Source organism: Pristiophorus japonicus, chromosome 4 (genome assembly GCF_044704955.1).
Source record: "Pristiophorus japonicus isolate sPriJap1 chromosome 4, sPriJap1.hap1, whole genome shotgun sequence".
Lineage (NCBI taxonomy): Eukaryota > Metazoa > Chordata > Chondrichthyes > Pristiophoridae > Pristiophorus > Pristiophorus japonicus.
Genome location: NC_091980.1, coordinates 113,819,578 through 113,891,666, shown reverse-complemented (window position 1 = coordinate 113,891,666; position 72,089 = coordinate 113,819,578). Strand labels below are relative to the sequence as shown.

The window sequence follows — 72,089 nt, the reverse complement described above, 5'->3', positions numbered from 1 at the left end:
TGGAAACACTCAGCAGGTCAGGCAGCATCTGTGGAGTGAGAAATAGAGTTAACGGACTGGATTTACCAACCTCACTGGGTCTGGGGCAGGCGACGCCGAGTGCCGAGTCCCCCCTCGCTGTGTTGATCTGGGCCCCTGACATTATTTTACCAAGGTGGAGCTTATTAAGCCCATCCTGCGAGGTTCCCGGCCAATGAAAAGGAAGCGGGTCTGATGACATCATCTGATGATGCATCATCAGCCGGTTTCCTTAAAGGGACCATTGCCACATACATTTTTGCAGTTGTGCTGTCAGTGTTCTACCGCATTGAGGTGCTGCAAACACTGACAATCACTGCACAAAGGTGCACGGTTGCAGGCTCTTGCACCCAGGGTCTCACATGACTCCCTCCAGATGCTTATGGAGGAAGTCACAGAATGCAGACAGGTTCTCTTCCCCTCCAACGGGTGGAAGAGACCTCCCCAGGAGATCAACGCAGCACATTGCAAAGTAGGGCACAAGCAGGGATGTCGTCAGGAGGACCAGGCTGCAGTGGTGCAAACCTTTCAATAATCTCAGTAGATCATGAAGGGTTACTTCAAAACCACTCAACCTCATCCTGCTGTGCCACTCATCATATTCCCATCCCTCTGCCTTCCCTACCCTACTCCTGCACATCCTTATTCACACCATCTTACCTTGCACCTCCACCCATCCCTCTCTCTCTATCTATGTTATCACATCCCCATCTCAGTAGCACCCCTCACAACTCACCCTCATCCTTGTCCAATCATACCAACTAACAACACACAAGGTAGCACTCGGGTGTTATCATCAATGCTGATGTAAAAGTTTCTGCTAATGTGTTGTCAATCATTGAAATCTATATTTTAAACACTTTGCATTCTTGGACAGATTTGTGGTGCACCTTGGAAATGGCTTATTGAGTTGCAGTAAATGATGAGACATGACAGTGCCCCCAAAATGGTGGTGAGTGTGAAAGGAATAGCTTAGGCATTGTAGGGATGCTTTATAATGTTGGTGTGGGGTGGTGCCAACCTGGTGCATCGTGTGGCACCCAGGGTATACAGCATCAAGCGAAGTAAATGTGGCCATGGTGAGGCCATCCCTGGGGTCCCGGGCAGCAATATGGTCGGGTGCTGATGCTCTGTGTCCTGTGCAGCATCAGGCAATTGCGGAGAAGGTTGGTGTTGTTGTTGGTGATGGTGGTGTGCCTGGTGATGTTGGTGTTGGGGCTGATCGTGGTGGGATTCTGAGGACCAAGGTGAGTTTTTTCAAAGACACCGATGCTGATGGAATAGAAGGCAGCTGAAGCGGAGATGACAGAAGCGATCTGTCAATGGTGAGAGAGGTTGCTCCAAGAAGGTGACACTGGATAGAGAGTTCACTGCAAACGCTTCAAACTTCCATAAAGCTGAAAAATCTATTCCAAATCCTGAAGGCTCCAGCTTCTTTTATTAGCAATTGAACAGCTGTGAAATGGTAGCTTTTGTAACACTTCTGCAGCTGTCAACTAGTCAAACCAACCCAGAGTTGTTGAGAACCCAACACATTTACCTGACGTGATCCCTGAACCTCATAAAAAAACGTTGAAAAATCCTATGGACCTGGTAAAATGCTGCTGAAATAGCTTTAAGCAGCTTGTTAACTAGCCCAATTGTCTAACACCTCACTTAGTGCCGGGTCTGCAAACCACAGACAGAGCCGACACTTGGGAAATTCACAAGGAGGTGGACTTCTGCCCTGCTGTCAATCATGGCCATTTTGACAGTGTGCCCACCTCCAAACTCGCCCTTGCAGGGCTGGTAAGATTCCGGCCAACGTTTCAGGTCAATGACCTTTCATTAGAAGATGTGTCTGATAAATTCATGCCAGAATTTCAAACTTTGGTGAAAGAGAAAGATTGCAAAGTTTCAAATGGTGGTAGATGTTTGTTAAGTAAATATACACCTGAAGTGAATTTACCTACATTGTGTATAAGGCATGTTGTACTAAAATTAGTGCTTGTGATTAAAATGATGTCGCCGTAGCCACGCCTGTAGCTATTCAGTGATTTTTTTTATTGGACAACACTGGACTAAGGTTTCAACTCAAGGCAAATTCAGATTGTCATGATTCATGGTAAATGCACTAGAAAAAATAGAATGCACACATACACCATAACAATTATTCCATTTTAATGTATCTTGCAGTGTCTTTCTTTATTGGACAGAAAACAATGCATAAGTTATCCAAAAGAAAAGCAAACTGTTTAGCAACAACTAAATTGGAAAGGTGTCTGGAAGTTCCATGATTGTAAATACGTCCGGTAGATAGTAACAGTAACAGAAGTGGGCAATGAGGCCCTCGCTCACCCGTTTCCCTGCCTGCAGTGCTGCTGTCGCTGCATCACACCATTGTCTTCCATGGCTTGCTGCATTCTCTCTTCAGTCAAATACACAGTGAGACTTCTGTTTAAGGTAATATTGTACAGCATGCAGTATATTGTTGTGATTTTGCTAGCCTGCACCAAAAAATACTGTAAGCACTACCCCACCCACCCTGTCCTCCACCCTTACTATTTTAACTGCCTGAACTGTTGCTTTAGCATCCAAATGTTTGCTCAGCCAAAGTGCAACATTGTATGTGATCTCTGCTTGGATGTGGAGGTTGTGCAGAAGTGTTGTGCAATCGTAGTTGGACCTCATTGCCCGTATCTCCGAGGAACCAGCCCTGCATCACATCTTCTCCTTCATAGAGCTCTGTCACGTTTGACTTCAGAATGAAAACATCATACACACTTCTGCGAAGCATGTATTGATGTGTATTATTTTCGGTCAGTGGCTACATACTATTTGCCCGTTGATGGATAAATATGCCCTTCCCATTTAGGAATGCCACAGGATTGCTGATAGTTGCATAAATGGTTACATCATACAGTCAATAATGTCCTGTACTTCGTGGAAATCATCACTAATTGTATCCTGGTAAATCTGCAGCAAAAAAGGATTTCTCTTAGGCTTTTAACACAGGAATGGACAGCATAATGGCTGACTCCTGTAATATCCCTGGGAATGCATGATGGTTCCCTCTGGCATAAAATTTAACAGCAGTGGTGACCTTCACTAAATTGTTCACTGTAGATAGTTGACTGTTCCTGCAGATTCTCATAGACAAATTGCACGCCTCTGTCGCAGCCTCCGAGCTGAGCTTTAACTCCATCAAGCACTGCTCCTCCATAATGTCCTGGGAGTGGTCTTTGATATGGTAGACTCACTGCTTGTGGTGGTTTATTTTGTGAGTTGTGTGTCACCTATTCCTGACCAGGATGAACAAGAGGGATTGGGACTCGATGACGGGGGGGGTTGGGGGGGGGGGAGGGGAGGGGAGAGGGGTGGGGGGAGGAAGACAGTGGGAATGGACAGAAACGATGAGACAGGGGACTGAGGGTCGAGGGAGTGTGAGACAGTGGACTGAGGGTCGAGGGATGGGGGTTTGGGTGGAGGGAGAGGAAGAGTGGGGCCTTGGGCAGAGGGAGATAGGAAGTCTGGGGAATGGGGTGAGATCCAGCATTTCCAGCAGCGGTAACGTGCTGAGTGGGAGCAGCTTCAAGAGAGGAGCTGCCAATAATGGGGTAAGTGAAACCAGGGGACATTATTTGGGTAAATAGTGATCGATTGTTTTCACTGGTGGGTGAATGAGGAGCAAGGGGACAGAGACTGAGGATTGTCACAGGAACAAACAAGGAGGAAGGAAGAAACAAGGTTTTTGCACTGAGCGCTTTTATGGGATGGTTACCACAAGTGGCTATTGATACAGAGAATAGAATATCATTTAAAAAGAATGGGATAAGTATTTAAAAGGGATGAATGAATATAAACCAATCTGGGGGGAAATGCAGTTACAGGGGACTGATTTAGAAATGTTGGTGCTGAGATGAGTTGGGATGATGTGCCCTGTGAGAAGTGTCCCAAACAGGCTGCCATCCTGCAGCCTGACACTCCGTTTTGGGTGCCGGACTGCTGGCCCAGTCGCACGCTGCCCTGGTGGCCTAGTGGAGCCTATCAGAGGCTGTGCAGAGTGGGCAGTGACCCTCCCCTTTAAGTGAAGGGGCGGGGCGTTGAAGCGTGTGAGCACTACGTGGAGCACTTCCCTCAGCACCACAGTAGTGCCTCGCGACCGGCCCCTACAGGAATCAGAACGCCAGTGATAGCACTCCGCTTCCTTTCAGTGCTGCACTATCAGAGGTACCGTCTTTTAGATGAGATGTTAAACTGGTGCCCATCTTCTCTCTCAGGTGGACGTAAAAGATTTCATGGCACTATTTCGAACAAGAGCTGGGGAGTTATCCCCGGTGTCCTGGTCAATATTTATCCCTCAATCAACATAACAAAAATAGATTATCTGGTCATTATCACATTGTGGGACCTTGCTGTGTGCGCTTCCTACATTACGACAGTGACTGAACTTCAAATGTACTTCATTGGCTGTAAAGCGCTTTGGGACATCCTGAGGTTGTGAAAGGTGCTATATAAATGCAAGTATTTCTTTCTGTCACAAACTCTCTCCTTGCTGAGGTTAACTGCTAGAAGTGCTTCCTCTTTGCTTGCTAGAATTCAATCTGGATGACTTTGCCTGAGGAGTCACACAATAAAGGTCGCACCATGTGAAGCCAAAATTGACTTCCGCCTGCACAAATCGTGTAGTGTAATTGCCGTGCCAAACTAACACTTGACTGGATGTTGCGAATGAGGTAGTGATCACTGGCTTCTAGTGCAGGATTTCATGTTTCAGATGTAATTTAATGAGAGATTGATGTACAGGATGGAATAGCTACCTCAGCCATCCCAAAAAAGTGCTCTTCAGAAGAGATCAAATATTATAGGATGCTGAAAAGCTATTCCATGCTTTCATTGTCTTGAGGGCTTAATTCTCCAACATGCTTTTTACTGATCTCCCCACTTCCACACTTCACAAATTCCAACCTATCCACAAGTCCCAGATTTGCATTCTCACTCAAAGTCCCTTGCACCCCCATCCCCACCAGCTCCTGCATCCTGGCAAAGTGACTTTAAGATTCTTGTCCTTGTCAAATCCTTCTATAGCCTTGCTCTGTGCTATCACAGTGTTCTCTAGTGCACCTTCCCATATGCACTGTTCGTTCCTTTGATACAAATTTAGTAGACATTCCTTGCACCCTCTACCCCACATTGGAACCGTTCTTTCAATCTCTCAGCCACTACCTGTTGTAACACTCTCCCAAAACCACTCCATCTTCCCACCTCCCTTCCTGCCTTCAAAACCCACCGAAACATCGCTTTGACTTTGACTGTGCCATTGACAAGATGTATCTCGTGTTTCTCCCATTCTCAATTCTCGTGTCTCATAATGTGCCATTCTATAGAACTCTTCACGTAATGGAAATGTCTCAGAGCATTTAACAAAGAGCAAAAAGCAGAAACTGAAATAATCTAGGGCGGTATGGAACATGAGGGCCGAGTGAGTTTCTACAGTAAACCTCTTAGTTAATCTGGAAGTCTCACTGAGAGCGCAAGACCTTTTGAGCTGAGTTTACTATACAAGTCGATTGTATTTCTGGCATTTCTCTCTCAGCTCACATGTCTCTTCTGTTGTTGCTGGCCCACCTGCTTTTGGCTAACAAGGGCCAAGCTCTGCCAGTTTCTGTGGCCATGGAATTGTCCAGGACTGAGGTTTCTAGTTATACATAAGCCAGCAGTTATACTGAGGCTGACTGAGAAAGATTGAAACTAGTGCTTAACTCTCCAACCCTGGTGTCTCCTACCTTGATGAGCACCAAATTTATATAGGACTGGATTTTCGACTCTTTTGCGCCTCGACGGGACAGTAAATGCTGTTTTTGAGCATTACACCGGATATCCAGCTTTTATCGCCCGGCTCATGGTTTGCGGCAGCGCAAAAACTTACTGCCCCACCCTCCAGTTTCACTGAGATCGCGACGTCAATCATCATGCAACGCTCCGATAGCACCCCGGATCCAAAATTCGGCTCCAATGCCTTAACGCCTACCCCAGGAAACATCTGAAAAACCAGGCCTTCCCAGGGTACAGCAGGCGGTATTGGCATCATTTTTAAATGTGGGGATGAGGCTCCTACATCGCAGGTCACATTGACGACAATAGTTGTGCACATCACGCTGCGTGAAGCTCTGACTTGCAAATGGCACTTTTATCTGCCATTATAGTGCCTTTACAAGGTGAGTGAGAAAATTTAATGGGGGCATTACGAGTTCACCAGCGTATCATGCTCCATGCTATTGCCAGGCAGCAACAAGCTAGAAGAAGGATTCTTGGCCATGTTGGCCCAAGGCTGAGAGGCTGAAGACGTCTGGGGAGGAGGGCTTACCCCCCACAGGTTTACACACATTAATGCTCATACCTCCAGCTCTCTGAGGAGCAGTGTGTGAGAAGGCTGTGCTTCCAAAAGGAAATGTTGACAGAGATATGCCATCTCCTACAGGCAGACCAATGCTTTGGAGCCAGCCTTCAATACTCCCCTAAACAGGTTTCCAAATTCATTGTGGTGTGCTGCATGTTGCACAGCTTGGCCGTCATGAGGGTCCAGGCATTGCCAGTGAGGACTGCATGCCCACCTCAGGAGGAGGAGGACGATGAAGAGGAGCCTGGCGAGGCCCCCATTGGATAGCCGCACCATCCATGGGGGAGGCAGCGTGGAGATGCTGCCAGACAAAGAGTCACACATCGCCAGCTTGTAATGGATTGGCTCTCCTAAATGGAGGAAACTGAGGAATGGAGCTAATACTGGACACGCTATGTGCCCCCAAAAAGGCACATCTCCGGTTAACGTTGGAATGATGCATAAGACACCAATGGCAAATGATGAATCATAAATTTTACTGCAACAAAGACACAAAAACTCCTCCCACCAAAATAAAACCATACAATATAAAAACATTATAGAGCAGGACACTAAACAACAAAACTTTTTTTAACGCTGCAATTTTCAGCTCAGGTACGCAAAGTCCGTTGTGTAGCGCCTGATTTAACACCCCCGATCATGGATCCTCATTTTTGCCGAATTTCCCAGTCGAGGTGCAAACTTTTTTCAAGCGGTATCTTTACCGCCCCACCGCGATTAACACCCCAAAATCGGGAAAACCAAAAATCCAGCCCAAAAAACTTTACAAGATATCTATTTTAACTATTTTTGTATTATGTCCACTGCCTCAGGTAATTTTTTTTACTGCTCTCTATCTTGCTGGAGAAAACTAGTAACAAAAACGTGGGCAATTTTTCACTTTCTATGATACTAGTTGGTACTTCAATGTTTAAGATCTTTTGTCCGTTGTTAGTTAAACTGATTGAAATTTCTGGCAGTAAAGCTGAAAAATAATAGCAATGGTTGCATTTAAACTAAAACAAAGTGCAATCTTCCTGTTTGTAAGCATTGGAGATTTTTGAATCATTGTATACAGTGATACACAAGAACCGAAACATCTTAAAGGCTCATCTGTTTCTTTTAATATTAATTCTAAGTTATAGTATTACCGTTTTTTTCTCTCCTAAAGACATGGACTCCTGCTGGGGTATGTTTCCAGGGCACAGCCACTCTCTGGTACATCGCGCCAGTGGTCATTTTTCATTTTTGACCCTAGGTAGTAAGTGTTGGTAGGCATTCAATTACAGATAGGATCAGAGGCTGAATCAGTCACGTGTTCCAACAATGATCAATGGACAGAGCTCAAGGGACTCTGCACCTGTGCAATTGCATGGGGCCTCAGCCCCCAAGTGGATCCAACAACAACAACAACTTTTATTTATATAGCGCCTTTAACGTAGTAAAACATTCCAAGGTGCTTAACAGCAGTGTGATAAGACAAAACAGATAAATTTGACACCGAGCCACATAAGAAGAAATTCCAGCAGATGACCAAAAGCTTGGTTAAAGAAGTAGGTTTTAAGGAGCGTCTTAAAGGAGGAAAGAGAGGTAGAGAGGCGGCGAGGTTTAGGAAGGGAGTTCCAGAGCTTAGGGCCCAGACAGCTGAAGGCATGGCCACCGATGGTTGAACAGTTATAATCAGGGATGCTCAAGAGGGCAGAATTTGAGGAGCGCAGACATCTTGTGGATAGTTAGTATTTTCTAGTAAATTATAGGGGCCTCAAACCAAACCTTTGCATGGGGACTCCAGAAGGCAAACTCTGTCCCTGATCCCATGCATAAATGTAGTAAATATAGTTACAGTAAAAAAAACAATTGTCAGAGAAGATTTCAGACCAGTAATAGAAGCATTTCACACATCCCTGGCCAAGAATTCAGTTAACAAAACTAATCACATCCTAGTTGCATAGTGGCTAGTAGCCCGAAGGAAATTTAGAGCAGTTCACAATGAAGACAGTGCACTGAATCATTCTGACAGGCCTGTCAAAACTATCTTAGCAATAAACTGAGACAAACACGGTGAAGAAGCAAGGAGGCCGTTCTCACAACGAGAACAAGTTTACTCTTGGGGAAAATTACGTATAATAAAGTAAATCCACTTTTTGAAATTGAGGATAAAAATGAGGAAGCAGGCGATCGGATCCAGATTTGGAATACACACAATACCCTCAAAGTCAAAGGAGGTGACAACTCTGGACGTTGACGCCAAGTGATTTTGTATGAAAGTCATTGGGGTATAAATGAGAGCCGGGGCATATAAACATCCCACCGGCTGACAACACTCCCATTCCAAGGCAGAAAATGGCAGAAAAATCACATGCTTGGAGGCCACCCATCAACAGCAGGTAAGTGGCAGGATCAGATGCCAGACCATCCTGTAATCGGGAGGGGAGACAAGATCGTGACAGGGGAGGCCTAAGCTTTGTGGGCTGGGTAGAGTAGTCCTGCTCCTTTAACTAAATAAAAATTAAATTTTCTGTCCCTCTTCTAGCTCCAATCTGCTTCCTTGCTGGATTGCCCTGGCAGGAAACTCCCTGCTGCGGCCACAAAGTAAAAATTGCAGTGGGGTCCCGATGACATCCTTGGGGCCCAACATGTAAGTGTGGAAAAGGACCCGTCGGCTTTGGGCAGGTGTTCTTGTTGCCTGGTTAGTGTAGCAGCTGAAAATTGTTGCAGCTCAGTTCCAGGACAGGTAAAGTTAAATCTGCCCCGTGTCCCATTGTAGATATGTCTGGGAAGCCGTTTGTGTATACCAGGTCTGGAGGATTTTTGTTGCTTTCCAATTCCTCTGGGGAAACTAGCTACAATTGAGGTATTGAGATCTGTCATTGGTGATTGGCAGGCTCCGCTGAATCATACTGCAGTTCGATTGAAGCTTTGAACTTAAGTGTCAACTGGACATTTGATACACATATTGATCTTTTTACAACTGCATTGTAATGTTATCTCTTATGTACTGTCCCTCTCCCTGTCAAACCTTCACCATCATCTCCCTCCTCGCTCGATCCCTCTCTACCGCCCCATCTCCAAAGTCCTTAAATGTTTTGTCACCTCCTAAATCCATGCCTATCTTTTCTGCAACTCCATTTTGAATCTCTCCAATTAGGTGTTGCTCCTGTCACAACACTGAAATGACCCAATTCAAAATCACAACATCCTCTAGTGACCATGGTAGACCATCCTCTATCCCTCCTTGTCCTCCTTGACCTCTCTGCAGCCTTTGACACGGTCAACTAAATGACTCCTCCTCCTCCAACAGCTCTCCTGTGTTGTCCAGTTGAGTGGTGCTGCCTTCGCTCGAGTTCCAGCCAATTTGGGGTCAGATTCTCACTGTACAAGTGTTCAAAAGTGCCAGTACTATTTGTCCTTTTCTCAACACTGGTCTGCATGCACACTGTGTGGCTTCAATCTGGATTAAGATTGGGTCTGAGAATACAAAGAATACAGGTGGAATGACTGAGTGCTCAGCAAACTTAATATTTTAACAATTTTCTTTCTTGATTCCTCTAATTTGCTCCCTTCGCTGTCTCTCCTGAAAATCCGGCACTAAAGTACAATTACATAGGCACCAGTTACCCTCTGGAACTTGTCAAAATGACTGCTATTCATGTTGTGAAACTTGACATTGAATACCCCTTGCTTGTGGAGAGCATCGAGCCGATCCTGTTTCATCTGGCATCCACACAAGTACGCTTTTAGGAGGAATTGTTGTTTAGCAATAAGGAGCAGGAACTCTTGATTGATGTGGCTAATTGTAGCACCCTTACTGCTGAGGTCACTTAACTCAGCAGAAACCAGGGATACAACCTGGAATCGTATTGGTCTGTCTGGCTCAGACACAGAGGCGAGAAATTGGTCCGTGCAGTGCCTGTTTTTTGGGCGCTACTTGGACTATTAAGGCCCCAAAATGGCGGGTAGGGAATGTGCGTACATTTCCAGCTGGAAGCACACCACCCAGCATATTGGGTAAGGATAAAGCCAGCGTTAGGACCTTGAATATGCATATAAGGGGCCTAACACCTGTTTGAGGCCCCATTCTGTAAAATTGGTTTGCCCTGAGGCAGCCGCACCATTGCCAGTTGCACTCACGGGCCCCAAGTTTCCACATGATTTGCTCCTGATTTTTAGGAGCAACTGGTGTAGAACGGAGTATCTTAGAAATCGGAATTCTCCACATTTAGTTTCCTCCAGTTCTAGTCAGGTAGAACAGTTTCACTTTGGAACAGAATTTTCTTTTCAAAAGAGGGTGTGTCCGGCCACTGACGCCTGATTTCAAAGTTTCGTGAGTGAAAACGTACTCCAAACTAACTTAGAATGGAGTAAGTGAAGATTTTTGTACGCGTGAAAAAACCTTGTCTACACTTTAAAAAATCAGGCGCGGGTTACAAATTAGGCGTTGGAACAAGGTGGGGGGGGGGAGGGGGGGGAAGGGAAGTCATTAAATTCTACAATCAATCCTTAGTTATACTTATACAAATATTATACAAATAAATCCAACCTGAATAAAAATTTATAAGCAAAGAAAAGATTAAATAAATTCTGCCTGAAGTACTTTCACACAGGACTTTCAGGCAGCGGTGTGGCGTCAGTGTCTCGACGGCAGCGGCAGCAAGCTTCGAGCTGAGCTGCAGTGCTTGAGGCAGGCCTTCATTCTCTTCGTGGCTGGCCGCGAAGAAGCAGCACCGGACAGACCCGAGGCCATTCGGCCATGAGATATCAGCGGCGTCAGTGGCTGGCCGGCAGCCGAAGAATCAACGCAGGACACACGCAGCTCATTAAGGTTCTTGAGGCCATTCGGCCACGCTTTAGGGGTGGTGTCAGTGGCTGGCCGGCAGCCAAAGATACAGCAGCTGCCTTCGAGCTGTGAGGGGGACTGAGGCCATTTGGACAGGGAGAGGCAGCCACATCGAAGTTTTATATTTAAATTTGCAGAATGGGTGCTGCATTGTGCAATGGTTTGCCATCAATTCACTGCATAGGAGAGAATTGATTAGAGCTCACCGCACCAGGAACGTCATAGCCCGTAGGTTGATGGGCAGGAGACTTTACCCACGTCGACAATATCGAACCAGGCACTCGTACCTGGACATGAGCAAGGCTGATTGTGTGAAAAGGCTGCGTTTTCGCAGAGAAGTTGTCACTGAGATCTGTGATATGGTGAGAGCAGATTTGCAGCCCAGAAGCAGAAGAACAACTGCCTTGTCTGTTGAAGTGAAGGTAACAGCTGCACTTTCTTTCTATGCCTCGGGATCGTTTCAAGCTACAACTGGCGATGTGTGCGCCATCTCTCAACGTGCAATACATGCCTGCGTTTACCAGGTCGCGGCTGCACTGTATGCGCGGAGAAATGACTTCATCAATTTCCCAATGACCGCACAAGCGATCCATGAGAGGGCTGTGGGCTTCTTCAGGATTGCCGGCTTCCCAAAGGTACAGGGCTGCATTGATTGTACCCACATAGCCTTGCGAGCACCCGTGGAGGAATCTGAGCAGTACCGAAATAGGAAAGGTTTCCACTCTATCAATGTGCAGCTCGTGTGTGACGACAAGCAGCGCATCATGTCAGTCGATGCGAGATACCCTGGCAGCACCCACGATGCATTCATCCTACGCGACAGCGTTCTATCTGACATGTTTGAGCAGCAGCCAGAAGGACAGAGCTGGCTACTGGGAGACAAAGGGTACGGCCTGACCACCTGGCTCATGACGCCCATACGCATGACACGGACAGAAGCTGACCGTCAATACAACATGGCGCACATTGCGACGCGCAGCATCATTGAGAGGACCATTGGCATATTGAAACAGCGATTCCGATGCCTGGATCATTCCGGAGGACAGTTGCAATACTCTCCTCAGACTGTCGGTCACTTCACTGTTGTGTGCTGCATGCTTCATAACTTAGCCATCATGAGGCAGCAGGAGCTGGTAGTGGAACCCGAAGACCGACGTGAGGGTCCAGTGCATGATGATAGCATTACGGAAGACCAGGATGTGGATGATAATGACAATCAGGAAAGCATGCAAGTGCCTGATGCCGGAGCACGAGGTCGGAGGAGGGCCGTCCATCGTGCCCCTTTAACGATTGCTCGAGACTTGCGCCAGCAGCTCATCCATGAACGCTTCAACTACTGATGCCTGAGGGCTCTGCGACCACTTTTGCATATGGACATGTTTATTCTTTGCAGTTGTTCCTACGTTGTGTTGTGTTAATGGAACATGAAACAGTTTTAATGAAAAAATATTTTATTGAAAAGTTAACGTCACTCTAATAAAATATTTGTTGTATCAAACTATACTTTTTAATATGACTCTTGAAGAAGACTTAAAAACTTTAAGATCACTTATAAACTTGTAAAGTGACAAAAGTTACAAAACACTTTCTATGTGAAACATTTTACACTCTAAGATCACTTACACTTCAAGATCACTTTTTAGATGCAAAATTAAATAATTTACAGAATGTGAGAGCATTTACACTATAAGATCACTTGAAAACCCTGAGATCACTTATATGTTGTAAAGTTACAAAACTTACAAAACAGTTTCATTGTGAAAAATCTTACACTCTGAAGAACACTTAAACTTCAGAATCACTTTTTAGGTGCAAAATTAAATAAGATACAAAAAAATGTGAGAGCATTTACACTATAAGATCACTTAAAAATCATAAGATCCCTTATAAGTTGTAAAGTTACAAAACTTACAAAACAGTTTCATTGTGAAAAATCTTACACTCTGAAGAACACAAACTTCAGGATCACTTTTTAGGTGCAAAATTAAATAAGATACAAAAAAATGTGAGAGCATTTACACTATAAGATCACTTAAAAACCATAAGATCCCTTATAAGTTGTAAAGTTACAAAACAATTTCAATTTGAAAAACGCTACTACAGCTACATCAAGAACAAGAACAAAAGCAGCAAAGAAAGGCTGCAACCATATCTCAGTGAATGTTCACTTCCTCATGGGGGTGTCATTTGATTGGCTGGGCTGTGTGCCCTTATTGCAGCAGCTACCTCAACCAGGCCCTCCCTGACGGCCTGTGCCGACACTTGCATGCCCTCCCTGACGGCCTGTGCCGTCGATTGCACTCCCTCGGATATTCCCTCCCTAAGTTCCCGTGTCATTACTGCTATTTCTCCCGTCAGGACCATCAACTCTTCACCCACTGCACTGACGCCACCGATGAGTGATCGGGTAAGCTCATTGGTCTCCATACCCAATGCACAACCTGAGCCACATCTGTTGCACGCTGCATCTCAGGAGAGCGTGTCTCCAATCTCCTTCTCCTCTGCCTGGGTCTGCCTTGTGGCACCACTACACTGGGAGGTGCGGGCACGGACGGTGAGATGCTCGGTGTTGCAAGCGGCACCACTACACAGGGAGGCGCAGGTTGGGACTGTGGGACGCTCTGTGTTCCAGACGGCTGAACTGGAGGGAGAGGCTTGGGCTGGAATGGTGGGATGCTCTGTGTTGCAGACGGCAGAACTAGAGGGAGAGGCTCGGGCTGGAACGGTAGGACGCTCGGTGTTCCAGACGACAGCACTCGAGTGCGAGCCGTGGGCTGGGATGTTGGACGAATGGGTGTAAACTGCTCCATGATATCAGCAGCAACACTGGGACCCGAAGCGTCGGAATCAAAACCATAGTAGGTGGAACCAGAACCTATGCGAGAGGAAGGCGCAGGCTGGGACGGTAGTGCACTGACTGTAGAATGCTGCATTATACCAGCAGCACCACTGGGACCCGCAACATCGGAAGCGAAACCATGGAAGGTGGAACCAAGACCTATGCTAGGGGTTGAAACTCTGATGCCCCTTGATGGGGGCTCATAAACATTAAATTGGAAGCTCTCCCCTGCAGACATTTCAGTCATCGCTGCTATCATCCAGTCTGGATCGTCCGCAGCTGGTTGTACTGGTTCTTGTTCTGTACCCTCAGGATCCTCAGGGTTGGCGGCAGCAGCAGCATCGTCATCATCATCATCAGCATCATCATGTTCTGCAAAATACATCAGAACAGTCAAATGCTTAACAGCAAGGGAGGGGGCCGGGTGTGTGGCATGAGTACTCTCACACATAGCAGGTTAGGCAGCAGGTTGATTTAAAGGGCCATGATGCATTTTCAGGACTTACCCTCTTCCTCGCGTGCGGGCCCAGCTTGTGCTGTACCGATTGCTTTACTCCATGTCCGACTCATCATAGCAGCTACCCTTTGTTCCAAGGGTGTCAGTGGATGCAGATTGGGCACGCCTCCTCCTGTCCGAGTTGCCTCCCTTTTGTTGTGGGCCAATTTCTTCTGCAAAGAGTAAAATATAACTTTTTACAGAGTGTGTCAGTCTGCAAGGTGGGACATACAGATAGCCAGGTTACAATTACGATTAAATTAAAAATGGGAAATATTACTTACACTAACTACTTGACCAAGGTCGTGCCATTTCTTTTTACACTGACTTCCAGATCTCCTGGTATGCACCACTGCGCAGTAATCTTTTGCAACTTGGTTCCAGCGTTTCTTCATTTCTTTTGGTGGCACTTTTATGCGACCTCTGTTGCTGGTATCTAGCTCCTGCCATCTCTGCTCAATTACGTTGACTAATATCTCCACTTCCTCATGCAAGAAATTCTTTGTTCTTGGTGGACGTTGATCCATTGCAAAGTTGAATTGGCACTCTTATTTCTCCAAACACACAGTCCTTAATTTGCATGCACCAATGCAGCACCGGTTCTGCAAGTTTAGCAGTGAAAAGCTGAACTCACTGATTTCAGCAGGTGATTTATTCAGCAGTGCTGCTAAAAGCACTCCCTCACACACAGAAATATCAAAAAAAATTAAATTACAAGCCTTTGCAGGGGTCCAAGAAACAAATCTTCACTTTTTCTGCAGTATTTTTAAAAATGGCCGAGTGCCAATGTTTGTGTGAGACTGCACATGCGCTGCAATGCGCACGCGCAGGGTTGCCGGCACCACGAAGGCTAATTTAAATTGTACCCGCCCCCTGCTGCTTAGAAAATCGGCGCGAACTCCGCCCCCTGCTGCGAAGTGCGTGCCACGCCAAGCAGACATCGAGCTCCAAGGAGCTCGAGAATATCGGAGTTTTTTTTAGGCGCAGTTTTCGGCGCGAAAAACAGGCGCCCAGCTCGGAGGTGCGTCGTTTTCGCCACGGCACGAAACTTGGGGCCAGGGAAACTAGTTAAAGGGATCGCCATATGGTAAGTAACTTACCTGAACATGGAGCTAGGAGGAGCAGGAGTGTTCCTTCCGACCCCACATTAAATGATAGCCGTTCACAACCCCCTCCCCCCAGCCATAACTCCCGACCAGATACTCGATCCCCGATCACCCCTCTGTTCCTGACCCAACCCCCGCAATCCCTGACCCCCACCGATCCCCGACAATACTTACCCTAAACTTGGAATCCTCTTCGCCGCAGGCAACACTAAAATGGGATTCGAGGCCCAATACCTGGAGAGCCTCGGGCCTCATGATTCAGGCACGGAGGTTGCGAGCTATGCCCCTCCCCCACGTGCCCTAAAATGGTTAATGCTCAAGTTCTAGGTGAGAGACATTATCATGGAACAATTTGGGAGGGTGTAAACAATTTGAATTTAGTAATCGATTCAAGAAATGATTCACGGATCTCTTTTAGAATGATTTAGACATTGAATGTAATACATGGTAAAAGGAAAACCTTCCTGCAATTTACCAAAATTTTAGGCATCACTTGCCATAATCAGAACCAATTTCAATATTTTACAAGTAAACCAATTATAGTATTTACTGAATCTAATAACCCAAAGGACAAGAAGAATTATATTATGGCACTGAACATTTTCCTGCTCATTTATGAAAGCAACAGAAATACATGTGTTGCTGAAAATTGGCAAAAACTGAAATAGGTTTCATTTTTGCCAGACCATTCGCAACCTTGTTGTTGTGTTTGACCCCGAGATGAGCTTCCAACCACATATCTACTCCATCACCAAGACTGTCTACTTCCACCCCCGTAAAGTCACCCATCTCTGCCCCTGCCTCAGTTCATCTGCTGTTGCAACTCTTATCCATATCTCTAGATTGGACTATTCCAATGCTCTCCTGGCCAACCTTCCAATTTCCACCCTCCATAAACTTGAGCTCATCCAAAACTCTGATACCTGACTCACACCAGATGCCATTCACCCATCACCCCTCTGCTCGCTGACCTTATATTGGCTCCTGGTCTGGCAACACCTCGATTTTAAAATTATCATCCTTGTTTTCAAATCCATCCATGACCTCTTCCCTCTCTATCTCTGTGACCTCCTCCAGTCCTACAACCCTCCAAGATCTCTGCATTCCTCAAATTCTGGCCTCTTGCGCAACCTTGTTATTAATCACTCCATCATTGGCAGCTATGCCTTCAGCTGCCTAGGCCCTAAGCTCTTGAATTCCCTCCCTAGACCGCTCTGTCTCTCTCTCCTCCTTTAAAGCGCTCCTCAAAACCTACCTCTTTGACCAAGCTTTTGGTCAGCTATCCCACTATCTCCTTATGTAGCTCGGTGTCAAATGTTATTTGCTAACACTCCTGTGAAGTGCCTTAGGATGTTGAAATACATTAAAGGCACTATATAAATGCAACTTGTTATTATTTATAATTTCCTTTTTATTTCAATAGCAATTTATAAAAAGGAATCTCATATCCTTAAAATCTTTAGCTTCTAGTACTAATGCTCCCTTTATACTAATTCATCTCTCAACTCTTTCATAATTTTGAATGTTGGATCTCATTTAATCTTTGCTGCTCAAGTGAATTCAGATCAAGTTTTTTTTATCATAGGAGTTAGATGTGGCCCTTACGGCTCAAGGGATCAAGGGGTATGGAGAGAAAGCAAGAATGAGGTACTAAAGTTGCAAAAATGATTAGCCATGATCATATTGAATGGTGTTGTAGGCTTGAAGGGCCGAATGGCCTACTCCTGCACCTACTTTCTATGTTTCTATAACTATATCTGCTCATCCTTGGTACCTTTCTCGTTAATCTACTTGGATCCGTTCCATGGCTGTGATATCCTTTCTATATTAGGGTTTACAAAACTGTACAATAATTTTTTTTATTATTCATTCATAGGATGTGCACATTGCAGTTAAGGCCAGTATTTATTGCCCATCCCTAACTGCCCTTAACAGAGTGGCTTTTAGAGGGATGTTAAGAGTCAACCACATTGCTGTTGGTCTGGAGTCACATGCCGACCAGGCGACGACAGATTTCCTTCCCTAAAGGACATTAGTGAACCAGATGGGCTTTTACAACAATCCAATAGTTTCAGAGACACCATTACTAATACTAGCTTTTATTGAAATTCCACATTTTTATTTAATTAACTATATTTAAATTCCCCAGCTGCCGTGGTGGGTTTTGAACTCATGGTTGCGATTTCGCCATCTGTGGCGAGTTGGGTGATACCGGCATCGGCGGCGTGTGGAGACTCCGCTCCTCTCTGCAGCCTGCCCTCTCGAAACAATCTCCGATTGATGTGGCCAGCCCACCCTGCGGGATTCCCGGCCAATTATGGCATCATTTGATGACACATCATCAGCCGATTCCTTAAAGGGACCATGCCCACATTCATTTTGACAGTTGTTCTCTCAGTGTTCTGCAGCATTGAGGTGCTGCAAACACTGACAGTGGCACAAACCTTTCAATTATACGGTGGAGGAGGATTTTCTGGAGTGCATAAGGGATGGTTTTTTAGACCAATATGTCGAGGAACCAACTAGGGGGGAGGCCATCTTAGACTGGGTGTTATGTAATGAGAGAGGATTAATTAGCAATCTCGTTGTGCGAGGCCCCTTGGGGAAGAGTGACCATAATATGGTGGAATTCTGCATTGGGATGGAGAATGAAACAGTTAATTCAGAGACCATGGTCCAGAACTTAAAGAAAGCTAACTTTGAAGGTATGAGGCGTGAATTGGCTGGGATGGATTGGCGAATGATACTTAAGGGGTTGACTGTGGATGGGCAATGGCAGACATTTAGAGACCGCATGGATGAACTACAACAATTGTACATTCCTGTCTGGCATAAAAATAAAAAAGGGAAGGTGGCTCAACCGTGGCTATCAAGGGAAATCAGGGATAGTATTAAAGCCAAGGAAGTGGCATACAAATTGGCCAGAAATAGCAGCGAACCTGGGGACTGGGAGAAATTTAGAACTCAGCAGAGGAGGACAAAGGGTTTGATTAGGGCAGGGAAAATGGAGTACGAGAAGAAGCTTGCAGGGAACATTAAGACGGATTGCAAAAGTTTCTATAGATATGTAAAGAGAAAAAGGTTAGTAAAGACAAACGTAGGTCCTCTGCAGTCAGAATCAGGGGAAGTCATAACGGGGAACAAAGAAATGGCGGACCAATTGAACAAGTACTTTGGTTCGGTATTCACGAAGGAGGACACGAACAACCTTCCGGTTATAAAAGGGGTCGGGGGGTCTAGTAAGGAGGAGGAACTGAGGGAAATCCTTATTAGCCGGGAAATTGTGTTGGGGAAATTGATGGGATTGAAGGCCGATAAATCCCCAGGGCCTGATGGACTGCATCCCAGAGTACTTAAGGAGGTGGCCTTGGAAATAGTGGATGCGTTGACAGTCATTTTCCAACATTCCATTGACTCTGGATCAGTTCCTATGGAGTGGAGGGTAGCCAATGTAACCTCACTTTTTAAAAAAGGAGGGAGAGAGAAAACAGGGAATTATAGACCGGTCAGCCTGACATCGGTAGTGGGTAAAATGATGGAATCAATTATTAAGGATGTCATAGCAGTGCATTTGGAAAGAGGTGACATGATAGGTCCAAGTCAGCATGGATTTGTGAAAGGGAAATCATGCTTGACAAATCTTCTGGAATTTTTTGAGGATGTTTCCAGTAGAGTGGATAAGGGAGAACCAGTTGATGTGGTATATTTGGACTTTCAGAAGGCGTTCGACAAGGTCCCACACAAGAGATTGATGTGCAAAGTTAGAGCACATGGGATTGGGGGTAGTGTACTGACATGGATTGAGAACTGGTTGTCAGACAGGAAGCAAAGAGTAGGAGTAAATGGGTACTTTTCAGAATGGCAGGCAGTGACTAGTGGGGTACCGCAAGGTTCTGTGCTGGGGCCCCAGCTGTTTACACTGTACATTAATGATTTAGATGAGGGGATTAAATGTAGTATCTCCAAATTTGCGGATGACACTAAGTTGGGTGGCAGTGTGAGCTGCGAGGAGGATGCTGTGAGGCTGCAGAGCGACTTGGATAGGTTAGGTGAGTGGGCAAATGCATGGCAGATGAAGTATAATGTGGATAAATGTGAGGTTATCCACTTTGGTGGTAAAAACAGAGAGACAGACTATTATCTGAATGGTGACAGATTAGGAAAAGGGGAGGTGCAAAGAGACCTGGGTGTCATGGTACATCAGTCATTGAAGGTTGGCATGCAGGTGCAACAGGCGGTTAAGAAAGCAAATGGCATGTTGGCCTTCATAGCAAGGGGATTTGAGTACAGGGGCAGGGAGGTGTTGCTACAGTTGTACAGGGCATTGGTGAGGCCACACCTGGAGTATTGTGTACAGTTTTGGTCTCCTAACCTGAGGAAGGACATTCTTGCTATTGAGGGAGTGCAGCGAAGGTTCACCAGACTGATTCCCGGGATGGCGGGACTGACCTATCAAGAAAGACTGGATCAACTGGGCTTGTATTCACTGGAGTTCAGAAGAATGAAAGGGGACCTCATAGAAACATTTAAAATTCTGACGGGGTTAGACAGGTTAGATGCAGGAAGAATGTTCCCAATGTTGGGGAAGTCCAGAACCAGAGGTCACAGTCTAAGGATAAGGGGTAAGCCATTTAGGACCGAGATGCGGAGGAACTTCTTCACCCAGAGAGTGGTGAACCTGTGGAATTCTCTACCACAGAAAGTTGTTGAGGCCAATTCACTAAATATATTCAAAAAGGAGTTAGATGAGGTCCTTACTACTAGGGGGATCAAGGGGTATGGCGAGAAAGCAGGAATGGGGTACTGAAGTTGAATGTTCAGCCATGAACTCATTGAATGGCGGTGCAGGCTAGAAGGGCCGAATGGCCTACTCCTGCACCTATTTTCTATGTTTCTATGTCAGATCACCAAATGTTACTGCAAAGCCACAATCAATCTCAGCCTACTGTGCCACTCATCACATCCCCATCACTCTGCCTTCCCTACCCTACCCCTGCACATCATTACTCACACCAACTTACCTTGCACCTCCACCCATCTCTCTCTCTATCTACATTATCACATCCCCATCTCATTAGCCACCCCTCACACTCACCATAATCCTTGTCCAATTACACCAACTAACAACACACAAGGGTAGGCACTTGGGACCTTTAACCAATCTTCATGTGAAGTTTATGTCGATATGTTGTCAAACATTGAAATATTTATTTTGAACACTTTGCGTTCTTCGACAGATCTGTGTGCACCTTTGGAAGTGGCTTAGTGAGTTGTAGTGAATGGTGAGACAAAAGGGTACCCCTCACAATGGTGATGAGTGTGAAGGAAATGGTTGGGCATTGCAGGGATGCTTTATGGTGCTGGTGTGGGGTGGTGCCAACCTGGCGCATCATGTGGCAGCCAGGGTGCACAGCATCAAGTTAAGTAAATATGGCCATGGTGAGGCCGGCTGCTGATGCCCTGTGCAGCATCAGGTGATTACGGAGAATGTTGGTGATGCTAGTGTGTTTAGTGATGTTGGTGTTGGGGCTGATTGTGGTGCGATTCTGAGGACAAAGGTGAGATTTTGTCAAGGGCACTGATGCTGCTGGAATAGATGGCAGGTGAAGTTGAGATGACAGAAGCGATCTGTCAATGGTGAGAGACATTGCTCTGAAGAGGTGACAGTGGATACACAATTCACTGCAAACACTTCCAAACTACATACAGCTCAAAAGTGTCTTCCAAATCCCGAAGGCTTCAGCTTATGGCATTGGAAAGTGAGCAGCTGTGAAATGGTAGCTTTTATACCACTTCTGCAGTTGTCAACTAGTCAAAACAATGGAGTGATTGAGAATCCAACACACTTACCTGGTGTGTTCCCCGAGGGACGGCAAACTCGTCAAAAACTTGGTAAAAAGGTAAATGCCTGGTTACTTTTAAATACCTTTAAAGTACCTGTTAAGCATCTTAATTGACTGGCCCGCCGCTTGCTGCCGGGTCTGTGATCCGCACGCAGACCTGGCATTTGAGAAACTGTCATGGAGGCGGGTTCAGAGCAGACGTCTGACCCGCTGTCAATCAGGGCCATTTTGACAGTGTGCCGCCTCCAAACCCACACTCACAGGGCTGGGACAATTTCACCCCATATCTCTGACTTGTTAGTCCAGGTCTCTGGATTACTAGTCCAGTAACATAACCACTATGCTACTGTCTCCTTATTGTTTGCGGCCTAACCAATACCTTCTGCAAATTCATCATCATATCCTTACTTTTGTATTTATTACCCCTGTATATAAACTCAGAATATATTTTGTTTTTGTTTAAATGATGCATATTTACATGGGGCTTCTGGCGGAGGCCCCATATATGTCTGGAGTCCTTGGACATAGGATTTTTGAACCAAAATTTTAAATGGATATTGCAGTATAGCAAAATGTATATAGTGTTGTGATATTATCATAATGAGCCATTTTTAATTGAAATAAGTAAAATCAGTTTTATTTAATTTAAGATGGGATTGCCAAAAAGCAGTGAGTAAAGAGACATTGAACAGTTTACATATTCAACGAAAACTTGCATTTAAATAGCACCTTTAATGTCCCAAGGCACTTTACAGAAGAGATTAACAAAATTTGATACCAAGCCACTGAAGGAGATATTAGGACAGGTGACCAACAGTCTGGTCAAATAGGTAGGTTTCAGAGGGTTGTAGGGCTGGAAGAGGTTATAAATATAAGGAGGGGTAAGGCCATGGAAAGATTTGAAAGTATGAGCATTTTAAAATTGCAGTATTGCCAGACTGGGAGCCAATGCAGGCAATAAACCAGTTTTTCCAAAATTAATGGGTAAGTTTAAACTTTTAGTACTCAATTGATTTTTTGGGGATGCATGGCCACACTAAACTGTGAAAAATTATGTTCCAAACATGATCAGATTAGACTGTTACTAGGGTAACATTAGAGATCAACATTAGTAAGCATATAGTCTACACACAAATGATACCAACCTGCACTATTTACCTTATTTTCTGCCAAATGTATAGCAAAAAGCTACAACACAGAACAAAAAGAAATACTGCAGAATATATGCAAATCTGTACTTTCTACAAAAGAATAAAATCTTAAAAAAAGATTATGGCCTGGAATTTCCGTTCAATTGCATTGGTTTTTAGGTGAAATTCGGCTGAAATCAGCATAATCGGTGCAAAAGATCGCAGAGTTTCTGCGATCTTTTGTGCTCATTTTAAAAAGGACACGCTTATTTTTACTGCAAAAATGGCCACCATGCTCCACCCTTTGTCTATGATTGGTCCCCTTGAAGGATAAGCCACACCCTGAAGTTTCACTGGAATGTGTAACTGGAACCGCCCATCCCAAGGTCTCACTGACTTTGCAAATTGTAACTCGATCCAATTGTAAAGCGACAGAGGACAGAGCTCCCCAGAAGACAGCAAGGGCCAGCCAAAGTACCTTACCCCAGTTCAAGTTCATGCCTCCCCCAGCCGAAGTGCATTACCCCAGCGCAAGTGCATCCTCCCCCACCCCACCAGATGGGGCATTGTGTACGGATTGTTAACAGGTTTATTGGGAATGAAGTGAATAGTGACAGTGTTGTGACTTAGGGATATCATCCACTCCAACGATGTCCCTTGTAGGTGGTTGCAAGAACGTGGTCAGTCTTCCCTGAGTTCCTTCTCTCCCTTTCGATTCCCCCACCCCCACCCATGTCACACTCCTCCCCCCATCTCTCTCTCTTCCCCAGTCTCTCACTCCCTCCCCCCAGTCTCTCTCTCCCTCCCTCCAGTCTCTCACTCCCTCCCCCCCAGTCTCGCTCTCCCCATTCCCCCGGCCTCTCTCTCTCCGCCACAGCCTCTCGCCCCCCCCCCAGTCTCTCTCTCTCTCTTCCTACCCGCCCCCCCCAGTCTCTCTCTCTCCCTCCCCCTCCCAGTCTCTCTCCCCCTCCCCCAGCCTCTCCCTCATCTCGTCACTCATCCCACCCCCACACTCTCTTTCCCTCTCCCAGTCTCGAACACTCTCCCCCCCGTCTCTCTCTCTCCCCCCAGTCTCTCTCCCTCTCCCTCCCCCAGTCTCTCTCTCCCTTCCACCCCTCTCTTGGTCCCCCAGCCACCGCTCTTGGCACCCACCCCCCGGAGAGGGGTCGGAGTGGGGGAAGAGAGGCGGGGTTGGGGGAAGAGAGAAATGGGGGGAGGAGGAAGTATTGGGGGAGGACAGAGTCGGGGCCTGAGTGGGGGGGGGAGTGGAGAGATTTGGGGGGGGGGTGGAAGCGTTAGGGGGGGGCACAGAGCGTTGGGGGGGGCAGAGTTGATGCCGGGGCCTGAGCGGAGGAAGAGTCGGGGGGGGGGGAGAAAGTTTAGGGGGGGGGAAAAGAGTGTTGGGGCCGGGGCCTGATCGGGTGAAGAGAGTCGGGGGCGGAGAAAGTTTGGGGGGAGAGAGTTGGGGCCGGGGCCTGAGTGGGCGAAGAGAGTCAAGGCCTGAGCAGAGTCTCAGGCCTCAGGTCCTGTTTCTCGGCACCACATGGAGGGAATGATTTGGGGCTGGGATGGGGGTGGGGGGTGGGGGGGTTTGAACTTGACAGGGGTCGTAACTTGACAGACGCATGGCTATCAAAAGAAGTGCAGTACAAATAGTTAAACTGTTTTAAAAACATTACGCTGGAGGCTGGCCCCGCCCACAAAACTGGCCACTCCTCTATGGTGAATTAATCACCGTTGGGAGTTTCTGCTAAATGTGCTCATTTGCAGGCCTTCAGGGAGGCTTTCAAAATTAAGCTGGTTCTTGTGGGCACAAAGACACGAAAAGCTTTTAAGTGATTTTTGTTTTAATTTACTAAGAAATTGACTAATGTACCCCAATATAACTAGAAAATAGTTTTAAAGCGGATTTCAGTGATTTTAAAGCAGTTTACTCCGAGGCAGTGGATTGACATTGTGTTTAAAAATGCTTATTTTTTGTGATAAACCTATTGTCAGCTGTTTTAATCAAACTTCACCAAGTTACTACTTTTAAATACATGAAGGTAATTTTTTAAAGCAAAATTAAAAAACTTAAACCATGTATATTTAATTAAATTGTTCATTCTAAGAAAAACAAATTAGGAGATAACGTTTCATTAAAACTTGCGCTGACTGCCTTTGATCACCCAAATAGATTGGGAATTAAGTTACCTTCATGTACTGCCTTAGTTGACAAGATGCATTAAGTTCTATCCATTTCATTCACAAATGCAATACAGTTGGGAAGACTGACCACAGTGAAAACAAATAAAAGGTTAATGTCTCGAGGAAGGAAGAACATTCCTTTATTTATGCCTTTCATAACTTCAGGACATCCCAAAGCGCTCCACAGTTAATTAAGTATTTTTGAGTGCAACAACTTGCATTTATATAACGCTTTTAACAAAATAAGGAGCAACTTAAAAGGAGGAGCGGTAGAGAGACGGAAATGCTTAAGAAGGGAATTTCAGAGCTTAGGGCTCAGGCAGCTGAAGGCACAGCAGCCAATGGAGAAACGATTAATATCGTGGTTGCGCAAGAAGTCAGAATTGGAGGAATTCAGAGATCTCGGAGAGTTGTCGGGCTGGAGGAGGTGACAGAGATAGGGAGGGACGAGGCAACGGAGGGATTTGAAAACAATGATGAGAAATTTAAAATCTAAGTGTTGCCAAACCTCGAGCCAATGTAGTTCAGCGAGCACAGGAATGATGGGTGAACGGGACTTCGGGAGTTAGGATACGGGCAGCCGAGTTTTGGATGAGCTCAAGATTATAGAGGGTGGAAGATGGCAGGCTGGCCAGGAGAGCACTGGAATAGTAAAGTCTAGAGGTAACAAAGGCACGGATGAGGGTTTCAGCAGCCGATGAGCTGAAGCAGGTGCGGAGATGGGCGATGTTAGAGATGTAAGTGGTTGGTCTTGGTGATGGTGCGGATATGTGGTCGGAAGCTCATATCAGGGTCAAATAGGACGCAAAGGTTGCGAATAGTCTGGTTCAACCTCAGACAGTAACCTGGGAGAGGGATGGAGTTGGTGGCTGGGGAACAGAGTTTGTGGCAGGGACCGAAGACAGTCTTGCCAATATTTAGTTGGAGGAAATTTCTGCTTATTATATTTCTCTTTGGTTATTCAAAGTCATTAAATTATTTAGTGTACGTATCACGAGCTAGGTATAATTCAATACTTTTATTTTTAAAACTCGCTTATCACAATGGCCTTGATAAATACGAGGAGGTAGGAGGGAGCAGAGGAGCGTGCTTCTGGGGAAATCCAGAAATGATGGGGATGCGGAGGTCCTTCCAGGACGGCGAGAGATCACCAGGTTGGCCAGGGGGGTTGGACCAACAATCGGTAGGGAGAGGGGACCGGGACAGATTGCAGGTTTGTGGGGGTGGGGGAGGGGGTCGGCAGATCACGGCAGACGATTTGCTTGGGAGCCGGGGCGAGCACTCCTGCACCTCTTGGCTAATTTGCAGTGCTATAATTACCACTTACCTGCTGGATCCAATTGCTTCCACCTCACTTTAGCTGTCGTATTTCCCCGGTTCCTTGGAAACCCAGCCGGCCAGCGTTAAATTTAAATCACTGTGAAAATAATCATGAACTGAGCCTCATTTGAATATCAGAATTACGGACCCGCCTCTCTAGAGCGGCTTCCTCTGCGCCAGATATCTGCCATGGTTAAGCCCATTGGGATCGGGTTTCAATGTGGGGAATCTAAAATTACCCCCAATGAAATTACAGTTTGAGAGAAGTCAGAAGAGTATTGTGTATATTGAAATAATTAATACAATAAAAACAAGATCATTTAACTGTATAACCTCTGTTCAGGTGTGCAGCAATCATGTTCTGTTATTCTCCTTTAACCACCACAGAATAAAGGTTTTTTTTGACTAAGGAAATGACAAAAAGTAATGGCAGCATATACTGGCTTAACACTTGTATATTAGAAGCCCTTATTACAAATTTGCAAAGGGATGTTTAATTGGAAACATTCAGTACTTAAAGGTTTTAATGCAAGACATTCACAGAACCACAAACAATATTTCATGCCTCGTGTGAGCATAACTGTAGGAACAAACGCCTCAGTCACCATCGCCCTGGTAATATTGCTCCCCAGAGCTGCAACTGCCCTAGCAAGATCGTTGCCAGGCAAAAAATAGCAGCCATTTTCACAGACACAACAGTTCATACTGAACTCACTGGTAATTTGCTTTTATTGTCAGTATTTGGCTCATTATGACTCTTAATATTCCATTCAAATACTTTAAGCGCTGAATTTAAACTAATATAAAAGCTAAAATGATCAAAAAAGAGAAACTTAAATTTGACAGTACTTATTTTATTTGTTTACAGAATCGCTACAGACGAGACACCATATTGCTGATGCATATAATTTGTTCCATTTTCTTTTGCTGTTTTTGCTTTAAACATACCAAACAAATCTTAAGACCAGTTTACAACACTGAAATGAAGTACATAACTAGAAAAAAAACTATGTCCATAGATTTTGTGTGTTTCTTCGCAAATCATGTACATTGCTACCTCTCACACTATCTGGAAGGCATTTTTAGAATTAACAGAGAATAAAATATTGGTGTTCAAGCTGAGACAAAATAGCCAAGGGTCCTAAAACAGTGATTATTTCAAATGAGCATGAGTCCTGTCTATATAACAGATCCTTATACATTGTCATGTGATTCATCCCGAACCAAAATTGACTCATATAAATCATTCAAAAAACTTGAACATTCTTAGAATTTTTGCATTTCAACAGCCACTCATTTTTCTCTTGCTGTCTGGGAAACAAACATATTTCACCATATCTTTGTGTCCAATGTTATATTTTTCAAAAAGTATAACAAAAAAATCATAGTATTAATTTTGGATATGGCACAGCAACAGTATTGGAATCATCACAGGTTAATTGTTTCTAGACCCTGGCTCTTGTCAGAACTAATTTTCACCAGTTTAGCTCAGCAGTTATTTGTCATGCCCATCAGTCAGCGATCTGTTTTTGCTTTAAACATACCAAATAAAGGTGACTGATGTCATCCATTTGGACTCCCTAGGGGTGCAATTTTTCTTGGGAAATAGCACAAAAAAGGCGATAGCAAATCGGCAGCCTGTTTTACATTCCACCTGATTTGCTTTTCCAATGCATTTGCTATCGCCTGTTTACGCACTACCTTCCAAGAGAAATTTCATTCCCGGGTTTCAGACAGAAGATGCTTACGGAGATCAGTGCTTTTACAAAAAAAAAATTTTGGCTCTGTAATTCGTAAATGGCACAAATGCATGTATTAAAGAGTGGGTTTACGTTGTGCACACTACCTGTTTAAACTGCTTGGCTTCTGCCTGGCTGGAACCTCAACTTTCCTGTTTAAGAGTGAGCTCTGTGCATGCCTGAATATACACATGTCCAGAGCTCTCCCACAACAGTTGTTCATTTAAATGTCAAGAAAGCGGAGAGGGGAGAAACCCTCTCTCTAAACAATTAAATTGAGGTAAAGTAGGTTTACAAAGTACCCAGGGGACCTACTGCACTGAATTTACACTCCATGTGGTGTCAAATGGAAGCAGTGTAAGACTACCCAATCCAGAGGCTCACTCCACTTTGTTCTGGAGTCAGGTTGGATGGACCGTGACTTTGGATTTACACTGTCAACTGAGCATCGGCACGAAGCTTAAATCAGGTCGCATGGTTGCTACGCTTGCAGTGTGAATGCAGCTTGAATCATATATTTTACTTAAATTCTTTTTTGTGTCTATTTTTTATGCACTTTTTGCGTGGACAGGAATGGTAATGCATTAGGGGTTCAGTGCTCAATTTGGTGAGGTGCAATGAATTTGCTACTCCTGATTACATTCAATCTGTGCATCATTTGTTTCAAAGTACTGTAGCTCTCAAAAATAAAGCGCCGTTCCTCCTTTCCACATAAGTTGTAGAAACATAAATACCATTCTCTGCTGTTTTAATCAACAAAGTACAATTTATCTAGCTGGAAAAGTAGTTGCTTGCCGAAAAGAGTCCTTTTTTCCCCCCAAGTATAGCACCTTAATTCCTTGGTCACCTTTAAACCATTTCTGTAACATGCTGTGTTCCTAAAATGGCACATTTTTGTGATTTAACAACCGTGAGGTTTGAAAGATTTCACAAAGAAAGGATTTCTGTGATCCACCATGCTCAGGTGTCGCTGGGGCACTGATTTTCTTTTGCAGGCAATTAAAACAATTGTGTTAAGTGTATCTTTATACCAGAAGCAACATAAAGTTTGCTAGATCATGAAAGGCTAACCTCTCTGAGCAGCATTTCCAGTCTGCTCATCATAAGGGCTGCCGAGTGCCACATGCAAGGTTATGAGCTGCAAAATTGAAATTTGACACACAAAAAAACAAACACTAATTTTCTACACAAAACAGCCAAATCATTACAAAATGCACCATGCAATAGGTGTGAAGCTGGTGATTTTACATGAAAACCAGTGGCTTAACGACCACCACAGAAGTGATGTTATTTCAGCAATTTACAAAAATGATGTTTACAAACAAAATTATGAAAATTATATTCTAGTGTCTACTTAAGTGTCCAAGACTGCAATGTCAAGAGGTGCCATTATACAATGGTCAACCCAATGACAGCTGGGGAAATATGCATTAAAATATAGAAGAAAGGTAGTTTGGAAAAGGCATGTAATTTAACCATTGTGCTATGTCTAGAACAGTGTGTTCAGTCAACTAGTCTTAAAATATATCTGTAAAATTAACTTTCTAAACAATCCTAGCACCTTCCAACATACACAACAGACATCAACATCAAACACAAATAAAATCTGATTGTCCATACTCTGCCCATTTTGTCTTGGTACTGCATTTTACAGATTTGTTGTAATAGCACTGACACATTGTACAATGACTAAAGATATTCATTCTTACAACATAAAATTCACCTCCATAAAAATTGGAATGAAAGTTGCAGAAAGAGAGTTTTGGTTCTAAGAAAACACAGGGTGCGTCCATTTACTTCAGCCGACAATGTTTGCCTGAGACAATACAAGCAAGCAGACACATTGCACTTAATGACACAACTCTGGGAATTGCGTGCTCACATCTATTGGAACCATCGAAATGCTGCTCCTGAAGGAAGAATCACCTTCTGAAACCAGAAAAAAGGGAAATAATTACCTAACATAAGAAATAATCAGTAGCAAATGTTAACAATCTACATGTAATATTCTTAGTACGGCAAAGTGAAATACTGTTATGAGCAATCGCTTAAGGACAAAGAGATGGAAATTCGGATGCGCCTCTTTCGCGGCGTTAACCCGGACAGTAAATTTTGCGCCGGGAAATGGTTTGCGTCTCCAGCCGCAAAATTCACTAGCTGGGCCCGGAGTGTGGAGTGCAGCGCTAAGGGACGCGTTCCACACCTCTTTTAGGGCGCTATGCCGGCTGAGCAAATGAATATCCCGAGGTAAACAGCCGGCCTCGGCGTGCCCTAAGAGAGGCTTTTGTGAAAGAAAAATCTGGAAAAAAAACCCCACCAAAAACATTCCCAATATTTCCCTCACGGCAGATCCACATGAATCACAAAAATAGAATGTTTTTTTTTTAAATCACACTTACCTTAGGTAGACATTCCTTCTCTCACTGCGGCTGCTGCAGCTGGAACCGCCAGTTTTCACAGGCGGTCCCACTAGGGCGCGTTGCTGGGCACTACGGATCGGGCAAGCTTCAAATTTCGAGCCAGTGTCGCAACCTGGGGCGTTGCACAGCGGCTCGCCTCTCCCGGGTGGTACTGCTCCGCGCCCTCACAAACCCGGCACTGAATGTCCCGCCCAGAAATGCTTTCCGCTGCCATTATCGCCCCCTCCGGGGCAAAAACAGAGGCGGCAATGAAGCGAAAATCCAGCCCATAGGTTTTAACAAAACTAGACTGGATTGTACCAAGGCGACTACACTATTTCTCTGAGTAACCAGCCAGATTGTATTTAAAAAAACAAATTAGTACATAGGATGCACTTACTCCAGAATGGGTGGCAAAGAATAATCATTTACTTTTCCAGTAGAAAATCTGCTAACATCAACATCTGGATTTCCCCTTTGCATCACATTTTCCACTTATGTTCCAATGTCTAGCAAACAGACTGCACTGATCACCTTCTTTGGCCTTCAACAGAAGAAAACCAGGTACTAATTCTGCTCATTGGTCAAGTGTATTTTTTGGGTTGTTGATTTTTTTTATATGTATTAAATAAAGGTGTTTAGACATAATGTTATATGATGAATAGCTGGCCTCCTGTCCAACTATAGATACAATGAGTTAGAGTGCCTACTCCTTCATCAATTACATAGAGAAGGCCAGTTTCTGTTTGGCTGCTACTAATGTCCCCAGAGTGGAAAACCAGATAGTGAGTCAGTACTTCCACCAACTCTACCTTTATTGATGAGCATTCCTTCTTCTCAGGGGATTTGGAGTGTGAGAAATAATCTATGGTTAGTGGCAAAAATGAAGCTATGTAACACCACTCCTGGTTACCACCACCAAGAAAATGCTGCCCGTGGCAACAATCTATATTATTTTGAACCTTCCAATTTTTCTTACAATTTTTTCCCCTTCTCTTTCCTCAAGAGGCTGCATCTCAAATCAGGGAGAGGAGTGCAGTTCCGTGGAAAATGGGAGTCCTGTATTAACATGTCAAAGTGGTGATTCTTCATGTGAGAGCTTAGTGGAGGTATCCCAGTGGAGCTTGACCTCCACCTAAATCATAGAAATTTAAGGCACAGAAGGGGATCATTTGGCCCATCATGTCTGTGCAGGCTGAAAAAGAACTATCTAGCCTAATCCTACTTTCCAGCTCTTGGTTCTTAGCCTTGTCGGTTACGGCACCTCAAGTGCATATCCAAGTACTTTTTAAATGCAATGAGGGTTTCTGCCTTGACCACCCTTTCAGGCAGTGAGTTCCAGACCCCCACCACCCTCCGAGTGAAAAAAGTTCTCCTCAACTCCCCTCTAATCCTTCTGCCAATTACTTTAAATCTATGCTCCCTGGTTATTGATCTCTCTGCTGGGGAGAAATAGGTCCTTCCTATCCACTCTATCTAGGCCCCTCATAATTTTATACAACTCAATCAAGTCTCCCTTCAGCCTCCTCTGTTCCAAAGAAAACAGCCCCAGCCTATCCAATCTTTCATCATAGCTAAAAATGCTCTAGTGCAATCACATCTTTCCTGTAATGTGGTGACCAGAACTGTATGCATTACTCTAGCTGTGGCCTAACTAATGTTTTATACAGTTCAAACTCCCTGCTCTTATATTCTATGCCTTGGCTAATAAAGGAAAGTACTTGAATCCTGTATGCTGCCTTAACCACCTTATCTACCTGTCCTCTTACCTTCAGGGATCTGTGGACATGTACTCCAAGGTCCCTCTATTCCTCTACATTTCTCAGTTTCCTATAATTTATTGTGTATTCCATTGACTTGTTAGCCCTCCCCAAATGCATTACCTCACACTTCTCTGAATTGAATTCCATTTGCCACTTTTCTTCCCACCTGACCAGTCCATTGATATCTTCCTGCTATCTACTGCTTTCTTCCTCACTCTCAAGTATACGGTCAATTTTTGTATCATCTGCAAACTTCTTAATCATGCCACCTACATTAAAGTCTAAATCATTGATGTATACCATAAAAAGCAAGGGATCTAATATTGAGTCCTGCGGAACCCCACTGGAAACAGCCTTCCAGTCTCAAAAACGCCGTCAACCATTACCCTTTGCTTCTTGCCACTGAGCAAATTTTGGTTCCAATTTGCCACTTTCCCTTGGATCCTATGGGCTTTTACTTTTCTGACTAGTCTGCCATGTGGGACCTTGTAAACTAATAACTACAGATACACATTTGCATCTGAGTTCACTGGTAAGCATGCAAGAATCTAGGCTAATTTCCCTGTCCCGAGCCCAGGGACACCAACCTAACCATAGCAGATTGGTCACCTCAGCACAGTACCACATGGTTATAGTAGATGTAGCTAATTGTTTTTTAAAATCAGGATTGCATATACATAGTTTGAACTGTATTTAATTTCACCAATAAAAATCCTTGTTATTGTAGTCTTTGTATTCAACAGCAATTTAGCCAGCTGGATTAGAGAAGCTGGGGCTGTTCTCCTTAGAGCAGAGAAGGTTGAGAGGAGATTTAGGAGAAGTATTCAAAATCATGAGGGGTCTAGACAAAAGTAGAGAGAGAGAAACTGTTCCCACCAGCAAAAGGGTCGAGAACCAGAGGACACAGATTTAAGGTGATTGGCAAAAGAACCAAAGGCGACATGAGGAAAAGTTTTTTTACGCAGCGAGTGGTTAGGATCTGGAATGCACTGCCTGAAGGGTGGTGGAGGTAGTCTCAATCATGGCTTTCTAAAGGGAATTGGATAAGTACCTGAAAGCAAAACAAATTGCAGGGCTACAGGGAAAGGGCGGGGGAGTGGGACTGGCTGAAGGGCTCTTGCAGGGAGCCGGCATGGGCTCGACAGGCTGAATGGCCTCTTTCTGTGCTATAACCATTCTATGATTCTATTGCAGTCCTGAAGAATTGATATATATTGACCAACTATCAAAGATGCTTTCAACTCATAATGATGTTGCTCAATCTTAAATTCACCCAGGAATATAGATTAAATGTTTAACAGACCTTTATTTAAATATAAAAGCAGAAAGTTAATGAGTAATCCACTTCTTTTCTTCTAATGAGCTGTTCCCCACACTTCAGTGGTAGTTACGTAGCAACAAAATTGTACTTACCCAAAAGATAACCTGTCAAGGTGATCCCTCCATAGGAGACAAATGCTACATAGGTGAAGATGGGCACTAAATTCCAGTGCTAAATTGTTCCCAATCAGTTGTGTTTGTCTAAATATACCATTAAAAAAATGTGAAAGCACAGTGTTGCAAATCACTATGGATGATACTGATATCACTTTGGTCAAGGACACAGCCAGAACTTTGGCGGTCTGGCCTTCAATTGCCTTAATAGGGGAGTTTGCTCTTTAGACAACAGCAGAGAGTAATGGATATCAATAGTCATCTGTAAACTCTGTGTTGAAATAGATTGGCCTATTTCTCCCTCTTTGTCGAAGATGAATTGGTCCAGAGATCTGAGTCCAGATTATCGATAAGTAGAAGAATGAAATTGACTCTCTAAAATCAGACTGTACTTGAGTTCTATCTGGAACATTATACTCATTTGCAGAAATGCTGTGTCCCCAAGCTAGTGAATAAGTGTCCATTTAAAAGCTGAATAGTTCCTCAGTGAACTGTATCCAATGTGTTATAAAAATATTTTATAATTAATTAATTCATGTTGCAGCATCCATACTGTAAATAAAATCAGCTGACCGTGCTCGAGCCTGAATGGAAAACATTTTCCTTCTATTAAAAGGGCCAGCGTACCAGTTTCAGACAGTGTTAGTTCCTGGAACAGCCTACTGTGAAAATACTATTCAAATATCGCAAAGTTAGCCACAAGGGAAAGCTCTTAATGTAATCTTATTGCAGCATAAACTTCTGAAATTTTCCTTCCAATTGTGGTTTAAAAAATAGTAAAGATGCAATTAAAAATACAATAATGCTGTTGCAGCATGGATTGTGTCACAGCACTGAAAAGGGGCTTTTCCATGACCCCACTACTTTAACATATTTCAATTTAGCATTTGATACATATCAGTAATAAACAGTTAATATATTTAGAACATAGATTTAGGATGCTAAAGATGCCTGCAAGCAAGAACTGCCCAAGTTTGCTTAAAAAAATCCTTTACTTGACAATTTCCCCCCTCCCCATCTTGAAAAAGGTGATCCCTCAGGGATCCACAGCTGCAGGTTGCACTTTATCCTTGGCACCTTGTCCAAGTGGCTATTATTTGTGCATGAGCTTTAACGGTGAGTGCTGGTGGGCTGTTCAATCATGAGAACAGCTGGGAAGCTGAGCCTGATCCTGACTTCATTTAATATCCACTCACATGCAATCCAACAGAGGTTTGATTTCCCCTGTCTAACCTAAGGGTGCTGGAGCTATCTGTAGCATCCTCACTGAGATCAGTGACCGCCTCATAGACCGAGGATTAGACCTAGGACGCTTCCTGTCTCTTTGCCTCAAGAACTCACTGAGCCACTGGCGGAGCCTGACAATAACGTTTTTAACATTAAAGAGGATGGGCCTCAATAAAATGCCCCATCAAAACTACTAAACTGAAGACAATTAGAAGTAAACTTAACAAGGCCAGAATTCTGCCCCATTTATAGTTAATGAGGAGGGAAAATTGAAGAGAGGTCTGTTTTGTGTAAGTGAACTATTTTCTAAGAATGCACAATGCAACTTTCATTTTAGACAATTAGACACTGGAATATTAGTAGCGATCAGTATTAAAGATTTGGAATAAATCATTGATAAAATTCAGTTGCTTCACTCGCCAACTGCTTTAGTTTCAATGACATAATTTACAGCAACCAAGGTAGTTTTCATAGTACTTTATAACGCCTACTAGTCTGGATTCAATGGGACAACGTTTGGCAACAATTATTAGTCCTTTTTACTATCATATTACAAGTACAACAATAAGCGAGTATGAAATAGGAAAATGCTCAATTATGAATCATAATAATTGTGATTATTATGCACTGCACTAAGTACATATTATAGGATATACCATAGAATTAATCTGTAAACCTAATCAGCACCTTTTCTTAAATCAAGTAGTGTCAGGGGAATTAATAAATTATCTTGATTTAAATTTACCATAAAGTCCACTGTAACCGTTGCAAAATAATCTTAAACAGCTCAGCTTTCACTTTTGTTATAAAAAATCTGGATGAACATGGCATAATTATGTTATTCTATGGCTCCCACTAAAGTCCCACCAACAGTGATCTAGATTATCAGGGCCTGCAGTTCCCGCTAGATTGCACTGTGTTCTTCAGCGCAATTCGCCCAAAATCAGCCATACCAGCACAAAAGATCAAGGAATTTCATGCGTAAATTATATCCAGCGCAGTGTCCGTGATCTTTTGAGCTAGAAGCAGACCCTGCCCACAAAAGTGACCACACCTTCAGATCGAATTAATCACCATTGCTAGTTTCCTCTAATTGCTCTCGTTTGCAGACCTTCGAGGAAGCTCTTAAAATAAAGCTGGTTCTTTTGGTTGCAAGAATGCTATTGAACACCTTTTCAAAGCTTTTGAATATACTTTTATAATTTACTCAGAAACTGACTACTGTGCACCAATATAACTAGTAAATGGTTCTGTATAACTTTTTAAAAATCAGTTTCAATTTATTTAATATTAGGTTACCCACAGGTGGTGACTGACACTCTGATTAAAAATGCTTATTATCTGTGATAAACACATTTCAACCTGCACCAAGTTACCACTCTTAAATTTATTAGGGAATATTTTTTAAAGCAAAATTTAAAAAAAAATTATGTTCTAAACTGCTGCCCAATTGCACTGGTTCATGACAGATTTTACGTTTGGCGATATGCCAATGAGTTTGAGTGGAAACCCAAAAGAAATACACTTCTTGCGCAATTTGTACCCAGATAGGCGATTGTGCCCAAACTCTACCCTCAGGTAAAACTCTTTAATTGCAGTCAATAAAAATATTAGTGCAATTTATAAAACAATTTTCCTCTACTTGCCCCTGAAATAAGACAATGTTGTAGAATTTTACACACAATTCAAAACACTATTGTGAGCCAACATTTCTGTTGATATGAATAAATATAAAAACATTTACAGATTTGTTTTACACTTGTATTTGTCACATCACACTACCTGTATGGGCACACAATCAACTTCCACACTGTTACCAATGCTACAGCTTGATTCTCCCTCTTGAGTTTTCCCTTTCTGAAGATTCTGCTACATTTGATATCTCTTCAGGTGGTCTTACTAAGTGGGGCAATCGCAAGGAACCCTTGTCCTAACACTGCACAGTGTTGCATGTTACCACATCAATGTGCTGTGCCACCGTGACCACCCAGCTCTGGCATGATCCAGTACATCTGCTTTAAAGTTTTTGTAACATTACCTAACTCCACAGGTTGTGCTACTAAAATTGTGCTATAATATCTACAACATTGTAAATATAATTTGTAATGCACGACACCAATATCTTTGTTTCTACACCTATGCCAGGATCACGATCCAGGAGACTACTTTTGTCACTGCACATTAGCACTCTTTGGGGGTAATTATGACTTTGAGCAATAGTGTAAAATGAGCTCTTATCGGATCGCCCGCCCATTATACATCGCTCCCAATTTTCATTTCCACTGAGTTCATAGAAACATAGAAAATAGGTGCAGGAGTAGGCCACTCAGCCCTTCTAGCCTGCACCGCCATTCAATGAGTTCATGGCTGAACATGCAAATTCAGTACCCCATTCCTGCTTTCTCACCATACCCCTTGATCCCCCTAGTAGTAAGGACTTCATCTAACTCCTTTTTGAATATATTTAGTGAATTGGCCTCAACAACTTTCTGTGGTAGAGAATTTCACAGGTTCACCACTCTCTGGGTGAAGAAATTCCTCCTCATCTCGGTCCTAAATGGCTTACCCCTTATCCTTAGACTGTGTCCCCTGGTTCTGGACTTCCCCAACATTGGGAACATTCTTCCTGCATTTAACTTGTCTAACCCCGTCAGAATTTTAAACGTTTCTATGAGGTCCCCTCTCATTCTTCTGAACTCCAGTGAATACAAGCCCAGTTGATCCAGTCTTTCTTCATAAGTCAGTCCCGCCATCCAGGGAATCAGTCTGGTGAATCTTCGCTGCACTCCCTCAATAGCAAAAATGTCCTTCCTCAGGTTAGGAGACCAAAACTGTACACAATACTCCAGGTGTGGCCTCACCAAGGCCCTGTACAACTGTAGCAACACCTCCCTGCCCCTGTACAAATCCCCTCGCTATGAAGGCCAACATGCCATTTGCTTTCTTAACCGCCTGCTGTACCTGCATGTCAACCTTCAATGACTGATGTACCATGACACCCAGGTCTCTTTGCACCTCCCCTTTTCCTAATCTGTCACCATTCAGATAATAGTCTGTCTCTCTGTTTTTACCACCAATGTGGATAACCTCACATTTATCCACATTATACTTCATCTGCCATGCATTTGCCCACTCACCTAACCTATTCAAGTCGCTCTGCAGCCTCATAGAATCCTCCTCGCAGCTCACACTGCCACCCAACTTAGTGTCATCCGCAAATATGGAGATACTACATTTAATCCCCTCGTCTAAATCATTAATGTACAGTGTAAACAGCTGGGGCCCCAGCACAGAACCTTGCGGTACCCCACTAGTCACTGCCTGCCATTCTGAAAAGTCCCCATTTACTCCTACTCTTTGCTTCCTGTCTGACAACCAGTTCTCAATCCATGTCAGCACACTACCCCCAATCCCATGTGCTTTAACTTTGCACATTAATCTCTTGTGTGGGACCTTGTCGAAAGCCTTCTGAAAGTCCAAATATACCACATCAACTGGTTCTCCCTTGTCCACTCTACTGGAAACATCCTCAAAAAATTCCAGAAGATTTGTCAAGCATGATTTCCCTTTCACAAATCCATGCTGACTTGGACCTATCATATCACCTCTTTCCAAATGCACTGCTATGACATCCTTAATAATTGATTCCATCATTTTACCCTCTACCGATGTCAGGCTGACCGGTCTATAATTCCGTTATCTCTCTCCCTCCTTTTTTAAAAAGTGGGGTTACATTGGCTACCCTCCACTCCATAGGAACTGATCCAGAGTCAATGGAATGTTGGAAAATGACTGTCAATGCATCCACTATTTCCAAGGCCACCTCCTTAAGTACTCTGGGATGCAGTCCATCAGGCCCTGGGGATTTATCGGCCTTCAATCCCATCAATTTCCCCAACACAATTTCCCGACTAATAAGGATTTCCCTCAGTTCCTCCTCCTTACTAGACCCTCCGACCCCTTTTGTATCCGGAAGGTTGTTTGTGTCCTCCTTAGTGAATACCGAACCAAAGTACTTGTTCAATTGGTCCGCCATTTCTTTGTTCCCCGTTATGACTTCCCCTGATTCTGACTGCAGGGGACCTACGTTTGTCTTTACTAACCTTTTTCTCTTGACATATCTATAGAAACTTTTGCAATCCGTCTTAATGTTCCCTGCAAGCTTCTTCTCGTACTCCATTTTCCCTGCCCTAATCAAACCCTTTGTCCTCCTCTGCTGAGTTCTAAATTTCTCCCAGTCCCCGGGTTCGCTGCTATTTCTGGCCAATTTGTATGCCACTTCCTTGGCTTTAATACTATCCCTGATTTCCCTTGATAGCCATGGTTGAGCCACCTTTCCTTTTTTATTTTTACGCCAGACAGGAATGTACAATTGTTGTAGTTCATCCATGCGGTCTCTAAATGTCTGCCATTGCCCATCCACAGTCAACCCCTTCAGTATCATTCGCCAATCTATCCTAGCCAATTCACGCCTCATACCTTCAAAGTTACCCTTCTTTAAGTTCTGGACCATGGTCTCTGAATTTACTGTTTCATTCTCCATCCTAATGCAGAATTCCACCATATTATGGTCACTCTTCCCCAAGGGGCCTCGCACAACGAGATTGCTAATTAATCCTCTCTCATTACACAACACCCAGTCTAAGATGGCCTCCCCCCTAGTTGGTTCCTCGACATATTGGTCTAAAAAACCATCCCTTATGCACTCCAAGAAATCCTCCTCCACCGTATTGCTTCCAGTTTGGTTAGCCCAATCTATGTGCATATTAAAGTCACCCATTATAACTGCTGCACCTTTATTGCACGCACCCCTAATTTCATGTTTGATGCCCTCCCCAACATCACTACTACTGTTTGGAGGTCTGTACACAACTCCCACTAACGTTTTTTGCCCTTTGGTGTTCTGCAGCTCTACCCATATAGATTCCACATCATCCAAGCTAATGTCCTTCCGAACTATTGCCTTAATTTCCTCCTTAACCAGCAATGCTACACCACCTCCTTTTCCTTTTATTCTATCTTTCCTGAATGTTGAATATCCCTGGATGTTGAGTTCCCAGCCCTGATCATCCTGGAGCCACGTCTCCGTAATCCCAATCACATCATATTTGTTAACATCTATTTGCACAGTTAATTCATCCACCTTATTGCGGATACTCCTTGCATTAAGACACAAAGCCTTCAGGCTTGTTTTTTTAACACCCTTTGTCTTTTTAGAATTTTGCTGTACAATGGCCCTTTTTGTTCTTTGCCTTGGATTTCTCTGCCCTCCACTTTTCCTCATCTCCTTTCTGTCTTTTGCTTTTGCTTCCGCCTCCTTTTTGTTTCCCTCTGTCTCCCTGCATTGGTTCCCATCCCCCTGCCATATTAGTTTAACTCCTCCCCAACAGCACTAGCAAACACTCCCCCTAGGACATTGGTTCAATCAGGAGCGATGTATAAAGGGTGGCTATTCCGATATCGCTGGTTATATACTATCGCCCAAAGTCAAAATTACCTTCGTTGTTCCTCTCATGTGATTTGAATCCAAATCAGAACATGGCATCAGAAGATACAAACCAAACAAAACTGCGCAGGAGAGCAAAATGGAAACATGAATGACAAAAAGGGAATGTACAGAAACTTGTGCAATAAGACTTGGCTGCAAGCCTGGAAGACAGGGATTGAGAAGCCAACGAACATAACATTTGTAAAATCACTCTCGTGTGTAATCCCTGTATAATAAATGTTCTTAATATCAAGTGCAACATAATGCAAGCATCTTCTATTCTTGGAATTTCATTTTTCTATTGTTACTAATAGAAGCAACACTTGTTACATGCCAAGTTCGTCTATAGTAGCACATTTTCAAATAAATAAGGTGCGAAATTGCCCTGTGTCCCGGGGTGTTGCTGGGGTGAGTAGTGCAGAGCTACGGGGATGCTCCACATAGCACTGGCTTGCTTCAATGTCCCTCCCCTTCGTTTAAAGGGGAGGGTCGCTGCACACTCTGCAAGGTCTCAGGTGGTCTACACTACACCAACAGGGCAGCGTGGCACCAGGCTTGCAGCATGGCACACAATACGGAGTGCCAGGCTGCACGATGGCGGCCTGGATCACGCAAAAATGCACGTAAGGAGGCCGACCCGAGAGTTGGTAAAAAAAAAGCAAGATGGTGGCGCGGGGCGCTGGCAACCTCTCCTTTAACTTCGTCCCCAAGAGCGGATGTTGAACAGCTTCACGACCCCCGTAGCTGCCGTTGACATCTGCTCACGCCAGCCTTGCGGACCATGGGGGCGGTAAGGGGCGGCGCGCGGCGCTGAGGGGTCACCGCGCATGGTGATGACATCACCGGCGGTTGCTTGCCGGCGGCTCCGCAAACACTTGGCCAATTTCCCGGGTGACGGTAGTCTCCCCCCACCCCCCGGGTGAAAAGTGTCTAGCACTCCGTTAGCATGCCCCCGCCCCTCAGAGGTGCTAACGGGTCTCTGCAACAAGCAATTTCGCCCCCTAAATGTTTAAAACATAGTATACTATTTTTAAATTGACAACTAAACAAAATAAGGATAATTGTGTAGCAGTAATGGATGGTGTTGAAGTAAAATGACACATTATGTACACTAATTTTTTTAAGAATATCTGTTTACATCGTTCAGTAGTGTGTTTTATATATCTTGTGTGACTGTGGAACAATAATTGTTAATTAATGATTCAGACTGTAGGTAGTGGAAATTCAGTTGGAGTTTAATCAGGGTGCTCATGGCGGCAGGACGGTAAATTTTGTGCCGGGAAATGGTTTGCGTCTGCAGGCACAAAATTCAGCAGCTGGGCCCTGAGTGTGGAGCGGAGCGCTAAGGGAGGCATTCCACACCTCCCTTAGGGCGCTAGGCCGGCTGAGCAACTGAAAATCCTGAGCTCAAGAGCTGGCCTCGGAGCGCCCTAAGAGAGGCTTCCCTGGAAAAGAAAAATTGCCAAAAAATGCATTCCCAATACCTTGCTCACCCCACATAAATATAAATCACAAAAAAAAAATCACACTTACCTCATTCAGTAAATCCTTCCCTCACCGGGACAGCTCTGACCGCCTGGTTTTTCAGGCGGTCCCACAACGGAAGACTGCGGGGTCAGCGTGAAACAAAAATCATAGCGCTGTCAAAACCGGGGGCGTTACACACCGGCTAGACGCTCCGGGCAGTACTGGTCAACACCGCCGGCACCGGCACACTGAATTTGCCGAGCGGCACGCATGCCGGCACTCGCGGCTCCGAGCCTTTTAGCGCCCCTGATCCGACCCTTTCCAGGGGTGCTAAGCGACCGTATTTCTACTCCTAGGTCTAAAAGGATACAAGGTGGTTTTACAACAGATGAAAAAAATGACTGAAACAGAACAGCTTGCCATTTGCCCAAATACATGAAGGGATGACGTTTACTCTCAAGCAGAACTTGTACTCCTAAAAGAAGTAGTCTATTATAATTACATAATTGCCAGAGATGTATGTAAGATACTTACAAAATCCTGATGTGCTGAAGTCTGCATAAATCATTCAAGCATAACCACTAAAAACCACCTCATAATATTCAAATTATTTCTTCTCATAGATGGATGCATTTTAAATTGTTTTACCTTGCGCCCTCTCACATTGAAGAAAAACCTGAATGAAAACCTTTCGTTAGCCTTACCTCCAAGGATGCTGTTGGTTTTTTTTTAAGTTCCTCACATTTTCGCAGTTTGCAAATTTGGTGGCCAGTTTTGCGATTTCTACAGCTACTGCATTCCTCACAATTTAATCTTCTTCTGCAGGGCTCACACATGCCACATCTCTTTCTCTTCTTTTTTCCAGAATGAATGGCTGAAGCAAGGTCATTCTGCAATGGATATTCTACCAGACCGGCCATCTGAAGTGCACTATCTGCCATGAATATCCCAGCAGGAGTCATAATAAAAACACCTGGATTCAAGGGAATGCCACTCATGAAGGGTAAATCAACAGGACTGCTTATTGCTTCAGCAGCAGAGACTACCTCCATGTCAGAAATGCCAGCTTCTCGCTCACTCGAGAGGAAAATATGCTCAGGTTCCACCTGCTTTTGAAGATCTGAAGGAATGATGTGTACTTCATTCTGTGCTTCTGATAAGCTTTCCAGTGACCTGTCAGATTTGTCTAGCATGTGATAGACTCTTTTATGCTTTGAGGTAGGAACTGTTGATTCTTTTCCATTTACGAAGATACTTCCATTCTGCAACTGCCCATTCATTGAGCTGGAACCGCCAAATGTAGAAAAGCGTGTTGATGAACGAGGTTTCTTTAGCACTTTGCTTATTGGCTCATTTATTATACCACTTCTGCTCCTTTTTTCTAAATCAGCAGTAAGTTCGTCATCCTTATGATTATCCTTTTCCGATGGATCTGTGCTCTGAGTGATTTGTTGCTCAGTAAGTTTGCTGGCATTGGACATCATTAAAGATTCTGAAGTGTATTTTGCAAATCAAAATGATGAAGAATCTATGTGAAGCAACTCTCTGTTACCAACTTGAACTGGAAAAATGTGGTAAATCTTGACCAACTCAACAGTCGATCTGAAAATCTCCGCGTACCTTCTGTTTGGCACCTTCTGCAGTTACCCCAGGCTCTTTAAATAAAGGAAATAAGAAATGGTTATCCTTGGCCTTACTTTTATAGGAAATCTTATTACTTTACTTAGTGTATAATTAGTGTATTGTACTATTAGTGTGATAAGAAAAGCACATCACAAAAATAGCTTTCCAAACATTTCACAATGTTTGTAATGAATTGTAAAGAGACATTCATAACATAACTGATATTCTTAATTTTTAACACCTTATAAATCATAATGTATTTCTGAAATCCTGACACATTTATGCATTTAAATTTCCGTAACTCGGCCACAAACTCTCCATGAAATTAGTTTAGAAAAATAAAGTACAATTAACCGCTAATGTAGTATGATTCTCAACTTAAAAATAAAAATCACATATAAATTCATTTCTGTGATGATATTCAATTACTTATCTCAGATTACGTTACCACAGGCCAGCTATTGTGACATTTCTAAAGAACATGTACACTATTTCACACTGAGGAACTAATGAACTAGCTACTTGTTTTGCTTAAATGGAGATGGCATAATGATACCGCATCTTAGATCACCGATATATGGTGCCAGAGTTGGTGGGATGCACTTTGATTCCGCACTCCTGAGTTTTCAATTCCAGCCATGTTGCTATGGGAGTTACTAGGAAGTGGCTTATTTTTCCCCACAGCATGTGGCATTAGAGGAGACTGAAAACTATCCTTGTGAAGTTCTTTTCGAACATCCAGCAGCTGGTTCACAAATGGATTATTGGAGGCCTAGGAGCAGGTTATCTGCCTTCCTGGTTACAGCCTTTGTATGGCCCATTGACCATAGTAGAAACTGAAGGAAATCATACCCTTGATCGAAGGTAGCTGATGTGCATGTTTAATTTCTGACTGGGTGATACCAGCTTCCCATCACCCTATTTCCACCTAAAACAAACGTCTCACTGGATTTTTGGGTTAGGAAGTCCCTAAATCTTAAAACAGAAAAAGAAAATAATAAAACTTTGGATGTAAAATACAATTTTACCAGGAGGCACAATGGTAATGGATCAGCTGCCCATTATATACCCAGTCCGATTTGACTTCACTGGAAAGCAAAATCTGACACTGTATGTAACAGGCCCCCTGATCCATTGCTGCCCATTTTGCAGCCCTGCTGACATTGAATTTCATCCCTTTTGCTTTTTCAACTGTTGGCTTTCAAAGCACCCAGAGGATTGCTTTCTCTAGATCGGCAAAGGATTGTCTCATGTAAGGTTTATTTTAGCTTCAATAGCACATGATTTGTGTAGTAAAATGAGGGTCACATCCCTTGAATTCAGATCACTTGATATCTGTGAGTCAGGACAGTCTTTATAAAGTTGCTCTGGAAGAATCTTTTGCTGTGGTTATACCAGCAACAAGGTATTGAAACTAGAACAGTGTGAATAAAATAACTGACTCAACAACTGAGAGTCTTACTAATGCTTTAAGAAAAATAAATCAAGTAGTTAAGCAGAATATATACATGCCTCATCCAAACAATCCACCAAAGGGTTTAAAATGTAATGACAGCTCAACGGTAAACTACCAGTAACTTTTTTCAGTCAGGCTCATAAACTAGAGAATGTTCTTTACAAGTTCTACTGTATAACTAAAATGTATGTATACCTTTGATGTCAAGGCCATGTTAAGCACATTTTCCCAAGATTTTTCCCTTTTAAAATAATTTCCTTCACAGTCCCACTTCAACCTACTCATGAACAGATGACTTTGGAGTCAAAACAGTGGGATTATATACTATAGTTAGAACAGTTTTTTCATCTCCAGTACCTAGATCTAGCCCAGAAAAACTGGATGATCGGCTTTGCTTTCCAATAAATGTACACTGTTTGAACTAACATGAGTTTAGCCAAATTCAATCCAGCACCCAACTGAACAATTCCAAAGACTTCCCTCAAATTAAGAATTATTTGCACAAGTTCAGCCCTTTCACTCAACATAGTTGCAAGAAACGAGAAATGGAAAAGTTACAATGATGTATTAGAGGTATCCTTCAAGCCTGGTCATTCAGCAGTTAGAAGTGTAGGGGCGGATATATATTACATCTGCCTGATAAAGTTATTAACTTAGAAGTATTTACTATTAATTAAGGATGGTTTTCCTCTACCTAGCCCAATTGTAACAGAGAATATTATATAACTGGTTTCAGTAGTCCTGAGCTGCGGAGGGAAAAATCACTCAGGTTTCCCATGCCTGCTTACTTATTCTAAGGCATTTGCTGCCAAGTGCGTATGTGTGTTGATGTTGGGTGAAAACCAGAACAGGGCCAACTGTTATGTCCCCTATGACCTCATAGTCTACAATCACTGACTCGGCTCACGCCTGTAGAAAGATCACTTAGACAAAGTACCGCGGAGTGCCCAGCAACCATGGAGCCACACCCCAGTTCACCGTCATCCCAATCCCAAATTCCAAGCCAATGTCTTCAAGAGAGGGGGAAATTGGCAAAAAAAAACTTTATAAAAAAAGAGTACTTGATCTTGCATCCATCCATCCCTCCCTTCGCCATCGCCCCCCATTTGTAGTTGTGCCTTAATCCGTCTAGGCCCTATGCTCTGGAATTCCCTCCTCAAACCTCTTCGCCACCTTTAGGACCCTCCTTAAAACCTACCTTACTGACCAAGCTTTCAGTCACTTCTACTAGTATCTCCTTCTTTAGTTCAACTTTCACTTTTTTCTAATTAGGCTTCTGTGAAGCACCTTGGAATGTTGTTTTTATTAAAGGCACTATATGACTGTTGTTATAGACAGGGGCATGAACATATACAAAAAGATGTGACTGAGCATCTTTTGATATCCGCTGCATAACCCCTGTTTAATGCTAGAGCTATATAAAAGCTAATAAATTTGGACAAGATGTCATATAAAGTCTATGATAACCATTTTGAATATTTTGCCCAGAAGGAAACATGCTAATCATGACCGGTAAACAAAATGATTAATGTGGCGTTTTAGCTGTGCAGTCAATTCTGCATTATCCTATTGAAAAATCACAGATTTATCAATAGACCAGAGTGTTTCTTAAGCAGAGCTATCAAGCAATTGATATTGAAAGGTTTCCTGCTGATCACAACTCTGTAGATTAACAAGATCTAGGAATGCTGAAAATGTTGTTGAGTATTTCAACCTCAACAATTTTAGGAAGATAAAAATAAATGTTATTATTTTAGAGTCTAATGAGAAAGATCTTTCTTTTTTACTTGAGATGTAAATTGCTTCAAACAATGAGCAGATTGTGAGCAAAGGTGTCAATGGCAACCTTAATCTCTTCCAAGCAGTATAACAATCTCAATTTTTGAAAAGCCATCAGTGAGGTCCCTTTTTAGCATGTAATCTTTCCTGTAGAAGGTCTTCCTTCAAGTTACTTAACTCTTCATCCTACAAATCTTTATTTTGAAAATTTAGAGATTTGTGATATTCTAACTAACATTTTCTCACAATCTGCACATGGCTTGAATAAAAACATTGTTGTACTATCTTTACCAGATGAAAACTTCTTGAAGATTTGATAGTTGCTTTGGTAGCCATAGAAGTTTCTGATGTTTATCCTAGATGTTTCATTTAAATTGATAAATCTAGGCCCAGTTCATGTCAATAATAATGAAAATAGATAAGGCTATGGATATAAGAGTGCAGACATTTAACAGTGTGTTAAAAAGGTGTTGCATAATTATTTTAAGATCTTGATGGTTGCATAGTTTTTAACAGATTTAGCCACCTAAACATCAGTAAAACGACGCTAAACATGTTCTATTCTGTTCAGCTAAGTGTTGACGACCCAATATGAAGCCATTAATAAACATGTGTTTCACAGTTCTTGTATATATGTGTAAAGCATTGTTCTCATTTTCAATCCAACTTACCTGGAATTTTGGTTGTGCCGGGCAAACCAAACCCTGGATTCAGCTAGAGTTTAGATTGATTTTTAAAAGTTTTTAACCTGCACATTTAAGAAATAATGTTCACCATATACTTGAATAGTTCCATTTGCCTATTAAGCTGTGCCATAACAACAATAATTTTCTCACTGATTTGCCTATTTAGTTATCTGCTATGTTCCTGAATGTGCCACTTAGTATCATGGTTGCTTTATCAATTTCTTTGTTAATCTGGATAAGTCCTCAACCCTTTCTTTAACAGTTCTCCACATTGAAGGAGAACATGCACCAACTTTAAAATCCTAGAGCTGTGATGACTCTACCTATATGCATTAAGAACACATCTTCCTGCTTCTAATTTGTATTTTTATTGTGAAGTAGGCATGGTGGAGTACAACTTTAATGGAACTGTTTTCTTCATAAGCTCCATATAAAAATGGCTACAATGTCTCAGTTGGTTAAGGGAGCAATAATTGACAAAAAGACCAGGACTGGTTCAGTTAGCTAATCTCAGCCTTCTCAGAGTTAGGGAGAAGAATGTCAGCCAGATTCCTGCTCCTGATTACTATCCAGTGGCCCTTGTTGAAAGTGTGAAAGCAGGTGTTGGTTGAGGGCAGGTTCAGGCTTTGTGTGATGCCCCTCCACCGGTACACTCGCGGCCTTCCGCGAGAGGTGGGCGCCGGAGGGACTGGAGTGCGTCGTTATCCCCGGCAACCAAATTTTAATTTGATGTTATGTTTTAAAGTTTAATTTGTTTTAATTGCTGGTTTTAGTGTCCCTCTCCCCTTTTATAGGGGGCACTTGTAAAATATATAATTTTAGTGCCCAAAAAAAATCCCCCAAAAAACACACAAAAAATCCCCCAAAAAATAAATAAATGAATAAAAAGAGGGCAGTTAAAAGTGTCTGGAGTGTCCCCCAGATAGGGGGGCACTTGATCTAATGTTTATTTTGTCCCCCAAAAGAGCTGTGTGATGCCCTCCCCCCCCCCCCCCCACCCCATGACTAAATATACTGTCAACATCTACAGTCTAAGCTCACAAATGAAAAACAGGCATTCATGTGAACCACTCCCAGCAGGAGTCAGTCTTCAGAAGAAAAAGAAACAAATTATCTGCTGCCCATTTTAAATGGCAACAATAATTTAATATTGGATTGTTATGTGAACATATATCATAATTAGTTACCATAAGTTTCTATAAACATTAGAAACAGGATTAATGTGCAATATTTAATGACTTCAGTTAGGACAAACAGCTACAAAACTAAGCATATTTTGCAAAAGACCTTGGGGCTACTGAATATACACAATGTACACACTTTATTTTTTTCTGGCTTCAGACAAAACATTAAATACACACAAAACAAGCAATATTATGAGACAAGAAATTAAGTCAATGATCCAGAGGTTGGATCGAAAAAAAAAGAGATGCTTATGAACAAATCTCAGAGTTAAGTCACTCATGCCTTGACTCAAGGACAGAAACCATTTTGACTGAAGAAAACTTTGTTTAACCATCACTGCCCTTTGTTTGGATGCAGCTTTCTTCTACATTTTCCCAAAATTATTTTGATTAAAAGAATTAAGCTAAAGCAAAATTGGAAAAGCCCCAGCAATCAGCAAACTTTTGTTTGCATGTTTTTGGAGCAGAAAGTCCAGGACTAAAATAGATCTGCGGAAACTTATAGTTATTACAGAAGTGATGAAAAATAGCAATAATATAAAATGTTTTGCATTTTAAAGCCTATGGAGAACAACAGCTTCAGCTTCAATACTTTACACACTACTGGCTTAGTTGAGTAGAAGTGTATCTTTGAGTTGCATATCCACATGTATTTCTTCATGTGAAAATAACAATTGATTTATACATTTATCAGGAATACTTTCTTGCCTGCAGACTGCATTTATACTTTATCTAAAACAGCTATTTTACCAATCTGAAAGTATCTCAACATTGCACTGTCCATTTGTCCTGCAGGTCATTGTTGCTGTTGCAACACTTTGGTTTCTATAATATCTTGAATATATACCTTTGACATTCACTAAATTTAAAATTATGTATCAATTTTAACAAGTACTAATCATTATAAACTTCTGACAAGTTTGAACTGTGAAGAAAAGCAATACCTGCAGGGTGACTATATTTACATTGCAATCACTGATTGAAAAAACTCTGCAAATCAGTATTATATAAGTCTAAGTTTAAAAATAAGGCCTAGGGTTTCCAACTTCTTGTTTTATATCACCATCTTAGATGAGTTCTATGAATGATACAAAACATTTCACTTTTAAGAAAGTTTTTCTGTAGCACTTGGAATATTGATACATTTTTCAAACGCTTTGTTGTTGGAAGATACGGATTCAAATAAAAAGTGTTGAAATTGTCAATAGGAAAATTAGAAAAAAGTGGGCAACATTTATTTGACATATAAATGAGCAAATATTGTACTATTGGTAAACAGTTGATAGTTTTTTCATTTAATTAATTCAAAAACTGTCTTCCCTCACCTGACTTCAACCCTTTGATTGGTAATATAGATGTGTTTAAATGGAATCGAGTTAATGCTTCTAAAATATTTTGGACCATAAGACTTTTCTCTACTTTTAACAAGAAGCACTAAATTAAACATTGTAACAAATGAATACTTTTCTCAACAATTTAGAATAAAAATAAATGGGTCCTTTTTAACAAAATATTAAATTAAAATTAACTCAAAGTTGAATCTGCACTTTACGTTTAAAATGGAGCTCTGTGGTGATTGATGAATGGATTACAGTTCAAATAAGGTCAAGGCAAAAAAAGCCAACTTCCACTGCTTCTTTGGTACTGTACTGAAACAGTTGCCACAGCCAGGGAGGAGCTATTACATCCAGCAGTGCAGAAGAGCTGTCAGATAAGTATACTATATGATCTACTAACTACATATCTCTTCCAGGAAAGGTGTTCGTCCCTTTCATTCGTGTACTTGATCATAAACTTCTCAAAAATGCTTCACAATGCAGATGTTTGCCTACAGTAATATAATCTACGTGATATCTTTGCCCGAATAGCTTTTCTGATTCCTTCTTTCCCTAAAAATACAGAACTGAACAAAGCCACAAAAGTGGAGACATAGATGTTAACTGGTAATAAAGTATCTCCTGTCATAGAAGGCCTGCCGATCTTTAGAAATGTGAAGAAACCTCATCCAGTATTAGCACTGAACCATCCGAATCATAAACCCTAAGTCCTGCAATAAACATAAGAGGTAAGAGCCCTCCTTTCATTCCCTCTGCTGCACACAGAACTAATCAGTGGTGGAGGTCAATGCAAGATGAATCACAGCCATTGGGAGAGATGTCTGTGCAGTCACAGCAACCCTGAGAGTATATAAGGACAGACAGCATGTAAAATCAGTGTAAAATTAAGAGACTACAGCAAAGTGCAGATCTACAGTTTGTTTAATTAATTATACTTATATACAGAATGTCATTTTAATAAATGTGAATTAATTATATACATTAACCATTCATCTGCCGATATAAAGTTAAGAATACATTACAATATTTTTCCAATTGATTAACCCTGACTCTTAAAATTAAATTTGGCACCCAGAAACCTAATGGTAGATAGACTACTCATTCCAACTAGCCATTACTTGAACATTACTGTGTATTAATACCCTAAAGCAGGTTCCACAGATTACACTATCATGCAGTCATTCAACAAGCACTGGTCTACAACAGCTACAGCACCAGACAGTTTATTCAACAACCAAAGATCAAATGTGGATGCATAGATTTTTTTTTCCAAAAAAGTTTTAAAGACTCTTGTATTGTTGTTAAAATGAACAGGATATATTCAATCCTAATTTCAAAAAGTGTGTTTCACTTTTTTGCCACTACTGAAAGCAGGGTTGTCGAATGTCAATGGGAATCATTTTCACTTTTGGTGGTGGGAGTGAAGCTGGCAGTAGTTGATCGAACTCCCGTTATACACACTGTCTAAAATCAACAGTAGGGAAAATTGGGTGTGGTATATAACAGGCAGCTGATCCACCATTGGCAGGCTTCCTGCCCTTGCCCAAAGTAAAATTGTCCCCAATGTTACATTTCTTCATTTTATGCTCCGTTCCTTTATGGGCTATATTTATTTGATTACCAATGTGAGGCAACATAAGTACTTTTTCAAACAAATAAGAATCTGAACTGTAATCTTTTAATAGAATATGAAAAAAAGTCATTACATTTTGTCCCCAATGTTCTTCCCCTCTGAAGGCAGTGATTCACACTGAGGTAGGATCACATGGTCTCCAGCTGCCCTCCAACACCTTGCTCAAATAAACATTCTTCATTTGTCACCTGAGTGTGTTGACAGGCCACCCAACCACTGAGAAGGGGGATGGATAACACAGCCAAGCCTGGTTCTGTCCTCGCTCACCTAGTATAAAAGGCATAACTGTAACGTGATCACAAATGTGAACCATGTCTGTTTTTTACCTCTCCAGCCAAAAAGCAGAGGCTCCTCCTACCACCCCAGTCGATAAGCACAGACCAGCATTTCAACTCGTACCTTCCCAGTCTGTTTGCTAAATGCACTAAATGATATGATCATCTTCTTTCCCATGAAAGATTCTCAAAATCCAATATTTTTTTTTTAAATACATTAATACTATGTATTAGCTAATAATTGTTTGGCACATTTTCATCTCAAATATACCTGGGACTGCTCAAAACAATCAGTTACATCTGGTGTCCTAATTAGCTCTCATGCAACCTATTTTACCATATAATGCCCCAAAATATGTATTACCACCACAATCATACAAGATCTCAATTTGGGCTTTTGCATATTTTTCAAAATGTTCTGCAACTTTTGCTATATGAACTAGGAAGAATGATTTATTGCACACCTGTATTTTTCCGCCTCATTACCTGGCAGATATCAGCATTTTACCAACTGTTCCCACCTAACAACTGCTCCAATACATAGTGATGTCATTCAGGGACCCAAAAAACCACTGGAGCCACAGTCAGAAATTCTGTCTATTCCTACCCTAGGAATGAGGTATTCTCAAAAACTCTGGTATATCCATTACATCTCCATTTCCCCTTTACTTATTTCAAGATTTTTTTTCTGGTCTTTCATGCTATTTAACTTCCCATAATCGTTGCTACTGCAATCTCTGGAGTACTTCTTGATCCACACAAAGGTTGTTCATTAATAGGTAACATTAACGTGCTCCACAACCACTAGACAAAACGCTGCTTTGATCTAACGCGCTATTCATGTTTAGCAAACTACCGGTTAATTTATTTATCCTGTTGAATTGAACCACAACAGCATTCCAACAGCTAATAAATACTAGTTTCAGAAAAAAAAGATATAGTGCTCGTGATTATGGCTGAGAAAATAAAACAAACAGACACACGTATGTTTTTCATTGATAATAACCATAACTTCTCGATTAATAGACGTACATCTTTTGAAAGGAAAGCCTCGTTTAACAGAAGGTGGAACGGCAAACATTGCCCTCGATAAACTGTAAGGGAAAAAAATGAAAAAAGAGGCGAAGTGAAAAAGAAGCAAATGCATACATGTTTTTTTTTAAATCTGTAAACACGCCTTCACCAATTTACAAACTACACGAGTTACACGCTTGGCAGCATGGAGTATTTGCGTGTACAATTTCACATCAAATACTTTTGTTTCATTTTTCTCTCTTTTTTTGCTAATTTGCACCAGTGAGCTGAAACCCGTATGTTAACAGCGTCCAACACCACGATACATTCACTATCAGCACAAAAACAACTACTTTCCTTTCCCACCAGCTATCCAAAAGAAATTGAAAAAATGTTTTATGCCTCTGATCCACCACAGCACACTAAGATTTCGGCATGATAACATCTGCATATTTGCAAACACAGGCCCTTTTCCCCCCCGCACCTACCAAAGGCAGATCCAACGGAGGGAGGGATGTGCCAGTCCAGCCAGTGTGTAACAGCTGCAGCACTGAGGATCAAACAAACCCAGAGACACAGATCACAATCACACTTCAAAGCACCAATAACAATCCCGTGCAAAACTCTGCTGTAAGGTAACTGTGCCGCAAAAACTCGCTAAATAACACAAAGTGAGGGGCTACAACCTTCCGATTCCTGCAAGCCTTCCTCTACATCCCAGATCGCTCTGGAAGTAGATGCAAATACATTTCATAGATTTTTGGAGCGCGCCACAAAAAGCGAAGTGGATCTTCATGAACCGAAGATTCAACCTTTTGAACTGAGATATAATCCGCCGCGGCGACCGACAACAGATTTTACTCCGTTCTCACCGCGCCTTTAAACCTCAGATCAGTTTCCAAAAACATATAAATGTCCAGAAACTGTCGCGAGAAGTTTTGCCCCAAATATGCAGATGATTTAAAAAAAATGCACGACCAGTCGCAATATCTCATTGTTTGATCAATCTGTATTTTACAGAAAGGCATGCAACATTCGGTCCGGGTTCAAACGCGTCGGTTTGTGCACCGGAGAGCATTTAAAACGTCGCTGATCCTTAATACAGATTACCAGTCCATCTTTTCGGTGTGCTTCTTGGATTTGGCAGGCTGCCAAGCGAAGTGTGTGGAAACGACACCGCCAGGGCGGCAGAGATTTTCCTTAATTTCATTTTTCCCCCATCCTGGCTAGCCGGAGACACGCTGACATTGGTTGGAAAGTGGAGCAGCTCGTCAGGGACGATCAATGAGTATCGATCGGGCTGAGCCTCTGCAACCAGCAAACAACACATCAACACACAGCCACCACACACTGACTGCCTTAATCTTTCGCTGCACAGTCGGACTGTCGAAATCTTTCTCACACAGACACGCTCTGCATTCTCACCTCAGACAGTCTCCATATTTTCCCAGACTAACTCCGGTTATACACGATGTGCACACGGTTTATTTTAAAATAAAACCCCGCGGCCCCGTTATACTGGGGGTTTGTTCACCTGAGTGGTCAAATCTGAAGAAACAGCACATTTGGATTTCCAATCAGCTGTAAAGAGGGGAATTAAGCACACATTTCAGTCTTACTCTGGTACAAATGTGGGAAAATTGATTCATAAAACCTGAGCATTATTATTAAAACTAATGGCGGGAAACCATTAACTAAAGTTTTACTGACTTCCATTTTACTTGAATAAAAATGATTTATTTCAACATCTGGTTGTATTACTTTGTTTTAACTATGGTAATATTTTGCTGAGTCCTTTTAGTAGTTTCAGACATCAGTATGCTACATTGTTTTCCCTTAACATTCTTCGTAAGGACTCGGTTATAATTATTGTCTTCCAGCAAAGGTGTCAGTAAAACGTTATCTGTAACCAGGCAGAATGAGGTTTGAATACTAATACTGAATGATTTTATCTACACAAGATCCTTTGTCACTGAGTTAAGATATTACACCAGTAGCCTTTGATATCTATTCTTACTTTTGGGGTTTAATCCCAGGACTTTCAGTTTAGGAAAGAAAAAACTATGATGGTTCTTTGTTTTCTCTTTATAATCATTTTGGCAATTGAATACTTGGCGGATAGAAGTGGGAGGGGGGGCTAGTTGTTCTCACATGGGAGTCTGAGGGACATTTATTAGGGAGCAGGTTAATAAAAATGTCATTTTATTTACCCATAGGGTAGACAAATATTTAAGTATTAAGCTGATGTACCATCAAGCAAGAGTTTATAAAGCAGCTACTTACTAACTCTTCAGGTGAAATAAATGTGGGGCAGATAATGCGACCTTCAGTGCCAGTAGCACTGCAAAGTACTGGGCACTCTGAATTACGGGGCACTGAGGTTTGCTGTGAGCTCCATGTACACCCTAAAAGCATTCCCAGCACAGAGAACCTGCATGCATATTGAGCAGTTAGCTTTGTTAAGGCCCTGAGGAATATAGATATTGTGCTAGAATCCATAATAAGTTTATAGCACCTGAAAGCACTCCAGATGCTCAGCAACCATAAAAATTGGCTCTGCAAGAAAAGACCATTCTGTTACGTTGGGTCTTTGCTCTAAAAGTAGATTTGTATTTGATATTTACTTTTCCACCTATTTTAGTGCTTCTTTGCTCTTCAGCTATTTTTGCCACACAAACAAACTTACAATTTCCTAATGTCGAACTCCATCTGCTAGATCTGCCCTTTTTCCAAGGGGTATATCATTGTGTGCTATCTACATGGGTATCCCTCTGGCCATCCTTCCATTTTGCAGATGTTGGAGGAGAAGGCGGGTAGATGTGACATGCCAGACAGATGTGTTTGCACTTTAGACATTCACTTACAATCCCCTTTTATGCCGCTACACATATGTATTGGGCCAATTAATTGTACCTGTATATTACCAAATACATTTGCAATGGTGAGACAATGATTGCCCAAGGAAGCTGTCTTTGAACTGTGTGCAACCCGGCAGACCATTCTGGAAACCACTTCCAGGACAGGGATGACCATCAGCAACTGAGAAGGTAACAGCTGTATTGAACTTTAATGCTACTGAATCCTTTAAAGCAGCATCAGGAAATCTCAAAATCATGTTCTAAGCTGTGGTGCACAGTTGCATCATTCAGGCACAGATACCTTAGTGAGAATTTTAACTGGAGGAGCGCGTAGGTTTGCGGGGGAGGTCAAATCTGGCAGAAATGCGAGCACGTCGGGAAGCCGGCTCCAACCCAATAACCTCCATGTTTAACTCGAACACTTAGGTTGCTCGCGTGCAACCCCTTCAGGAGAGGCAGGTTGCCTATTCACATTTAGTAATCACTCAATTAGAGTGATATTTCAACACAGTTTTAAGTTTAACGTTGCTTCCACCAGTTTCCCGAAACTCGCTGGTTAAAGCAAAGCAAGAGTACAGCGGAAATTGAGGGGGTCAATCAATCTCAGGGAAACATGGCACTGCATACTCAGTACTCACAGTTGCTTTCTTACCTGCTGGTGAGAAAGGGTATATCCTAATAAGGTAGCTTAGGACAAGACTTGCAAAGCAATTAATAAGGCAAGCTGCTATCAGAATCTTGATGGGACAGACCATTGGCACCCTGAAGCAAGGGTTCAGATTCCTGGAATGATCAGGGGCAGTGTCAGAGTACAGGCTGACCAAAGTGTCCAAAATTATTGTTGTGGCTCACTGTAATTGAGCCTTGCCATGAAGCCACAAGGAGAAGAGAGGCAGAAGCAACCAGAGGCAGGAGACAACTGAGACAGACTTGTCAACCCAATGAACCACTCACTCGGCAATAATTTTACAGCAGATCCTCACAGAGGGCACATTTAGTTAATGAAATATCCAATGTGCAACAATCATCTGCATATGTACCCAATACCCTGGCCAATTAAAGCATCACCTCCATTGGTCCCATCAGGCTCAATTTTCCCCAGTGATTTGTGCCATTTTTTTTGAGCAGGCTGCTCTTTTTGGTCTAAATTGAAAAACCACAGTTTCCCCAATCAATTTGCACCAGTGTAACTCAGTTACGATTTTTTTAGGTCCATTTTTTTTTCAGCCAAAGGGGGCATAATCAGTCACCTGTGCCAATTCTGGCCATTTAGGGAAGTTTGGCCAGCTGAGAGTTACCCCAGTTCTGCTTAGGCCAACATATGTGGCCTCTGCAGAAAAACCTTCCCTAGAGTTAGGGAATTCAGCGCAGGTAAGGAAATCGGCGCAGCAGATGCTCAGATACGCTGACAGAATTGAAAAAGACAGAGCAGCAACTTACCTCCAAATCCCGCCCGAAGGCTTTCTGGTCCCATTCTCGGTCCCCGGTTCACACACACACACACACACACACTCTTCACTTTGCAGCCTCAGCTCCCATTGTGTTCGGGGGACTGAGAATGGGACCGGACTGGGAGAATGGGGACTGAGAATAGGACCGGACCGGCAAGCCCTTCAGGTGGGGTTGGAGGTAAGTTGCTGCTATGTGTTTTTCAATTCTTTTAATGTATTGGGAGCTGGCTGTATGCTTCACTTTACAGCCTCAGCTCGCATTATGTGCCTGGTTACTATGGCAGCCTGATCTTTTTGGCGCAGATCAAGGCTTTACCCCCAAAACTAAAGGTCAGGTTATGCCATGCCAAAATGAAGAAATCCAATGGGGAAACTTAGAATAATTTTTTTTGGCGTACTTAGGCCCCCAAAAATAGGGCGTAACTCTTCAAGTATGCCAAAAAAATGCTCTGGGGAAAATTGAGCCCTATGTCCTCCTATTTGTGTACTTCTTGTCATTGGTTCCTCAGTGGGAGGAGAAAGTGAAGTAGTTGGCAACTGCATTTCAGTGTCCGCCTCTTTACCGATGAAAATGGTCCAATACTTGTTTGTGTTGGGTCAGTCGGTGGCCCAGCAAATGTAGGTGCTACAGGTATTGATTGGTTGCTGCCTGGACATTTGTGCTACGTGACACTAAGTCATTGGAGCGTGGTGGCTGAATATTATGAGTGTGACGTAACCCTGACAGAATATTGTCCATGCCACGTTCTGTCAGGGTTACATAACACACATAATATTCAGCCACCACACTCCATTGTCCTGTTGCTGGACACATCCTTTAGCATAGCCAGTAATCCGTGTGGGATGAGACTACTGGGCAGTAATGAGGTTGTTGAAGTATCACTATAGTTACATTATAATTGTCTCAATCAGATCCCTAACATCGTGAATCTAGACAAGACAGATTTCTCTAACCTGGAGCCTAAGATCTTCAGAGCCCTGGTTATAGTATTTGTAATGGATGCAATAGCTGAGTTTAGAACCTCAGCTACGGAGATTGGTGGGTGGGTGGGTGGGGGGGTGGGGGCGAGGGGTGGTGGTATATTGCAGATGGCCCAGGGGTGACCATTCTCTCCATAATGTCCTGTAGCTTGGTCAGATACCACTGCACAGTCTTGTGTTATGGACTCCTCCATTGTCATCCCCAAAAATATGGTCTGCTTGGAAACTCTGAAGTGACTGCTTGAATTGCTGATGCTGACTTACCAACTTGTGGGCAGGCCCTGTGACCTCAGAAGCTCTGGGGTGAACAGCTGCTGAAGCCCTTAAGCTAATTCTCTGGGCAAAAGAGTTCACCTTTAAATTCCACTTGTACTTGCTCCTCTAAGTTTTGCCTCACCGTGTACTTCCTTCTGCAACACACTAACTGCTTCCCCCTCCCCCGCCCCTGCCACTGAGTGCTTTTGCTTCCCACTGAAGGTATGCATGATCAACGAGTGTGATGAGGCGCTTTGCTGATGGTGCTCATTTGGCTCATCACCTCCTCTTTGGCACCTGGAGGAACAGAGGATATATTTTAGAATGCTCGTAGTAAGTCATCCCTTCAAACAGAACTTTACGTAGCAGGACATTGTATGTGTTGTGTTGCAGTTTATATTTGTATGTGAGCGAGTGAATAAGGAAATAAAGAATGAAAACCAAAGGATGGTAATAGCCATACTTTGGAGGAAGGGTTCCAATCTCTCTTCCCCCACTCCTATTGCTTCCACACCATGAATTGCCAGGGGCCTTCCACTCAGGGAGCCAGGGACTGCGGCTTAAATACGTTCCTTCCTGTGCACATTCGCTGGTGTCGATTATGGCCTTCTGCAAGCAGACAAAATAATGCACATGTTGATATAAAAATGTGTGTATTCCAAGTGCCTAGATCAGCATCCATCTTATGCAAGTGTGAATATGCAACATTCAGGCACCTTATGTGGGCAGCATGCTTGCCACATTTCATGGGCCACCCATTGTTTTTTCAGATGCAGTCAGAAGCCGATGAATAGAATTCTACATGTGTGCTTATGTATGCGTGCTGATTAGTGACTGGTGCACACTGGCAATGTAACTTGGCCCTGTCTGCTCACACTGCTGGTACTGGTGTTACTTGTATGGATTTGTAAGGACATTGACAATCTTCCTTTTGGCAATGAAAGATGACTTATGGAACGACTGGCATGTCACCAGAGTGATTGGTTCTAAGTGATCCTTCCCTCTATCAATGGGTTGAATCAGAACTGAGTTCCCTGATGGCTTACTGGCTAATGATACTGCCAGGTGTGGTAGCACTGACTAGGAAGTGTCATATTTCATCCCCTGATCTCAGTCAGGGCAGCAGCTGGAGCGTTACAATTGACCTCAGTGAACCTGGATTAAGAAGGCAAAAATCAGGTCATGATAGAAAGTACATGTGTATGAACATCCGATGAGAATAGAATCAAGCTTTGATGCAAGGGGTTCCATGATCGAATCGGCTGCTGACACTCATTGTCTAGGTATGTAATCAATGACTACTTAGGTAAGGTTCTGGACAGCTTCCCGTCTCCACTGAACTATACTCCAGCAAGAGTAAATGTCTTTAGGGAGAAAGCAGAAAAAAATAACGCATTCCTCCTGAGTTTGGTTCTCACTGGAATAGATGACCTATAATTTATAAGCGACATGAACCTTTTTTGCAAGACATGATCTTTCTTTTCAAACAACCAGCATATCTCTTGCTGTGTTGTGCATGGGGTTAGAAGCTCCTTGGGCTGTGCATCAGTCAGGGGCAGGTGTGTGTGAGTATGGCTAGGTGGAAGGTACGAATACAGTGACAAGGATTAGGGTGACTGTGGATGGCAGGTTGAGGTTTGGGCTATGTAGGCAATGGGTTTGGTGCAAAGCGATTCATTTAAAAAACAAAGACAATTAATTTGTGGTGGGAGAGCGGGGGTGCAATGAGTGAAATAGCGAGTTATGCACTGGCCTTCACCACTAGAACTTGGGTTCAAACCAGAGTGACGGATTGAAAGGTCATACTGATACTCTAGAGGATACACTTCTGAGTTTGGGGCAGAGTAGAGGGAGCTTTGCTTTGCATCGAGCTGTGCAATAACTAATCTGGAAGTGCTTGATGATAATACTGTGTATATGGAATGGGACGTGTTCCATTCCCCAGTACATCCCTCAAGAGCACAACAAATTGAAAAGAAGGAAAGAAAATCAATATATTTAAAATTTTGGATCTAGCATTGGACCAACATGTGCTTAGGGCATGGGGAAGTGTCCTCCATGTTCTTAGGATGCAAAATATGCTGATTGATCTATGGTGAATAGACACTTGAGTCAAACAATCAAAAGCCATTGGGGGAGAAATTCGGGAGTGTCCCATAAGGGGCATTAACTTTTGAATGCTGGAAAAATCAGCGTCAGGCACTAACGATTCTCAGCTTTCTCTAAATTCGGTGATAGTGCTCCAGGAACATAAGAACATAAGAAATAGGAGCAGGTGTAGGCCATTTGGCCCCTCGAGCCTGCTCCACCATTTAATAAGATCATGGCTGATCTGATCATGGACTCAGCTCCACGTCCCTTCCTGCTCCCCATAACCCTTTGTTCCCTTATCGCTCAAAAATCTGTTTATCTTCGCCTTAAATATATTCAATGACCCGGCCTCCACAGCTCTGGGGCAGAGAATTCCATAGATTCATAACCCTCTGAGAGAAGAAATTCCTCCTCATCTCAGTTTTAAATGGGCGGCCCCTTATTCTGAGACTAAGTCCCCGAGTTTTAGTTTCCCCTTTGAGTGGAAATATCCTCTCTGCATCCACCTTGTCGAGCCCCCTCATTATCTTATATGTTTTGATAAGATCACCTCTCATTCTTCTGAACTCCAATGAGTATAGGCCCAAACTACTCAACCTATTTTCATAAGTCAACCCCCTCGTCTCCGGATTCAACCGAGTGAACCTTCTCTGAACAGCTCCAATTCAAGTACCGGTATATCTTTCCTTAAATACGGAGACCAAAACTGCACGCAGTACTCTAGGTGTGGCCTCACCAATACCGTGTACAGTTGTAGCAGGACGTTGCTGCTTTTATACTCTATCCCCCTTGCAATAAAGGCCAACAGTCCATTTGCCTTCCTGATTACTTGCTGTACCTGTATGCTAACTTTTTGTGTTTCATGCATAAGGACCCCCAGGTCCCTCTGTACTGCAGCACTTTGCAATTTTTCTCCATTTAAATTATAATTTGCTTTTCTATTTTTTCTGCCAATGTGGATAACCTCACACTTTCCCACATTATACTCCATCTGCCAAATTTTTGCCCACTCACTTAGCCTTTCTATATCACTTTGTAGATTTTTTGTGCCCTCCTCACAATTTGCTTTCCCACCCATCTTTGTGTCATCAGCAAACTTGGTTACATTACACTCGGTCCCTTCATCCAAGTAATTAATATAGATTGTAAATAGTTGAGGCTCCAGCACCGATTCCTGCGGCACCCCACTAGTTACTGTTTGCCAACCGGAAAATGACCCATTTTTATCCCGACTCTCTGTTTTCTGTTAGTTAGCCAGTCCTCTAGCCATGCTAACATATTACCCCCAACCCCATGAACTTTTATCTTGTGCAGTAACCTTTTATGTGGCACCTTATCGAATGCCTTCTGGAAATCCAAATATACAACACCCACTGATTCCCCCTTATCCACCCTGCTCATTACATCCTCAAAGAACTCCAGCAAATTTGTCAAACATGATTTGCCTTTCATAAAACCATGCTGACTCTGTTTGGTTGAATTATGCTTTTCCAAACGTCCTGAACTGCTTCCTTAATAATGGACAGTGGAGAGCTTTAGCAGGTAGTGGTGCAGCGTTGCACAATGTCCTGTGCAGCTCTGCCGAGATCCGAGCTTCCTTCCCTCCTTTAAAGGAAAGGGCAATCGCTGCAGGCTCTGCATTGTAACGAGTTAGCTCATCAACGACGGCAGCCACGATCCGGCCCAATCCGCCCCAAGCATTCTAGCAGAGCGCAGCCAAAAAGAAATGGAAAAAATTGAAAAAATGCATTGCAACAATTTTTATACTTACCGCACCGACATCCCCTTTAACTTGCACTCCCCAAAGCGCCTGGTCTCCAGAACAATGCCTCCTGCAGCTGTCGGTGCTATCGTCCAGCGATGCTGCAGGTGCCGGAACCAAAGTTCGGGTCTGGGGCGATGCGCAGGACAATGACGTCATGATCTCTGGGTGCAGTAGATCGTAGCGCAATGTGTTACCGCCACCGCAAACCTCTCGGCCAATTTAGTGGGAGTCGTTCATTTTGGTAAGTCGGTAGCGCCCTGTTATCACCCCCCAGAAGTGATAACGGGAGGCGCGAAGGAGGCCAATTTCTAGGCCAGTATCGATTTTTTAAAATCACATTTGCTAAAAAATATACCAATCCAAAATATTTAAAATATTCATTAGTAGATAGTGCAAAATAAACCCAGCAACTTGCATTTATATAGTGCCTTTAATGCAGTTTAAGATTCCAAGGTGCATAATAAAAGTGTTATTGGACAAAATTTGACACCGAGCCATATAAGGAGATATTAGGATAGGTGACCAAAAGCTTGGTCAAAGAGGTAGGTTTCAAGAAGTGATCTAAAGGACGAGAGAGAGGGAGAGAGGTTTAGGGAAGCAATTTCAGAGCTTGTGGCCGAGATAGCTGAAGTAACAGATGCCATTGGTGGGGTGAAAGAAACTGGGAATGCGCAAGAGGCCGGAATTGGAGGAACACAGAGTTCCCCGAGGGTTGTAGGGCTAGTGAAAGTTAGAGAGATAGACAGGGGCGAGGCCATGGTGTGATTTGAGCATAAGGATGAGAATTTTAAATTTGAGACATTGCTAGACGGGTTGGCAATATAGGTCAGTGAGCACAGAGGTGATGGATGAACAGGGCTCGCTGTGAGTTAGGACATAGAAAATAAGTAACATAGAAAATAGGTGCAGGAGTAGGGCATTCGGCCCTTCGAGCCTGTGTCTTGTGTGAGCTCAATTTACGGAGGTTGCAAGAATGGAGGCTGGCCAGGAAAGCATTGAAATTGTTCAGTTTAGAGGCAACAAAGACATGGAAGAGGGTTTCAGCAGCAGATGAGCTGAGGCAGGGGCAGTGGCAGGTAACGACACTGAGATGGAAGTAGGTGATCTTGGTGATGGAGAGGATATGGGGTCAGAAGCTCAGCTCAGGCTCAAATAGGATGCAAAGGTTGTGAAAAGTCTGCTTCTGCCTCAGATAGTTGCTAGGGAGGGAGGTATAATAGGTGGCTAGGGATTGGAGTTTGTGATGGGGACCGAAGACAATAGCTTTGGATTTCCAATATGTAATATGCAATTACAGGACATTTCTGCTAATCCAGTACTGGATATTGGACAAGTAACGTGACAAATCATAGACAGTGGAGGGGTCGAGAGAGGCGGTGGCAAGGTAGAGGTCAGCGCACTATTGTATCTTCTTTTAAATTCCTATCGTCAAAAAATGGAACTTTTTTTTTCAAGTTCTTTGAGAGACTGTGGGGCCAAATGTCATACCATGGGGTGGTATTGTTCCACCAGGTTGCCACACTGCCTGTATGTGTGTGTGATTGCTTGAGGAAAGAGAAACGGTAAGAGTAATAGGCAGACACCCTGTTGCAGGTGACCTCTTGCTTCACCTTCCACAACACTCCTCCTGCTGCTGACAGATAGGCTCGTCAGGGCTTCCTCTTCTATCTGAGCGAGGGCTTTAATGAAGGCTGGCTCTTCCCCAGTTCTGGCCCTCTCCCAGCTGTCGTGTGCCATCTTGTCCTGCAGAAAGAAAGTAAGTGAGTTAGTGTGTGGTTCTTTTAAAGAGTTGTTCAGCTGTGTAAGGCAGCTGAGAGAGAGAAGCAGCAAGTTGTGAATAGGATGGGGAGGTAGCAAGATGTACAAAAGTGGCTTCACTGTAAAATATAAAAGCAATCAGCAAAGGAGTCTCTGCAGTTGCTACCAGGAACAGAATTCCGGTCGCGCCTGTTGTGAGGGCAGCAGCAGCAAGTGAGTGTGTGACTGAATCGAGAAGGAGTGATGGTACAGCATTCCCTCGAGGTCCAGCAGTCTGCCAGGGTCCTGCACCTTTTGGCTTTGCCTGACGTGACAGTCATGGAAGGTGATGAGTTTGAGGCTGGAGGCAGGTATGTGTTTTCGAGAACTAAAGAGGATCATTTTGGTTTTCACTGCACAGATTCATCTGGAATTAACATTGGATGAGTAATTGGCGAAATGACAATAGGTCTGAGACTAATGGTCGCGATGGAGAGAGAGAGCGGAATGTCAATGGCCCTGAAATTCTGGTCGGAGGCTTCTTTTGGACGAACGCCTCCAACCGGAGAATTTTTCCGAAAGTACCTGGTGGTCCCGGAGGAGCGTGGAATTCCATTGGGGAGGTCTTCTCTTCACGTGCTGTAAAGCGCGCTCCCGTTCTCCAGGTTCCTACCCAGAAGATGCAATCAGGTAAAATATTCTCAATTAATAGCAATGGGAACTCTGTATCTATGAGTTCTCATTGCTATTAATTGAGGAAAAAAAAGCACAATAACACCAAATAAAAAATAAAAAACACACCTCATAATTAAAATTAATTGAAATTAAAGTTAATAAATATCCTAGAGAAAACATTTCCGAGTTTTTAAAAAGCTTTTTTAATTATGGTTTAAAATCAATTTAATGTAGTGGGCAGGGTTTTAAAAAATAATGTGTTTTTTTATTTTTATTTTTTATGTTTTAAAGTGTGTTTTAAAACTCTTATGCCTACCCGCCACCATCTCAGCAAAACTCCAGCCCTGCACGAGGTAGAAAAGGCCATCAATCAGCTCAAGAACAACAATGCAACCGGAGCGGATGGAATCCCTGCTGAAGCACTAAAGTATGGCAGAGAGGCACTATTGGCACGAATGCATGACCTCATCTCTCTCATTTGGAAGGAGGAGAGCATGCTGGGAGATCTGAGATGCAGTAATCGTGACCATCTTTAAAAAAGTCCGACTGTGGCAACCATAGAGGAATCTCCCTGTTATCAGCCACTGGGAAGGTCATTGCTAGAATCCTCCTCAACTGTCTTCTACCGTGGCTGAGGAGCTCCTCCTGGAATCACAGTGCAGATTCCATCCACTACCGGGCACAGCGGACATGATCTTTACAGCGCGACATCAGCAAGAGAAATGCGGGGAACAACACCAACCCTTGTACATGGCCTTCTTTGAACTTACAAAGACCTTCGACACTGTTAACCGCGAGGGACTATGGAGCATCCTCCTCTGTTTTGCCTGCTCCACGATGACATGCAAGCCATGATCCTGACCAACGGATCCACCACAGACCCAATCCACGTCTGGACCAGGGTCAAGCAGGGCTGCGTCATAGCGCCAGCCCTCTTCTCGATCTTCCTCGCTGCAATGCTCCACCTCACACTCAACAAGCTCCCCGCTGGAGTGGAACTAAACTACAGAACTAATAGTGGGAACCTGTTCAACCTTCATTGTCTCCAGGCCAGAGGCAAGACTGTCCCATCCTCTGTCATCGAGCTACAGTACGCGGGTGACGCTTGTGTCTGCGCACATTCAGAGACTGAACTCCAAGTCATAGTCAGCATCTTCACTGAGGCGTACGAAAGCATGGGCCTTATATTAAACATTCGTAAGAAAAAGGTCCTTCACCAATCTGATCCCGCCACACAGCACTGACCCCAGTCATTAAGATACTTTCCAGATCTTGGGAGCCTATTATCAGCAAGGGCAGACATCGACGACAAGGTTCAACGGCGCCTCCAGTGTGTCAGCGCAGCCTTCGGCCGCCTGAGGAAGAGAGTTTTCGAAGACCAGGCCCTCAAATCTGGCACCAAGCTCATGGTCTACAGGGCTGTAGTGATACCCGCCCTCCTGTATGGCTCAGAGATGTGGACCATATACAGTAGACACCTCAAATCGCTGGAGAAATACCACCAACGATGTCTCCACAAGATCCTACAAATCCCCTGGGAGGTCAGACGCACCAATGTTAGTGTTCTCGATCAGGCCAACATCCCCAGCATCGAAGCACTGACCATACTCGACCAGCTCCGTTGGGCGGGCCACATTGTTCGCATGCCTGACACAAGACTCCCAAAGCAAGTGCTCTATTCGAAACTCCTACACGACAAGCTAGCCCTAGGTGGGCAGAGGAAACATTTCAAGGACACGCTCAAAGCCTCCTTGATAAAATGCAACATCCCCACCGACACCTGGGAGTCCCTGGCCAAAGACCACCCTAAGTAGAGGAAGAGCATCCGGGAGGGCGCTGAGCACCTCGAGTCTCGTCGCTGAGAGCATGCAGAAAGCAAGCGCAGGCAGCGGAAGGAGCATGCGGCAAACCAGACACCCCACCCACCCTTTCCTTCAACGACCATCTGTCCCACCTGTGACAGAGACTGTAATTCCCGTATTCAGTCACTTAAGAACTCATTTTTAGAGTGGAAGCAATGCTTCCTCGATTTCAAGGGACTGCCTATGATGATGATGAGTAACATCTAACCCTGAAGTTTAATTTGTCCCCTGTAACGTATATTAATCTATTGTATTTAAACATTGATCATAGCCAAATCTTCCAAACTCTTTCTAGGATATCTTCATCCCAAAAGGTTTCTTGCAGACACAACAGGTCAGCGCCTTTAAAACACTGCTGCAATTTCTTCTCCCCCCCTCAGTCCGTTCACATTAATCGAGACCAATTGACTCATAATAAAGGAAGTGTGCCTGATCTCCGGCTCTTCCCTCCTCTCATGCTCCTTCCCAGCTTTTCGGGCAGCTGTTGCTTTCTCCTGCAGCCTTCGGCTCTTTTTCACCTTCTGTTTGAACTTTCCCCGCCGTTTCAGCCTCTTTCTTACATTAGGTTTAGGCCGAGGAGCTTCTCCCTCTTTCTGCCCCTCACTAGCCTTTCCCTTTCCACATGATGCCATCCCAACCCCCAGTTCCATGTCTCTGTCTCCCTCTGACTCCTCATTCTCGAACTCTTCTGTAATCTCCTGTCCCTGCTCCCCCTCAGATACATAATCTCCCTTCTAGAGTCTTCCTCTATTAAGGTTTCTCTAACAGTGCCACTCCCTTCGGCCCATCTCCACCGCTGACCCTTGCTCCCCGATTCTTCTCTCTCTGGGACAATAGCGCGTCTTCACCTATCCTGCTCCCCTTCAGCGTCTTTGTCTCCCCGCTCCCGTCCTGCTGCCCCTTTAAGGCTCCTGCCTCTTGCACCCTCTCCTTGTCTTGCCCCCTCCTGCTCTCCAAGATGTCCAACTCCCCGTCTTCCGTTGGAGTACTTATACTTACCCCGCACCCCGTTCCCGGCTCCGCTCCCCCCACAGCCACCCGATTCTTTAGGGAGAGCCGAGCTGTATTATGGCTCGACTCTGCCCTTGACCTGTGTTGCCCCCTGATGTCTTTGTCCTTTTCCGCCATACCTGGTGGGGCCGAAATTGAGCCCTGCCCCAAACGGGGTGCATCTACCGTTTTGGAAAGTTTTTCTCTGCCCCAGTCCATGGGTTGGAGATAACGGGGAAATTCACCACTTTGAATTTTTTGGGGGTTGGGGCAGTGTTCCGGGCAGCTGCGGGACAGACATGCCATGTCGCGCTGATGCTTCACAACGTACTTCACTTCAGCTAAAGAGGACCACTGTGAACTCTGCAGAGTTTTCAGTTGGGTCCATTGGGCCACCAGGGAGGGTTTCGGCGAGGTCAGTAGCCTGGCACACAAGAGGGGGTGCTCGACTGCTTGTTGGCAGCCTGGCCAAACCCGGGGGTTTTATAGTCAGCCCAACCCGGCAGTCGGCCGACAATACAAAATAATACAGCGACCGCGGCAGTGTGACCTCCCCTTTAAGGGTGGATGAGTCACCCAGCCACAGACAGAAGCTGTCATTGGTACCTACTGGTGGAGGTGCCGCTCCTGCGGGGCATTTCCGATGGGGGACAGAAAGGGGGTCACTGCTGGTTGGTGTGGGGTCGGCGCGTGCCTGACGCAGCGGGAAAACAAGCGGAGCAGAAACTCATTCCCGCCGCTTCTGGTCGGGTCGGTCGATCCATCTGCCCCCCGGTCTGTAAGGCCTCTTCGTTCCATTGGTAATGAAGCTTACAGAGGGGGGCAATTTCGGTCCTGATATGTTTTTCACTATATCCATCCTGTTCTCTGCTCCTCAAATTTCTGCCTCTTCTTGCCCTCTTTTCTCATTCTGTTTCGGCGGCTGTGTCCTCCTCCTGCTCTGCTCCTCCGGCCACTCCAATTACTCTTCCTGCTCCTTCTCCCATCTCCTCGTCACTCAAGGGGCTTCCTTCTGCCTCACACTCACAGCGGGTGGGGCCTTTGTGACGCACCCCACAGCTCTCTGCCTTGCAACTCCGAGCAATGTGTCCAGACTCGCCGCAGTTATAACAGTACAGGTCTGGACATCTTCTTACAAGAAGGTCATGTCAAAGACATTAATAGCAAACCTTCACCTGGTTATCATGCAGTCCCGGAAGTACTGCACTCCTTCCATTGTCTCAAATTTCATGCTGTAGGGTAATAACTTCTCCTCCTGTGGGAACTACTTTTACATAACGGGTTCCATCTGTTACCCATGTTCCTGGATAGTCTCTCCTCTTTATTGCTGAGCAAATTCTAATGTTCCACGACTCCAACTTTTTTATTAGCGCATCATCCTCAATATAAACCATTAAGAATGAGACCACCATCTCTTCAGAATACAGCAGAGATACATCCATTGAGCTTATCATCAACCTTCAAACTCAGTAAAAGTCTCTCGGCCACTGACCATTACCTTGAAATCAACATTCGACTTTGGTCGACAGGCAAAGCAGCTTCCCTCACTGCAGTTCTCATGTATCGCCTGGCTAATATCCCAAGCTCGAATCTCCTTATCCTGGCAGCGAACCACCACCGTGTTTTCTTTTCCAAATCTCCTGGGGTCCCGGCCCACATCTTTGGGCCTTTTATTCTCCTTACCCCCAACATTTTCTCCCGTGATTAAATCATCCTGTGAACATTGTCCTCTGAAGACCTGGCACTCCGGGCCCCTCAGCAACCATCTGGCTGCTGTTTATGGGCCAAAAAGGCCTTAACACCTGAAAAAACAACTCAAAAACCACCACCAACTTTTTACAAACTCACTCCAACTCCCAGCATTAGTCAAACCAGCAGCACCTGCTCACTCCTAGCCCCTCCCACCGAGAGAGTGCTACCCACTGAGCCACAGCTGACACTAGCAAGCAAAGAATAAGAAGCTTCTGGTGGTAATATAATCTCTATGATGGTAGGAATGGAACCAGCAATGTCACCGTGATGGACTGTTTTCACTCAATATATATTTTTTAATGCTTGAAATGATAAACTGACAATCATCAGGAATTTCAAAAACCCAGTTGGACCAGCAAATGCTAACATACGAAAAGCTTAAACTCTATAAAATGAACATGCATAGAAGATGAGATAAAACTTTTTTTCTTTTAGCGATATGGGGACTTACATTCTACTATTCATCAAAATTAGCTGAAAAGCATTTGCTTTGACCATTTTAATGAAACATTAACTTTTTTATGGGACTGTTTGACATTCCCAAATGCTGACTGTGAGAAATGTGATTTCCTAATTTTTTTAAAAATCCATTCACGGGATGTGGGCGTCACCGGCAAGACCAGAATTTATTGCCCATTCCTAATTGCCCTGGAGAAGGTGGTGGTGAGCTGCCTTCTTGAACCGCTGCAATCTGTGTGGTGAAGGTACTCCCACAGTGCTGATCGGGAGGGAGTTCCAGGATTTTGACCCAGCAACGATGAAGTAATGTCGATATATTTCTAAGTCAGGATGGTGAGTGATTTGGAGGGGAACTTGGAGGTACTGGTGTTCCCATACACCTGATGCCCTTGTTCTTGTAGGTGGTCAAAGCCATGGGTTTGGGAAGTGCTGTCGAAGAAGGCTTGACAAGTTGCTGCAGTGCATCATGTAGGTGGTACACGCTGCAGCCACGTTGCGCCGGTGGTTGAGGGACTGAATGTTGAAGGTGGTGAATGGGGTGCCAATCAAGCAGGCTGCTTTGTCCTGGATGGTTTCAAACTTCTTAAGTGTTGTTGGAGCTGCACTCATCCAGGCAAGTGGAGAGTATTCCATTACATTCCTGACTTGTGCCTTGCAGATGTTGGAAAGGCTTTGAGGAGTCAGGAGGTGAGACACTCACCACAGAATACGCAGCCAAAAACCTGCTGTTGTAGCCACAGTATTTATGTGGCTTGTCCAGTTAAGTTTCTGGTCAATGGTGACCCCCAGGTTGTAGATGGTCAGAGATTCAAAAATTGTAATGCCATTGAATGTCAAGGGGAGGTGATTAGAATTTGCCTTGTTGGAGATGGTCATTGCCTTGGCATTTGAGTGGCTCAAATGTTAATTGTTACTTATCAGCCCAAGCCTGAATGATGCCCAGGTCTTGCTGCATGCAGTCACAGACTTCTTCATTATCTGAGGTTGCGAATGGAATTGAACACCATGTAGTCATCAGCGATCATCCCCACTTCTGACCTTATGATGGAGGGAAGATCATTGATGAAACAGCTGAACATGATTGGGCCTAGAGCCTGAGGAACTCCTGCAGTGATGTTCTGGGGAGGAGATGATTGGCCTCCAACAACCACAACCATCTTCATTTGGGCTAGGTATGACTCCAGCTAATGGAGAGTATTCCCCCGATTACCCTTGGTCCCTATTGACTTCAGTTTTACTAGGGCTCCTTGATGCCACATTCGGTCAAATGCTACCTTGATGTCAAGGGCAGTCACTCTCACCTCACCTCTGGAATTCAGCTCTTTTGTCCATGTTTGGACCCAGGCTGTAATGAGGTCTGGAGCCGAGTGGTCCTGGCAGAACCCAAACTGGGCATCGGTGAGCAGGTTAATGGTGAGTGAGTACTGCTTGATAGCACTGTCGACGACACCTTCCATCATTTGTCCTGCTTTTTGTGGACAGGACATACCTGGGCAATTTTCCATTTTGTTGATTAGATGCCAGTGTTGTAGCTGTACTGGAACAGCTTAGCTAGAGGTGCAGCTAGTTCTGTAGTATAAGTCTTCAGCACTACAGCCAGGATGTTGTCGGGGCCCATAGGCTTTGCTGTATCCAGTGCGCTCAGCCGTTTCTTGATGTCACGTGGAGTGAATCGAATTGCCTGAAGACTGGCTTCTGTGATAGTGAGGACCTCAGGAGGAGGCCGAGATGGATCATCCACTTGGCACTTCTAGCTGAAGATGGTTGTAAACACTTCAGCCTCATCTTTTGCACTCAAGTCTTGGGCTCTGCTATCATTGAGGATGGGCTGTTCATGGAGCCTCCTCCTTCTATTAGTTGTTTAATTATCCAACACCATTCACAATTGGATGTGGCAAGACTGCAGAGCTATAATTTCATCTGTTGGTTAGTAACAAACAGGAAAGTAGGAGTCAATTATGATGCTCCTCTAATAATAATTTTTTCTTGCAACTGGAGTAGCTAACAAGCCACTTGATCGCCATAATCTTGAAAGTCTGAGAATCTAGTTGCAGAGTGCATAAATCCTGGTAAAAATATCTCATTCCCCTCCCCTCCTCTCCCTAAGGAATGACTCCAGGCATTGGTATAGTTCCGTGAGTGTATTTGTCCTCCAGTACCTTGTCCAAGTGGTTATCATTTATCAGAACATAACATAAGAACATAAGAAATAGGAACAGGAGTAGGCCATACGGCCCCTCGAGCCTGCTCCGCCATTCAATAAGATCATGGCTGATCCGATCATGGACTCAGCTCCACTTCCCCGCCTGCTCCCCATAACCCTTATCCTCTTATCGATTAAGAAACTGTCTATTTCTGTCTTAAATTTATTCAATGTCCCAGCTTCCACAGCTCTGTGAGGCAACGAATTCCACAGATTTACAACCCACTGAGAGAGAAAATTTCTCCTCAACTCTATTTTAAATGGGCGGCCCCTTATTCTTAGATCATGCCCTCTAGTTCTAGTCTCCCCCATCAGTGGAAACAACCTCTCTGCATCCACCTTGTCAAGCCCCCTCATAATCTTATACGTTTT

At 43.6% G+C, this 72,089-nt stretch overlaps 1 protein-coding gene across 4 annotated transcripts; it reads right to left on the bottom strand.

Annotated features, from left to right (window-relative positions):
• Positions 1-26,985: 26,985 nt before the first annotated feature.
• On the bottom strand, positions 26,986-53,896 carry LOC139262143 (CXXC-type zinc finger protein 5-like). Of its 4 annotated transcripts, XM_070877289.1 has the most exons (4): positions 53,749-53,896; positions 53,127-53,188; positions 42,356-43,306; positions 26,986-29,802 (listed from the first exon to the last, which is right to left on the bottom strand). In XM_070877289.1, the coding sequence occupies exons 3-4, from the start codon at positions 43,133-43,135 to the stop codon at positions 29,758-29,760; spliced, it is 825 nt and encodes a 274-aa protein (XP_070733390.1). In that variant the 5' UTR covers positions 43,136-43,306; positions 53,127-53,188; positions 53,749-53,896; the 3' UTR covers positions 26,986-29,757. The 4 variants fall into 4 exon arrangements, 3 of the variants coding, with proteins under 3 accessions (XP_070733390.1, XP_070733391.1, XP_070733392.1); XM_070877290.1 differs by lacking the exons at positions 53,127-53,188; positions 53,749-53,896 and adding an exon at positions 53,325-53,358; XM_070877291.1 differs by lacking the exons at positions 53,127-53,188; positions 53,749-53,896 and adding an exon at positions 52,657-52,674.
• Between the last annotated feature and the right edge of the window lie 18,193 nt (positions 53,897-72,089).

What these genes read in the sequence shown, in the direction of transcription:
- LOC139262143 (XM_070877289.1), bottom strand. Translation starts at nt 43,135, where the DNA reads ATGATGTCCAATGCCAGCAAACTTACTGAGCAACAAATCACTCAGAGC. An exon ending in AACCAACAGCATCCTTGGAG is followed by an intron (nt 29,803 to 42,355) that starts GTAAGGCTAACG and finishes TTCTGGTTTCAG; the next exon opens with AAGGTGATTCTTCCTTCAGG.